The 51,722-nt window shown below is 35.4% G+C and overlaps 5 protein-coding genes across 9 annotated transcripts in view; 3 read left to right on the top strand and 2 right to left on the bottom strand.

Moving 5' to 3' along the window:
- Window positions 1–681: 681 nt before the first annotated feature.
- LOC140799273 (probable ATP-dependent DNA helicase CHR719) lies at window positions 682–14,192 on the bottom strand. The gene is made up of 12 exons (XM_073153526.1): window positions 13,815–14,192; window positions 12,702–12,855; window positions 11,735–11,799; window positions 8,486–8,680; window positions 8,240–8,389; window positions 7,483–7,878; window positions 4,720–4,979; window positions 4,420–4,638; window positions 3,578–3,779; window positions 3,347–3,500; window positions 1,655–2,254; window positions 682–1,580 (listed from the first exon to the last, which is right to left on the bottom strand). The coding sequence occupies exons 1-12, from the start codon at window positions 14,019–14,021 to the stop codon at window positions 913–915; spliced, it is 3,270 nt and encodes a 1,089-aa protein (XP_073009627.1). The 5' UTR covers window positions 14,022–14,192; the 3' UTR covers window positions 682–912.
- A 6,140-nt stretch (window positions 14,193–20,332) lies between these two features.
- LOC140798849 (histone H2AX-like) lies at window positions 20,333–21,101 on the top strand. Its single transcript, XM_073152932.1, has 2 exons — window positions 20,333–20,612; window positions 20,700–21,101. Exons 1-2 carry the CDS (start codon window positions 20,415–20,417, stop codon window positions 20,919–20,921), a joined length of 420 nt encoding a protein of 139 aa, XP_073009033.1. The 5' UTR covers window positions 20,333–20,414; the 3' UTR covers window positions 20,922–21,101.
- Window positions 21,102–21,642: 541 nt separating this feature from the next.
- On the top strand, window positions 21,643–29,846 carry LOC140799311 (uncharacterized). The gene is made up of 7 exons (XM_073153586.1): window positions 21,643–21,980; window positions 22,551–22,769; window positions 24,100–24,186; window positions 26,601–26,747; window positions 27,783–27,809; window positions 29,319–29,414; window positions 29,498–29,846. Exons 1-7 carry the CDS (start codon window positions 21,738–21,740, stop codon window positions 29,696–29,698), a joined length of 1,020 nt encoding a protein of 339 aa, XP_073009687.1. The 5' UTR covers window positions 21,643–21,737; the 3' UTR covers window positions 29,699–29,846.
- A 1,125-nt stretch (window positions 29,847–30,971) lies between these two features.
- LOC140798641 (ribosome biogenesis protein NOP53) lies at window positions 30,972–41,653 on the bottom strand. The gene is made up of 12 exons (XM_073152596.1): window positions 41,241–41,653; window positions 39,684–39,859; window positions 39,553–39,598; window positions 39,440–39,474; window positions 37,045–37,125; window positions 36,752–36,862; window positions 36,101–36,186; window positions 33,836–33,955; window positions 33,618–33,740; window positions 32,264–32,330; window positions 32,113–32,192; window positions 30,972–31,235 (listed from the first exon to the last, which is right to left on the bottom strand). The coding sequence occupies exons 1-12, from the start codon at window positions 41,410–41,412 to the stop codon at window positions 31,229–31,231; spliced, it is 1,104 nt and encodes a 367-aa protein (XP_073008697.1). The 5' UTR covers window positions 41,413–41,653; the 3' UTR covers window positions 30,972–31,228.
- A 9,856-nt stretch (window positions 41,654–51,509) lies between these two features.
- Window positions 51,510–51,722, top strand: part of LOC140799218 (LEC14B homolog) — a 15,045-nt gene continuing 14,832 nt past the window's right edge. Inside the window, exon 1 of one of the 5 annotated variants that reach the window (XM_073153408.1) lies at window positions 51,510–51,663. The gene's annotated coding sequence lies outside the window, so the exon portion shown is untranslated. The other 4 variants (XM_073153410.1, XM_073153411.1, XM_073153412.1 and 1 more) reach the window with 4 other exon arrangements.

Here is a 51,722-nt window from a genome sequence, read left to right as displayed (position 1 = left end):
AATGAGTTATGAATTCAATAGATCATGTTTAGCACAAAGATAAAGATTCTTCCATTGTCTCATTTTCTGGGTCCAATAGAACTCACAGGTATAGGAAGAAGGCCAATCAAATAGAGATTTCTTCTTTCGACCATCTTTCAAGAGGTACTACTATCTTGTGCCAATCCAACCAGTAGGAAATAAATGATTCTGTTTTGGCAAAAATCCTTAGCTTAAAGAGAGAATTGGTGCTAACTCCGAGCCTTGTTTAGTTTAAGATTAAGCTCCAAACTCGATTAGTTAATCTTATTTTTTAGTTTTAATTTTTTTAAGTCTAAATTTAATTAGATATAAAAAAAATAAAAAGATGTTTAATTACTGAATCAATTTAGAGTTTCCTGACCCAATTCAGAGAAGATCTCTAAACTCAAAGCAAACAAATCAACTAATGGAAGATTCTGTAAAACTACTTGAAGAGAGAGCTTTGGCAGAACCTAACCTCCAAAGAATTGAAGTTGATAAAAGTAAAATACTTTTATCACAGAAAACATTAGTAATATGCAATGGATAAAATTAAAGTGCTAAAATATAACAGCAGCAGCTTAGCTACTCCTTGCGACAGACACAAGAAATTGAATAATTAGTGGTTCTGAATATTTTTACAGGAGCCCAACAAAAATCTAGCTAAAATCAAGGAGCTTATAATCCGCAGTACAAATCTAGTATTTCTACAATTGTCGGTTTAAGAATGTGTACATGGTACATCTGATCACCTATCATCCTGACAGCACTACAATAATAATGTTAAGAAGCTGTAAAAGAAATACAGAACTAACAAGCAATACAATCAGCTCTCAGTGGTCATTTTTTTTTTAATTATTTAGATTCAATGCAATTAAATTACAGTTAACTTTCAGAAACCCTCCCATCCTTTTACATCGGATTCTGAACCGGAGTAGCCTGGCTCGATCGCTTTCTCTTGTGCTTCCTCCATGTTGCAACATTGTCTTGCCAACTGCTGGTATCACCTTCACCTTCACTTTCATCTTCATTGTGCAGCAGAACTCTCGACTTTTTCGACGTTCTGCGCGTCATATTTTCACTGTTTTCTCCTTTATCTGAAGATTGATCCACATTCCTTTGGCCAAACATATCCTTTCCTACCACATTATAATTGGCAGATTCGTGTCCATCTGAAGGGTGTCCATTCCTCCTTGCTCTACCAGTTATCTTAGACAAGTCTTCTCCCTCTTCCACAGCCTTCATCCACTGGACATCACTCAGTGAATCAGCATAAACTACATCTTTACGACGTCGCTTTCCACTCATAAGGATACTCTCAGCATCTGTACTTTGGTTCCCTTTGGGTTTGTTTTCATTACTTTTATGGTATACCCAATCTGGCACCTCATTTTCCTCCATAAGCCTCGATCTATATCTTTCCCTTTGCCGCCTCTCTTCATCCATCTTCTCAAACAACCAGAATTCCTCTTCACCCCGTGCTGCCAGGCGGTTTATCTCCCTCTCACTTGGAACATCCGCTCCTAGTGAGCTTGTTCCTCTCCTCATGATCTCCTGCAACATCTCTCGCCTATCCTTCGCTGCAAAGAACAAACAAGATGAAACCTCAAGCTATGACATTAGTGCATGTCTTATTTGCACTTAGAGCACCAACCTGTGGAGGTAGTGTTGAAAAGCCCAGCCTGGATGACCTTTGCATCGATACCCATCTTCTGTTTTGCACGTTCCAAGATCTCCTCTTCGACAGAGCCAACACTAACCAACACAAAAACACGAACTTCCTTCTTTTGCCCAATACGATGGGCACGATCTTCCGCCTGTTGGTCCATTTGTGGGTTCCAGTCACTGTCAAAGATGATAACAGTATCTGCAGTCTGCAAATTTAATCCAAGACCACCAGCTCTCGTGCTCAAGAGAAACATGAAGTATGGAGAGTCTGGCGCATTGAACTGTCTCAGTAATGTACCTCGTTCTTCAGTCTTAGTTGACCCATCAAGTCTAAGGTACCTGAAATCGTGCAGCTGCAAGTATATTTCCAGCACATCTATAAGACGCGTCATCTGGGAGAACAGAAGAACTCTATGTCCAGCTCTCCGCAGTTTTGGAAGCAGACGATCAAGCAATTCAAATTTCCCTGATGCTCTAACAATTTCTTCCTTTTGCCACATGTTATATTCTCCTACAAACAGGTAAGGATGATTGCAACACTTTCTGAGCTGCATTGACAAATTCTGGAGAGACTTTGATTTTATCCCTGCATATAGAAAATTCTTTTAAGCCGTAAAAAGAACATTATCAGAAGTTAAAAACAGGAAGACAATGTAATTAAAATAAATAAAACAAGTTTGATCCTTTTAAAGTCAGGGTATAAATGACAACAACAAAGTTGTTTGATGTGTAACTTACATAATTTATTCTGAGAACAAATATTTACACATAAAAGGAAACACTATTATCTCATAAGTCACTGTAAGTGTTCATATTAAGCTTACAGATAAAAAAAATTTAAGATGTGCATTGTCGTTTTCCAACGCTTAAGATAAAGTTGGTCTGGCAAGCTCCTTAAAGAAAGAATATAGAGGCCCAAGTAACTTCAAGACAGATGGAAAAACTTTTCAACTTCAAACCACCTAGGAAGTATCCTAATACCTTAAGATTCATAATATCCTATACATTATGCATTTCTTGTGAACTGAAACTGGTGATAACATGAATTCCAAGGAAACTACTATAATTTATCTGGTCTGCATGGTTGGGTCGAAGATCATTTCCTCAAGCAATTACAGATAGGAATATCACATTGTCTAGCTAAGAGATTTGTTAATACCTAGGAAAATAATAATCAGATAAAACAGCTGGCTTCTAAACTTCTTGGGTCGAAACAAATGATACTGCAGCAAATGTCCATATGGTGCTACAGGATCCAAGAGAAAATTTTTTGATTGCGAAACGAGGTCAAGTGGACGGCATCAAACTCCCCCTGGAATCATCCGTGTTTCTGCTTAAACAATAGCGTCCAACAGACTTAAAGCAACAGAACTCTCAGGTAAAATACTGAATAGCAGGCATACTCCCCCAGCAGATATATAGATTATTGAAACACCCAAAATACCCAATAAAAAATCCTTCTGAAGATCTTCACTTGAGAGAGTTTTCATTCTATATGTTGGAATATATAGTCCATTAGCAATCCCTTAGTTTCTAATGAAGATTAAGTGCTTCTCCTATATGATTTGCACTTCCTTTTCGTCTCTAATTTGAAATTTCCTTAACAAGAATATCTATTTGCAAATTTGGAAATAGTCGATTCCTTTGAGATCTAGAAAGGTAGACCGGTCTGACATACCAGATTCTAGTCCAACCCTTCCCAAGTCAGTGACTTGTCGATAATAGGCTTTTTGCCAAGCAGATAAGTCACATTTCAGTATAACTTGTGTTTTTCCAGGAAGATACTTCTCCACCTCATCCTTTTTCCTCCTTAGAAGAAAGGGGCGTAAAACCTGAGAATCAAAGAGAAAAACAACTATTATGGTCCACTAGAAAGACCCAGAAAGCAACAGAAAGCATTGGTAATCACTTGATGCAAACGGCGGATGATCAATAACTCTTCCTCATCGTTGAGAGAAACATCACATGCAAATGGTGCATTGAACCATTCCTCAAAATTCTGCACTGAATTGAAAATGCTGGGCAACAGAAAATTAAGCAACGACCACAGTTCCTGCAAACTATTTTGTATTGGAGTACCAGTCAACAGGAGTCTACGACGAATACGATAGCTGCAAACACATAAATATATGATCAAGATTTAAGGGAAAAATTAGAACATCAAAAGTATTTTATGAATGATAGCATGACTGAACATGATAGGCAAACAAAGATAAGTGAAACTCCAAATAGACTACTCTGGATCACTGGGTAGGCAGCAGGTTGATGTCCAACAAGCACTGAACCTTATAGTCTTATACCAAACAAAACCTATGATAATTGTATCTTATATTCACCAAATGTATAGTGTGTTAGCAGACTTTCCTCTATATAGTGTTCAATTTTAAGAAAAAGCTTCTCTCTTTTAATTCATATAAAGATAATTTAAAAAACAGAGTAGCCTATTCCACTGTACCTGACATGGCTTTCACAATTTTAGGAATTGGTTTCTGCAACCAACATGAGAATTAAGGAAACCACTCTACAAATTCTCTCATGGATTTACTGGTCCTGCCTCTTTTTCCTTTTCATTTGTTTTCTAGAATATAAACTGCATTTCTGTAACTTCTTCTTCTGGGCTTCTAAATCTAAGGTTTTTGAATTCCAAAATAGAATATAAATTAGTAGTACTAATAAAAAGAGAAATCACCAACAAAGTTCAAGAATGAAATTTATCCAAGTCTGAGAACGAGCAGTTAACATGTAACATACCCTGTAACTAGCGTGCGAGAAAGAGCACAATCATGGTTTTTCAGACGATGACCTTCATCAACAATCATATAATACCAGTGAACTTTCTTCAGGAACTTTTTATCTTTCATTATTAGATCATAGTGTGTGAGAAGAACATTAAATTTTCCTTCTCGAAAATACTCTTCCCTTATTGCCTTCCTTTCATCTGGGCGCCCATCATACAGAACCGTCGAAATACTGCATAATTGAAGAACATCAAAATGTTCATCAGAAGAAGAAAAGGTGCAAGTATTTTTCATGTTTGAACTAAAAGAAAACCTTGGTGCCCAGGTTGAAAATTCATGAAACCAATTTGGTAATACTGCTTTTGGAGCTATTATCAAGTGGGGTCCTGTAACACCCTTGTTTTCAATTAAGTACGCAATCAAAGCGATAGTCTGAATTGTCTTTCCAAGACCCATTTCATCAGCCAGAATACCATTGAGATTGTTGTTGAACAACGAAAGCATCCATTGGAGCCCTTCTAACTGGTATGGTCTTAGCTCCCCACTCCGAAGCATTGATGGTTGCTCTGTTACCTACAAAATTATGAAAAGAAAAGGAAATCATTATTCATACTGTCATTCAGTAAATCCAATCAGAAATGATTGTAAAGGTTTATATACAAATATAACAGAGAGAAAACTAGAAAGAAAAGAAAAACGTAAAGCAGAATATAACACAGATCCTTATGTAGCGCTGAAAGAAATCTTCACAAGTATGATTGCATATGCAACTCAATGATATAACAGAGTAGTGTGGGATACATTGGGTTCCTAACATCAGCCAAGGAAGTGTAATGTAGATTGGAAAAGTTCTGGTAGAATGAAAGAAAAATCACAAGTAAATATCTACATCGCCTCTTTGTCCAATAAAGTGTATTGCTCGAAGTCAACAAAATACAGAATGTAACTTAAATATAGGATATAGCTCACTGCTCACATCACATAATAGGTGAAACTTTTATCCTTTTTCTAATTTCAGTAATCAAGGATCACTCAAAACATTGCTCGAAGAGGACAGTTAATCAGATATCAAGTCACCTTACCACTCACAGACATGATGCCATGCACGTCACTCGAAAAGTGAATTACTTAAAAATAAAATGATTGCCCAATTCTTTGGGATTTGCATGTTCTAGTGCAGTCCACCTACGTAGAGTGAAATATCACATAATAGGTGAAACTTTTATCCTTTTTCTAATTTCAGTAATCAAGGATCACTCAAAACATGCTCGAAGAGGACAGTTAATCAGATATCAAGTCACCTTACCACTCACAGACATGATGCCATGCACGTCACTTGAAAAGTGAATTACTTAAAAATAAAATGATTGCCCAATTCTTTGGGATTTGCATGTTCTAGTGCAGTCCACCTATGTAGAGTGAAATAGTTTGACAGCTATGCCATTTATCAAATTTAGTATAATATAATCTGACCACTGATACAAGGTCATCTCTTATCACAAATAAAAGGTGTTCCAATCCCCAAGGCTTCCTCACCTGGGTGACTAACGAGCAAAGATGAAAGACCCATGCTAAAGACATAAGGCATGCTAACTTTGGCTTAGCACGATACATATCACTCAAATGCCATGACAAGCCAGTGTGTTGCTGTCACATTGAATAATCTTGGCATATCAAAAGAATAATCTTTAAACCTTTCTAAGGCCTTAGAATAGGTTCAAAGGCTAATATAAAGTCTTATTAATACTAGATATTAGTGTAATATACGCAATAAGATTCTAATCTCAAATCTTCTAAGTAGGGGAAATAACTTTGGGGAAATCAAAATTTCTCCTTGATTTATAAATTTGAAGGATAATATATGTAGATCAAGCATCACAATATCACAATACAAAGAGATATCAAAAGGGATGATATAGACTTCATATTAGCTTTGTTTAAAGTAAGATTTATACTCAATTCCTAATGCCATGGATGGCCATAAGGGAGTATTGAGATAGGCAATTCTATTCTCATTTTAGAAGAAACTGAATAGAGAGAGAACTCAAGGCAATTCTATTCTCACCTTAGAAGAGTTCTCTAATTCTCTCACAGAGTTAAATTCCTATCTGTTATGAAGAGAGTTATAATTGTCCAATTGTTGAGATTCAACAGAGGATGTTATAGAGCATCGGAGGAGCTGAATCGTTCATCTACCACCACTACAAGTATCAACATTTGCACTTGAGGTTGATCTGTAGCTCAGATGCATATCGAAAAAAAACTTAATAGTTAATCAAGTAGTTCATGTTCAATAGATCACTTAAACACTACGGCATTGATGTCGGAAGAGGTTGTAACTAACTCTTATTTCTATTACTTAGTGAAGTAGACTGATCAGCTTTGGACAGATCTGTGGTTTGTCCTCTCTATGCGAGAGAGATTTTCTATGACAAAAGAATGTGTCATGGTGTGTTTGTCGTACTTTACTTTTTCTATTTGGTATCAGCTTTTTGTTTCCTACTCTCACTGTTAGTTCAAATTAGTATTTGGATTTCCTTTTCTTACTTGATTTCAAATTTTAAAGTACGATTCTAAATCGGTTTTTCTAAACCTAAAAGGATTCAATTTTCCTAAACCAAATTGATTTTGGTTTTTGGTTTTTGACTTCAACTTAGATTTATACTTTTCATATATCTAAGAATCTTATCTATCCCAAGATCTCAAATTGAAATTTAGATAATAAAGTTATTAGCTTTGACAAGAAAGCAGGATATTTTTTTAGTACCAAAATCCCAACGAACTACTAAAACTACCAACACACTTTACAAACTTATTTTTTTACAGATAAATTACTCGACAGGAACAAAAATCCTTGACTAGCACCAATAATATTAAGTTGAATGACTCAGCACGAAATATTGATCCAGGTAGTTATATCCCTTATCAGTATGCATTGATTACCATATAAATAAAAACTATTTCATCATGTAAATAGTAGATACCACAAAAATTTATGACTGGATTAATAATTATCTTTGCAGATTTGAGAGGAAAACAATATAGAAATTAAGTGACTCAGGACATCTTTGCGTACCTTCTCCTGAATGGCATGAACAGTTGAGTTGTACTGCCGTTGGCCTTCAAGCAAATCATTACCTTTTACATTTTGTGCAGAGTCAGCATTAACACCATCCATGTCATCATCTAAAGACAACTCCTCAGTATTAGAGAGAGAGATTTGTGAACGATCATCAGATTCAGACCCTTTCAATGTTTCAATCCCATCAAGATGCTCAGCATCCTTTTGCCGCTGTACTGCTGCTCCAAGACGAACAAGAAGATCATTTGTTTTGCCAAGGAGCATTTTCAAGCGCTCATTCTTGCTTTCTTCTACCATTCGCATGTATGCTTCTTGGTCATCTGCTTTCAGTGCTTGAAACCTTACTTTTTCTGCACGAGTAATGCGTTGTCTTGCGCGCATATGCCATGCCTACGTTGCAGAAGATAGATTTACAATTTTATAGGTAGCCAAATAACCACAAGAGCAAAAAAGGTGAGCTACATTGTAATTAATACAACTGAGATAATTAATGTCGCATCTTTTCTGGCTCAGATTTGCACTTTGCAGGACATAAACAAAGGTTAGTCATGCCCCTGGAGAATGGCAACCAGTTCAATTAGCCTTACCATCTATCCTAATCATGAGGACATGTCATTCTACAGGTCTTAACTCTCAATAGATCTCCTAAGATGAATTGATTATTCTGCATCTTGTTTAAAACAATAGCTAGATTTGGAAATTATATTATTTGAAGCAGAGTTCCACATCAGTTAAACATATATAATTGTACCTGAATTCCATCATTCCTCTGCTTTCTTCGTTTCAAAGAAGCTTGTGATTGCAGCTGAAACTCACGAACAGCATTAAGAATTTCTGTGAAGAATTTCCTCTTTCTCATCTCCTCTTGGTTCTTCTCCTCCTCTTCTATTCTTGACATCCTCTGCGATGAGACAATATACTTAGAAATAAGATGATTAATTTTCTTCCAAATAGAATAAATATCAGCAATTTAATACAAAATGGTGGTATTAAAAACCTCCGTGTATCTCTTCTTTCGATGGCGATCATCAACATCCATTGCAAATGTATCTCCAATCCCATACATGCTGAAGGGGTATCGGAGCCGCATCATCCCCCAGTCATACAACTGTTTTTCAGGATATGCACATTTCTCATGTAACCAGTATTCGGCACTCACGTCAGATCGCACCTTCCTTTGCAATTCTAATAACTGGATGCCGAACAAAAAAATTTCAACAGAAAGCAGAAGAATAAATTCTCAATGAAGAAATTGAATGATGAGATCGAAACATGTCAAAAGTAGAATATTACATTTTGGTAAAACCAAAAAAATAGTAGTTAGAGTGTAAAAATTTAGTGGGAACAATTTGTGACAAAAATAAGAAAATGATTCATCATATCTACTCTAACAAGTCATTATGGATTTATAATGGAACATGATGGAAATTTGTTGAACTGAGAAAGAACTAATAACTTAGTAGGAAACATTTTGATGCAAGAGCAATACTATAAATTGACATGCACCCAATTTATTTCAGCATTTAATGGCTAATGGCCTGGAATGCCTTAATATCAGATTAACAAGTTGAGTACCTGCTCCTTAATCTGGTATGATTTCAATATACAATAATTGTGTGACATTTAGATAGTAGGCCAGCACGCATTGGCACGGTCAAAATCAATATAGAACCCAATACAGGTGTCCATTTCCTATCGGCACAATAAGGATTAATGATACTGTGTGGAGGACGGGATATGTTTAATTCAATCAAGAACATCACTCGACAATTGCTCTCATTCTAAGAACAAGCATGATGAATTTAGGGCTGATCTTGATGTTCAAGGAGCTGTTGATGTAGACACTGGTGCAAACCCTTCTGCAGAAGATGATGAAGAGGAAAAGGGTGTCAATGATCAGGCACAAAAAGTAGTAGATATCAGTGACACCTTCAGGCTTCAGGTTATTGCTTTTATTTTGAGCAGAAATGTTCTTTTCTATTTAATCTGGATCATGGGTACAAGTTTTATATTTAACATGGATCATGTTAAGCTTTCATACTTTTCTTCTAATAATTTTTTTTTTCTGTCACAGGAACAACCTGCCTTTTGACAAGAAGCAGTTCGAACCTTCATGAAGCGATATATTAAGAACTTGTGTAACAACCCAAAATTAAAATAAATAAAATAGAAATAAACATTTAGATAATGAGGAATTTCATTATAACTTTTATATTTTAGGATTCAAATTAAATTAAATTAAATTTGTAGGTATACCTTTAAGATATTAGAATCTCTATTCTAATAGGACTCCTATTATATATTTTTTAACTATAAAGGGGGGCCTAGAAGAAAACTCTAGATGGGATTTTAAGAGAGAAGGTAGGGGCGACACTATAGCACTCGAGAAAAGGAAAAAAAAAAAGATCATTCTTGGGAGAGATTAGAGAGAAGAGAGAAGAGAAAAGAGAAGAAAAGAAGATGAAAATGTATAGATAAAGAGAAAAGAATAGAGAATAGATTAAGAAAGAAATTATCATACCAAAGAGAAAAAAAGGAAAGAGAAGGCAATCATGGAGCGCATCGGAATCCGTGCAAATTATGATTAGGATGCAAATATTAGATTATTTTTGCATTGAACAATCAAGGCAAGTACTCAATCATATTTTCTTAATTTTTTATTATTCAAAAATAGAATTGATGATTTGAAAAAAAATATCTCTCTTTTTATTTATTCTTATCCCATTTAATTTTATGAGATAAGAAATTATGATATGGTGATGTCAATTATGCTACACGTATAGAGAAATTAGAAAAAAGATTCATGAATTTTTGTTCTGGTGACTCTAATCTTACTAAACAACTAGTGAAAAAGTTAATAGGGCTAGAGTACCTACTGTGACCCTGAACAGATCGACTATCTAGAAAAGTCTCGGGCTCCATCCTGATGGTGACTAGATAGTGCGATGTGACAACGGGTTAGAATACATACTAAAGAGACAATATGATATTTTATCACTTTTGGCGGGTTTTCATGATAGTGCACTTTTAGCAGAGATTGATTCGTTTTATATTGATTAATTCAATATGAGATAATATGAAATGATTTATGATTTCAATTCAGCATAGATGGATTCTGAAATTCTGTACAAGAGACAAAAAAAAATTATTTATTTTTTAAGACGGCTTATATATATTATTATGATTCTTTTTCTGCTACTATATTTATCACATGTTGATATATATCATTAGACATATTCTTAGTATAGTAGGTTACTTACTGAGCGTTTAGCTCATGGGGACTTATTATTTTGTAGGAACTTAAAAGTCACTTCGTGAGGACTTTGAAGGCTAAATATCATTTCCGCCGTGCCAATCTATTTTAGAATTAGAGTATTATTTGAGTTTTCGTATTTTCTCCGGATTTTATCCTAGAGATTCGCAGCCATCATATTCCTGGATCGGAGCGTGACAACTTGACTCCTAAACTCGATGAGGCAGATATAGTTCCATGTGTTTCTTAATTGCTTCCTTCAAAATGGTCTTCATGAACACATTGGGTCCGGTTAAATGGTGAAATATACAGCAAAAGTGATGACAACCACAAAAATGGAGGGCCAATGGTAGGAACTGCCAATATCACGACCTAATCCTATATCTTGTGCTGAAACAAGATATGTTAAGCAGCATATACCAACATAATTTCAGACTTTAATGTATATATCCTTATATCCTCTTGGTATATGCTAATGTAACAACATATAACAACATCCCATGGAACAAGATGTGTTAATGTATATATCCTTATACTGTACCTAAGGGATAACCTACCCTACATATATCTGTGTCTACTTAATTCCTGAAGATATGATACCAATATCATAGTTTTCTATTCGTAGCACTTCTCATCTGTTTCTTGCTTTTCTTGTTATTTGTGACTCTTCTAACTGAACCTGAAATACAAACCAAAATTGCTGAAAGCAGAAACAAAAGCTCAAACAATGTAAAAACTAGCTGATTTTTAAGTCTAACCTGATATTTCTAAGGAATTAGAGTGCCAAATTACTAAAAGTATTGAATTTAGCATATTTTATATTTGATGTATATCAGAAGCATTGATTACTAAGGGCAAAATAAGCATGATGAAAACACACTCCCTGCAACATCCATTAGTGAGGTCAATTTAATGCATAAGTTAACAACAAGAAAAACCTATATAATGCGCATTCGTCCAAGTGACAATCTTCAGATTTTTTGCTTCTGTTACCTTCAGCCCGTATAGCTCAAGCAAGCACTTCATTTGCAAGTCCTCTCCTCTAGTTGACGGCAACACTAATACACCAGACAATATAAATATGAGCTAAGCATAATAGCATATAAACTTAAATATGCACATATTTCAAAAATGTAGCTAACCAAATACAAAATACATGGTGGAAATCAGTTTTCCATTCTAATGTCTACATAGAATATCTACAATGGTCAATGTGGAAATCAATGCAAACAAGTGGCAAATTCCTGTATTATGCTACTAGTACTTACAACTATTTTAAGTGACAGAATTAATAGGATTGATACTTGACAAAGTTAACCATCGGAAAACATGGCAAAAATATACATATTAGCGCCACTATTACAAATAAATGAGCAAAATGTTCAAGAAACTACAACCAGATGTCAACTATAAGTCATCAGGAACTCAAATAGGGGACAATATATCTTAAGGGAATCAAGAGAAGTTGAAATTTCTAGTCTCCATTACTTTGGTTATCCTCTCCAAATAGGATAGGAGTGGCCTTTGAATATATTGTCAAGACTAATACAATAAATTTAACACAATTACATTTAATATAATTACATAAATAAGTTATGTTGACATGTTTCACTATATGACATCAACTACTAGGGGCATAAAAACAAAAGATTGTCACTGGAAATTCCATGTAAATCCTAATGTAAGGGAATCTAGAACATTCGTGATAATCCAGCCCCTCCCACTCCATTAGTACCACAAATAAATATGCCTTTCACGGTTTTTTCTCAACCCCTTTAACTAGCAGCACACCTTGAGATGCGAGACCCAATTGCAGAAGAAAAGGTTTGTAAGATGATGTGAAACATCTTCAAAGTGAAGATGTATAGATTAGATCCACAACATGATTGATATTGTAATGCAACTTGATAAGAAGATAATACAAAGCAATATGCTTAAGAGTTGAGAATCAAATTATAACCTTCAAGCTCCAAAAGACGATGTTGGATGGAACTCTTAAAACGGCTTGCCTTTGATCTTCTCAACTCTGAACAAGACATGCAACTTGTCTGTTGATTCAATACTGCATCCCCGAGCTCTTTTATCAAGGTACCATTCTTTAAAACACCACAGATCTACAAAAGAATGATTTGTTTTTGATAGAAGGAAATAGACATATCACAAGATGTGATCATAATAGGCTTATGCTTGACAGTACAAGAAGGAAGTGAATCTAATCAAAATTACTAGATCAAATACATAAAATAGTAAATGGATAATTGTTACCAATAGCTCTTGCCGAGAACAGGTCAGTGAATCAATTGAAATTTCTTTTGTCATACAAGCCAAGAAGATAAAATTACACATTGAACCTTCAATTCAATCTGCTAGTTGATCTAATATGTCTCCAGTGTTCTAAAAACCCAATTTGCTGTCAATAGAACAACAAAAAGGAAGGGCTCTATATGTGGAAATCAAGCTCATTTGTGGCCTTTTAATTTGGTTTAGGCTAGTTTAATCAATATGTCCAAGTTGGGTAGCACAATTGAGAATTTGGATTAGCTCTATTTTATTTGGTCATTTGTGTTAGCCTACATGTAAACCAGTAAGAGATGTACTAGCATGAAGGTCCTAAATCCTACCCAGTAACAGTATGCAAAATAGGATATTATATCAGCCCTAACAAGAGCACACCATCATAGAGGTTCAACAATCATTTAGAAGGATTTAAAAGTCTGAACAAACTTCATCAAATCCAAATAAAGAAGGAAAAGAAAAGCCAAGACACCTCAATTTTATGTCATAAAACATTGACCCTAATTTCTTGCTTATTATTTAGTGTGATTCGAACCATAGAACTTTTCTTTTCACACAATTTCAACCCGGATTCGATAATCTCCCTTAAAGAACCACTGAAATCAACGCACCCCGCGAGAACTACTTCAAGAAAATTAACGGATCGAAGTACTTCTCGAAAAGCAAATTCCCTTAACTGCCATCAGCAACACTTTTTCTTGCGACTATTTACCAACAAACGCTCCAATTCCAACCGAAACAAAGATCGAGAAAGGGGAGAAAAGGAGGCGGTGCGTACCGAATCCTCCTCGGGAAGAACAGCACCACCGCCTTCGCCGTCTCCTTCGTGGTAGATGGAGGAGACGGCGTGGAAGACGTCAGGGGGAAGGGGAAGATTGCGGGAGATGAGGTTGAGCGCGCCAATTAGGGTCTTCGTCTTCTCCACCACGCCTTCCGAGAGAGGAGGAGGAGGAGGGGGAGGATGGTTCTCCACCGAAGCTGCCATGGATGGCCTCAAACTCTCGCGCGATTCAAATAAAACGAAGGCAACGGTCGATTAATTTATTTTGATTTCTTATTCTTTTTCTTTTTCTTTTTCTTCCTTCCCTCGTCTTGCTCTCGTCTGCGATCTTTAACTCGTCTCGCTAGTCAGCTACCTCTCTACCCTTTCGTTTCCTCGTTTGCTTGGGCTGCGAGAGGAGTCAAAAAAAAAAAGAGACCGAAATATCCAGAAGTTCGTAGCGGATCCGCTTGTAGGTATATATGTGCGAGTTGGTATCGGATTGATTCCGTTAACCCGAGAAAGGTGCATCCGGATTTAAGTGTTCTTCTTTTATCACTCATTAGCCTAAGTCAAGATATAGACTAGTCAAAGGATCAACCTCTATAGATACAGAGGCACACTTAGACCCCACAAAGCTTTTTAGCCAATATAATAAGTTGACTAGTCTAGACTCTAAGCCATCACGCTGTCGAGCTGCTCTATTAAGTCAATCATACTACTAAACCATCAACTGCGCGGTCAAGCCGTTAAGTTAAACTACAAGATATAGACTAGTCAAAAAGTTAACCATTTATAGATATAGAGACACACTTAGGCTACACCAAGCTTTCTAGCCAATATAATAAACTGTCTAGTCTAGGCTCTAAGCTGTCACGCTGCCGAGCTGCTCTATTAAGTCAATCACACTACTGAACCATCAACTGTACGGTCGAGCCGTTAAGTTAAATTATCAAATCATCAAATAATTTTCTCCACAATATTATGTTGAGTTAGAATCAAACTCATAACCTCCTTGGTTATAGCCCCACCAAGCTTTTTAGCCAATATAATAAGCCGTCTAGTCTAGGCTCTAAGCCGTCACGCTGCCGAGATGCTCTATTAAGTCAATCACACTACTGAACCATCAACTGCATGATCGACCCGTTAAGTTAAATTACCAAACCATCAAACCATTTTCTCCACAATATTGTGTTGAGTTAGAATCAAACTCATAACCTCCTTGGTTATAGCCCCACCAAGCTTTTTAGCTAATATAATAAGCTGTCTAGTCTAGGCTCTAAGCCGTCACGCTGCCGAGATGCTCTATTAAGTCAATCACACTACTGAACCATCAACTGCACGATCGACCCGTTAAGTTAAATTATCAAACCATCAAACAATTTTCTCCACAATATTGTATTGAGTTAGAATCAAACTCAAAACCTCATTGGTTACAGCCCCACCAAGCTTTTTAGCTAATATAATAAGCTGTCTAGTCTAGGCTCTAAGCCGTCACGCTGCCAAGATGCTCTATTAAGTCAATCACACTACTGAACCATCAACTGCACGATCGACCCGTTAAGTTAAATTACCAAACCATCAAATAATTTTCTCCACAATATTGTGTTGAGTTAGAATCAAACTCATAACCTCCTTGGTTATAAAAAAAAAAATGCCTATCAACTCTATTAGAATTAGTTGATGATCCAAATTTAAGTTTGACCGAAAGTTGACTTCACATCAATGTACTTCAAAACCTAGCCACCAATTTATCTTAAAATTTTAATTTCTATAAAATGATTGCCAAAGTATGAGGAATAATTTTTATATAAATGATTAATCTAATCAACAATTTATATTTAGTGGTAGGCTCATGTAAATTTCTTCCTAAAACTTAGCACATTTTTTAAGATTTAAAAATTTTATATAAATATTTGAAACTCGTTGTTTTGTCCGACGATTTCCAAATACATATAATCTCGTATTTAGGTTTTAAAATTAATTAGACGTGCAAAAAAATTAAGAGCAGATTTAAAATAATTAAAAATTATAAAAGTAATGGTATAAAAAGAAAGGATAATTACACCTAAACCCTAAACCTTTTGGCACAATGACCTCTTAATTAAGAAAAACTTTCAAAATATACTTTTGTTGAGTTATATATTATATTTTTCTATTAAAAAGAAACTAATATGTGAGCATCACATAATCAATTTTAAGTTTTTTAGGAACTATTCTATCCTATTCTAGAGGGAAAAAATGAGAGAGAAAAGTTGATAATAAGATAATCATTTGATATTTTTTTGTTAAAATCTTCGAGGGTGAGATATTTTTTATAATTTAGGAGTTCACTGTGCATCAAGAAAAATAAGAGGTGGCATATGAAAATTAGAGGATCTTAGTGTAATTATTTCTAAAAAGGAATAACCCATATTACAAATTATTAAACTATCCATTAAAATTTTATTTGTATTCCTTTTCCCTTGTGATTTAGATTAATATGAAAAATGTTAAACCCCCAATTAAGCTCACCTTACAAAAAAAAATTCCATTTCATATTTCCAAGAACCAGTCAATTTTACTATTTTCTAACGAATTTATCTATGTTATACTTTCAAAAAAAATTGACAACGGAAGATATGAGAGATTAAAATGATTATAATGTATTGATTCATGAGACATTTCTCTATGAATGGTATATAAAATTAATATAATTACTTTCAATACTACATTTCAATGTTGAACTAAATTGTTATGCTTGTTTGATAATGCTGTACAATTCTAAGTATATATAGATACTAAGATTTTTCATATAATTCTTTAAAAAAAAAATTAGACGATGGCCTACTCTTTTCATGCTTATGACCAATGTTTAATCTTGACTAATGATATTTTCAAGTTAATATACGATGTCACTCGAACGGCCCAAAATTCTCTAGATATAGTTACTAAAATCGAATTCGAGTATATAGCTAAGTATATTTCTGCGGTAAAAAATCTCTAATAGTAATCATTTTGGATTATTACCATTCAAAGTATATGTTATGAGTAATGCAATAAAAAAAAATTTGCTATTCTCATTCAAAATACATGATATGAGTAATGTACCCCATATTTACCGGTCATGAATGTACCAGTTATGCTAAGCAATGAACATAGATGACTTTCGAAAAACTGAAGACCATTAAAACGAAATTCTTGATCTCATAGAAGAACTTTGCAATCACTGGTAGGACTCCTCAAGCTTTATAATGCAATGGAATCACTCTATGATTAATTTTCATGTCATTTTAGACTGTCTTTGTAGTGTATGTAATGTTAAATTGCGAACATAGTCATTAAGTGCAATAAAGTTTCATATGGATAATTTAATTAATCTAGAGATAGATGATAGAATCTTTCATTTTACATAACAAAATAAGAAGTTATATAACAAAATTCATAAGTTCATAATGGAATCTATAGTTATATAATAAAATTCATAAAAATGAAACGTAACACATTGAAGCATAATGTAACCCATAAATACAAAAGGGTTAATTACGCTGACACTCATTGAACTATATCCGGATTTCACGGAGACCCCTTAAACCTTTTTAGATTATAATATTCTCCATGAACTTTGAATCTAAGTGAAATAGCAAACAGCTGTGACAAAATACAACTTATAACTATTATACCCTAATAAGTAAACTAGCTCATCAACTAGCTCATCAAATAGCCTCAAACCATCGTCTCCTCCACCAAACCCATTTGAAATCCTCACCCAAACCACCCGTCTTCGCCCTCCGCGCCGTTGGAGAAGGCCCAACGCGCCGCTATCTTCAAGGTGGCAGTTGACTTTGCCCTCGCCCTAGCAGATGGCCTTCAAGGCGGCGATTGACTTCGCCCTCGTCCAACGTGCCGTCGCCTTCAAGGTCGGCGATCCAGTTGAAAAGATGGCTCTTCTACACCCAAAAGACGACGAGACTCTCCTAGCTGACATGCATCTAAGCCTTGCTTCTTGTGGTCGAGCGTCTTCACAAGCCGCAAGGAGCCGAGCTGCCTCATCCAAGCTCTCCACTGTTGAATTTAAAGATTATGCCACTGCCTCAGTGGAGGCGAGAGAGAGGGAGAGGAGGGAGAGGGGTATTCGAATGGAGCAATCACAGTTGTTTGACGGCACACCAGTGATGTCAATTCAGTGTGTCGCAGGGAGCCGAGCCGAGCCTAGCTCTGTCGCCTCCACCCTCACCCTCACTGCTCTCACCCTCGTCCTCACCCTCATCGCGTGTAGAAGATGAACACCCTCGCCTTCACCGTTGCCGCTCGAGATCCGCACGCGTAGTCGCCGACGTTGAGGCGGATTTAGATTAATCAACTTCACGGAGAACCCCTAGATATGGATAGAGGTGAATCTCCTTGGTTAATATTGGATGGAATATGTGCTGCACTAGACAAAAATCTTGTATGCTTGCATTAATGAAGAGATGCAAGAAAGCACTAAAATCCATGAAATTAAGACGAAGGCATAATATTAACATATTACATTGGTATAGTAATAGAGTACACAAGAATAATAGCAAAATTTATTAGGGATCTTGACGAATTAGGGGATTCTATAGAAATTAATAGGGATCCCTTCTAGTTTTTGTGGATATTTTAGTGGATGGAAGGATGCAAGAAGCTAATATAATGTTAAGTTATAAATGAATGTAATATTTTCCTTTATTTTCTTGGCAAATATACTAATTACTCTAGCGTATATTGATACGAATTTGGTCAGATCAGATTGTATTACAAGGATATTGGGCTCGATAAATCGAGTATTTATTTTTAAGTTGATTCATATTTATTTCTTATGTGAGCACAAGATTTATTAAGTCATGTAAACTACTAAGACAAGTTTAATTAAATCACGTAAGCCACTAATTCAAGTTCAATTAAGTTATATAAGCATCTAAGACAAGTTATAGTTTGAGTTATATAAGCTTTTAGAGCTAAGTACGAGTATGACGTATTGTACCCGACTTCTATATATATAGAGTTTGAGTTTTTTTATTTATTCGTTCAAGCATCCAAGTATTAATAATTAATTGAGTTTAGTTTTATTATCACATTTATTATTTTATTGTAGCCGTTAGATCATTTTTACGTTTTTAGAAGTAGATTATAGTCGTAGAACCTCAAAAACTTTCAAACCTTAGCCACTACCTTTCTACATCAGCCACCTTATAATACGGCTGTCCACCACCACCATTGGCCGTCCACCACCCTTCGACAATCGCCGCAATTGTCAGATATTTACCAATATATCTCGTTCTAACTTTTATCTACTATTTTGTTTATATCTTTTCATCCCGACCTTCGATTTAGGTGAATCCAAAACTATTAGACTCTAACTCATGAGGTTACGGCCACATAAAATTTTATAAACTTTTTATGTCTAGATTAATCTAGATTTGGTTCATAACATATATTAGACACTTCAAACATTATACTGGCAACCTTGTTCATTAAGATACCAACAAAAATATCGTCGCCTCCTATAAGAAAAATATATTTTAACACTATATCATATTCACTAAGACGCCCTTCCATGAATTTGCAAAAGGTTATTTTGATTTACTCAAACACTAAAATTCTCTCTAAATCAAAGGAAGTGGATCCTATCACTATTATAGTTTAATTTCTTTTTCCTATTATCTAAAATTATGAAACTGTTCATATATCATATTATTATTGCATGGCTATCCAACCGAATTCAAGATGGACAAAGAGCTTAAATAATAGTCACAACTCTTTGCTCTATTAAAAATAACAAAGAACTATACCTCCAAAATAATTTAAGGTCTAACATCCAATTAATAGGTATTTATGGCAACCATGTCTTCTTTAGTTCCATATTATTTTAAATGAAAATTATTTATCTCTTTTAAACTAAAAAGTAAGACAAAGGCATATTGGTTATAAAAAAAGTGAAATTGGAATACATGATTATAAAATAAAATGAAATAAAATAAGAAAATACATTCGGCCTCATAATTTACTTTTAGTGCCTTAAAAAATACTTAGCTAAATTTACCCTAAAATCAACTATAGAATTGAAAATATAATGTTATTTTTCAAAAATAAAAATTAGAATACCTAAAATACCCCCTCATTTAAAATCTAGTTATCTATTTATTTTGGCCGAAACTTAACAAATTTATTTTCTCAAACTATAGAATAGTTAACAATAATTGGATGGCTTTATTAAATGTCATTTAATAATAAAAATTTAGGAGTTAATTTGATCTTAGGCATGACCACATGAGTGATTTGTAATTTACCCAAAGGATAATTACCCTTATTATCACCGGTTTTTGAGTTTATTACAATTTTACCCCGTCCGGAATCTTACTGATCCGACCCCGCTCCCATACTCCCATCGGAGTAAACCGAACAATCTAGACCTTCCACGTTGTCGATCCTCGGCATTCTATTTCAACCAATCAGAGCAAAGCTTCCTCTAGACCTCTTCCTCAACTCCACCTATATATACAAATCCCCTCCTTCCTCACTGGCTATTTCCGTTCGAAAAGAGCCATCTTTGCGCCTTTCTTTCCAATCCCTCACAAATCTAGGGTTAGGGTTTTGATCTCACTAGTTCGAACAATGAGCTCCACAGCTTCGACCAAGGGCGGCCGTGGCAAGCCCAAGGCCTCTAAATCCGTCTCGCGGTCCCAGAAAGCTGGCCTCCAGTTCCCCGTCGGCCGAATCGCCCGCTTCCTCAAAGCCGGCAAGTACGCCGATCGCGTCGGCGCAGGTGCTCCGGTCTACCTCTCTGCTGTCCTCGAGTACCTCGCAGCCGAGGTTTGTGTTTCTGCCGTAGACCAAGGGTTTTGGTTCCTTTGGTGATTTGTTGTGATCTTGTCTGATTTCATATACTCGCCTTTTTAGGTTCTTGAGTTGGCTGGGAATGCGGCGAGGGATAACAAGAAGAATAGGATCGTCCCGAGGCACATACAGCTCGCGGTGAGGAACGATGAGGAGTTGAGTAAGTTGCTTGGGGCTGTGACGATTGCGAATGGTGGTGTTTTGCCTAACATTCATCAGACGTTGTTGCCCAAGAAGGCAGGGAAGGATAAGGGGGACATTGGATCGGCATCACAAGAGTTTTAGACCTTTTTGTGTTGAATAATCACAGAAATGTTGGAGTTCTGTTCTCTTTGTTGGTTATTGCTTCTCTTTTCTTGGTGGACTATAAATGTGGCAGTTTGATACGGTGGTGGCTTAAGGGTGTAATGGTTTTTGATCGTAAATTTAATATAATTTTTGTATGAAAATGTGGAATTCTGGAAAGTTCCTTATCTTGTTTGGATTGTTATTAGTACTTTGTTCTTTGTGTGCGTGTTTATTTTTTTCTTTTGGCTTATTATATACTGTTCGATTAATCTTTTGTGTATTTCTTAACCTTCGAACAAATTGGTGATGGAACAACAAAGTTTTAATTCATTAGAGATAATAAGCTTTAGCCCATTTGGTTTGTCGATCTGGTTGTTCTTTCATGGCTGTAGTCGATTGACATTTACTCAACTCTTTAAGCGAATAATCTTTTCCCCACTTTGTCCGTAACAATCGGATGTGTAAGGCTGCTTACTTGGTCTGTTTCCTTCTCTTTATTAAATTGCTATTTACTTTCTTTACTGTATTCATTTTTACTGGCATGTTGTCGTGACCTCAGTGACTTCCAATTTACCTTTTCTTTTTTTTAGCTGTTTGCTGTTATTTCTCTTTCCCTGCAACCTCTGGATTTGTGTGGTCCAAATCGGAGAGAAATGTCACTTTCAAGATTAATATCCACAAACTTAAATGTTTTTGGTAGCTGGATATGTGGTTGGCCTACTTGGGTCAGGAGAAGCAGAATATGGAAGAAAAGAAAAGTTCTTTTCGTATTGCCTTCTGGCTATCTTCAGACTCATCAAATTATTTGGGGAGATGAGTTTGTTGGTCTGTTATGGCTGTCGCCTGCCTCTTGACAGGCTGAGAGTGCTGACTGTTAGAGCTGTAAATTCCCAAGAGTCAGCTGTCAGTTCTCCTGAGTCAGGTCACTTGAGGTTGCAGATCTTGGAACAAGTTGATGAGGAGCTGATAAAGGGAAATGATAGGACGGCGCTCTCTCTTGTTAAGGATTTGCAAGAAAAACTTGGGGCAATTCAGTGCTTTGGAGCAGCAAGGCAGGTTGTTTTTCTTTCTAAGTTGTTTTGCTATAGTAATTCTCTTGGGCATTGATGCTGGTGTAGTATCATATAATCTTAACTAAGGTAGTCCCATTGTTAAACTTGAATTAGCTTCTTTATTTGGTGAGTTGGTTTGTAAGGACATTTAGAATGTTGATGAGATGGTTTTACTCTTGTCTGAGTTAGGGTTGCTCTTCTGTTCTTGGTATTAGAGTTGAAATGTGAGATGGTTGTAGGTTTGTCTGAGGTAGGGCTGCTTTTCTGCTCTTGTTATTAGAGTTGAAATGTATGACTTCCTCAGCCTCTTATTAATGTGGACCATAGCTTGTCTATTTGTCTCTTGTTGTATTGTTGATGCTGCTGTATATTGCCTCTTATTAATGCTGCTGAAAGTCTGAAACTGTGAAGAGTGATCCACTTTCAACTTTTTGTTCAATTTATGTTGTACTTTTCTTGTCTTTTTATCTTTTAAAAATGTTGTTTTCATTGTATTGTATACCTTTTTGTGTTTTCACTGTATGGATTGCATTTTAGCTTATTTCTTTTGTAAATGGTAGAATTTGTGCTTTAGGTGCCGCAAAGACTTTACAGCTTGGATGAGCTGAAGTTAAATGGAATCAATACATCTTCATTTCTGTCACCTGTGGATGTAACTTTGGGCTCAATTGAGAGAAATCTTCAATTTGCTGCAGTTTTAGGAGCTCTTTCAGCATGGGTTGTATTTGGATTCTCTCAACTACAGATATTGTATGTTTCATTGGTCCTACTGTTTCTATGGTCCTTAGATTTGGTGAGTTGACAAATTATTTTTTGTCAATGTAGCTTTATTTCTTTATGCAACATGTTATTGCTCTACCTCATGTTTTGATGAAACTACTCATGAGTTGATACTTTAATGAAGTTGCTCTTGCTTAATGTAGAAAGATCCACTAGATTTGCTATTCATATGGCTCACTTTGTGCCCTCTGTCATCTTTTAAGAGAAACCACTTTTGGCAACAAGTCTTATAAATTAAATTATACTGTCCTATATGTTTTACATTGTATATTTTTCTTCCAGATTGCTATATTGATGTTTTCATATAATGTCTCATGTCTTGTGTTCTTTCTCTGTAGCTCTTAACTTCTACATTTGGCATGAATTCTTTGAGAGTGAAAATTTAGATGAAAATTTCTCTTGTTAGCGTAGACTGCACTTGTGCAAGTACCTTGCCAGTATTCTGACTGGATAGCTTATACTGTATATCTGAAACCACTCCAAACAACACGATCCTCCCCCTACCTATCCACACAGTAAAAAGAAAGAATAAAAAGGATGGCATTCTCCTTTCAGCTCCAGTTAGTAATGCTCATGTTCCCTGACACATTGACTGCTTGTCAGATGTGTTACCTTGAGAGTCAGTTTTCTTTATAATAAGAGACGAGGCATTCAGAAGGTCATGTTGATGATTTTAAAATGGCAATAATTTCTCTTATTAGATTTGTAATATCTCTGAAACTATAATTGTATCAGCTTATAAAAGAATAATATAGCACAGACAAAGTGATATATGTTCTGGAATTGTAAAAGTTCACCCAAATTTCCAAGCATTATTCTGTCATCTGTTGATCTTCTAGTTGAAAACTAAATCTAGAACTTTGACTGAGACTGCTTACAAGAAAACAGAAATGTATTTTGCCTGGCCATCAAAAGAACTGCACTGGGTCTTGAACAGAATTTTATAAGTACAAATTCTAAAGGTGAAATTTTATTTTGACATCTATACATAACCTAATTTTAGGGTGTAATTTTTTTTTTTTTGGCTCTTGTAATGGGCTATCATATTTCCCTCTTATTCTGCCCTCTTTGTTTGCTTGTTTTGGATATTTGACTAGTATGTAGTACCATCTTAGCAGCAGTTTTGCTAACATGTTTTGCTATGTAAATACCTAAGAACTTTATATATTTAATTTTTCTTTCTCATTGCATGAAGATTGCTAGAATTTATTGCTACAGTATAAACATTGTACTCCCTTTTTACTTTCCTAATTCTTTTGCTTCCATGGAAATTTGATTTGATAGCTTTAAAGTTTAAACTAATCATATTCTTAAGCTACTACCTAACTATCATTATCTGTTAGGTCTCTTTCAATGGAGGAGTGAGGAATTTAGTGCTTGATACTATTGGTCATAGTTTCAGTCAAAAGTATCACAACAGAGTTATTCAGGTAGATCAGATAGCCATTATAGATCTGAATTTTACTTTCTGAATATCTGTAAATAACCTTCCGTATGGTAGGAAGGGTAGATTTCCTATTTTGTAAGGGTGATTGTGAAAGACTAGTTACCCTATGAATTGAGCACATAGACTCATTCCAACATGTGATTCTCCACTTTTTTTGCTACAATATTTTCAGTAAATAGTTAGGATGATTTAATAATGTTTTCATGTTGATATGCAGATACTAAGAATGTACTTGATTCGTGGTAAACCTTCTCTAAGCTGGTGTTTGGTTGCAGTTTATGGAAAAACCCAATTAGTTGTGGTCATTTTTTCTAATCCTTGAGTACATACCTCTAATCTGATTTAATTGAATTGAGTGTTTGGAATCATGGATAGTAGTGTCATTATTACCTTTGATAAAATTTGCATTTCAAATTAAAGTGTTGCTAAAACTAGAATAAGAAGTGAGAATTGAGGATATATTATGTAAATTGACACAAATACCTTTTCTAGTGGATGGATGAAGTACACTGAAATAATATAATTAAAATTACCCTTCACTTCCATTTGTTCTTTTCTGGAAAAGTGTGTCTAATTTATGATCTTCCTTGTGCAATGTTTACCTCTATGGCTCTATATACACATTATCTAACTATGGGTATGCAATGCCTACATATATGTTAAATGGTTGCTTATAGGTATACAATGCCTGTTGGTAGTTAGTAGTTATCCAAATGTAAGTTTTTTGGTGCAAAATGTAGGTTTCTAGTAATGAAATGACAGAACCTGCCGTTTGGTCTTATCAAGGGTAAAGTGGTAAATTCACTTTGGACCTAAACTCATTCTAAACGGAGAGAAAAACCAGGTTAGGCCACATTCCTGCTCAATTTTAACTATGCTTTTCGAAAGAAGCTGATGTTTGGTTATAAAATCAGGTTAATGAACACTAACCTAGTTTAAGAAACTCTTCATTCCGAACAAGGCCTAAAAGCTTATGTTGTTACCTTTTAATCATTTACATTCTAACAAACTTGATATCTGGGCGCGATTCATCTAGTCATGTGAGAGGGCAGTGAATTAAGCTGTTTTTACCAATGTATTAAATGTTTGTTCTGCACTAATTTTGGTTGATGAGAGGATGGATGGATGTTATTCAAAATCATTTCCAGGGAGCTTAAGGAGATGAAGGATGTATTGTGGAGAGTGTTTGAGGAGAGGGAGTGGTGTAGGATAAGAGAGCTTGAGCTTGAGCATGGCTGTGGAGGAGCCTAACATTCATGGTACTTGCTGTAGGAGATGGAGATGCAACCCAGGGTAGGTGAGCAAACTTGCAGTGGGAGCTGCTGCCAGATGTGTATGGTTGAACTGCATTAGGGAATAAAAGTAAGCACTTTCAGAGTAACAGTAAAGTAAGCGATTCCACTGCTTTGCAGAGAAGAAGGGCAAAAATGATAATATGACAACACTATCTATTCAGTTTGCAGGAAAAAGGGAACTACCACATGGCTCTGCTGTTATTTCTGGGTGGAAAAAAATTTCTTTCAATTGTAGGTATAGTGAGGTTAAGTATAACACATTAGAATTCCAGGCAGGACAACATGAAATATGGCCCAACAGCGATGGGTAACATATGTTTTCCCAAGAGTCTATTGGAGGCTTACCTATAAAAATATATCTTATGGGCATGAACCATTCTTAGCTGAAATTTGATTTGGAAATAAGTGACTCTTGGTCCTATTTCCTTATTAATCTTTTAGTGGATCGCATTAGGGAACATACAAATTATGGTAGAAAGCAATTGGACCAACAAATGAAGGATGATGTTGATAAGTCTGTTCCTCCTTTTGGGGTCTAAATTTCCTAGTTATGTTACGCGGTATGTAATAACCAATGGATACCAGCTTCTTTGCTTTCTACTCTTAAATTCTTCAGCATTTGCAATGATTTGCAATTTACTTATAGTTGGAGATACCTTCTGATTTTTAGAGGCGCAATTTATTATGGCAGAGCCTGTTACACTGTTTACCCAGAACAGATCATATCTTGAAGCCTAACTTCATTGATCATTTAAATTCAATATTCGTTAGTGGGGAAGTGACTGATAAGGCAATCAGAAGTTCTTTCCTAGTGATGAAAATAAATTTTATTTCAACAGATATAAAAACTGAATATTTGTTTGAGTTAAATCATGAATCTTGTAGCTAAGCTGCCACCGAATTGATCTCCTGACATTTAAGTACCTATTTGTCTTAATTTTAAATTGTGTCTACTAGATGGTCCAAAGTATCTGATTTCTTATTAGTAAGTAGTTTCTTTTGGATAGGAAAAAGGTTTCTACGTTTCTTTTTCCATTGGTTCAGTTGTGTGGCACTTCTCACATACTTATTTAGGGACTGATGTGTAATGGATACTGGGCAGCATGAAGCTGGTCATTTCTTGATAGCATACTTGCTTGGAGTACTTCCAAAGGGATACATGCTAACAAGCTTGGAAACCTTAATGAAGGAAGGATCGCTAAATGTGCAAGCTGGCACAGCTTTTGTGGATTTTGAGTTCCTTGAAGAAGTAAGTTTCTTTTTCTTATTTATCCTATTTTGGTTTTTGTTTTCCTTTTCTAGATTCAAAGCAGTATATCTATTTGACAAACTAATACTTTCATAATCAGGACACTATGTGCTCTTAAGGAACTCTGCATGTGCATGCTTGATAAAGGAGGGGTGCATAAGATAGCTTAATGCATAGAATAGAACTTTTGTAAGATAACTATGAAATGGACCCATACAAGAAAACTAAACTCTATCTGTTGGGTTGTCTCCTTACATGGTTATCATTTGGTATTGGCTCCCCAAGAAAAACTCTTGGTTCTACCCTGGGGTGCTAATGGTTATAGTAATAAATGATCTCAGAGTTTTATATAAGGGTTTTGTTAATAGTTGTACTAGGTCTTAGTTTCCTCTTTTTAGGGTTTTCCATTTTGAATTGACCCTGGTTGTAAATAGACTAGTCTGATTGGCCAATAAAACTATGAATTGAACTGCACTTGGCCCCCTTAAGTTGATTGAAAAGCAATTGAACTGTAGGCAATATGAATTAATTGCAAAGCAATTGAACTGTAGTCAATATGAATTGAACCCAAGAAATCTAAATTCGGTCAATTTTCCTTTGGTTCTGACATCACACCTCTGTTTATAAGATTTGGCAATGAGTAAAGGGTAGGACATCGTTAATTATCATTTGAATGAGATGGCAAATGTCAAGGGCTCTGACACCATTACGAATGATTGTTAGCAAATGAATTTGCCAGTAGGAAAGACTTAGGTTCACGATTCAGTTTTTAGTAGCGGTTTGGGGAAATTTTGGTGCTCATGGTCGTGATGGTTAAGAGAAGAATCAACTTAACATGATTAGAGGAACCAAATGACTAAAAGAAAAAAAATCTGAGAAGTTGAAAATCTTGTACATCAACAATTCAGTAGTGTTTAATTTTTCTAGAAGTTGTGTTTGAGAACCTTGATTGCAGATCATATTAGAGAAAAACAAAGCTCGTCTTATGTACATTTTATTTAGACTCTCACTGTAATAATGTCCTCTTCTATGCAGATTAATACTGGAAAAGTGTCTGCAAAGGTTAGAACTGCTTTTCCTTGAATTCACTCTTATCAGTTGCACATGTTATGATTCTTAAATATGTCTATTTATAAATCTTTATTTACTTATTTTTTAGTCCTTGCTTTACAATCACTTTATTGCTTATGCTCTGAAGTGACCAAAAAATCTCATTTTCCCTGCTAATATCTCTAATTTACATTTATTATATTCTTTTATTATGATCACACTACATGAAAAGTTTTACAGTCATTAAGGATTGGCCTAATTTTATGTCAAACCTTTAAGATAAGCACATGCATTTTCTTAACTTTGATTTTTGTTTAGGTCTTCCAGCATCTACATATGTTAATGCTTCATAGATTCGATATTTATAGTTCTTGTTCAGGTCTTCAAGCATCCAATGTATTAAAGCTGCATAGATTAGATATGTATTGCACCTTCCTTCAACTTTATTTTCCATCATGAGCTGAAGTAACTGGTTGCCATCATTTGATGAGGGTAGTCGTAAAAGTCAGTTTGTTTGAGGGATCTGATGGTAACTATTTTGAGTTCCTGTAGAAATACGGAATACGTAGTTGTAACTGTTGGGGAAGTTATGCCTGCTATGTGGAATGGAAGTTCAAAATTTACAAAGGATGCCGAAACTAGATTGCAGCTCTGTCAAATTCTTTCTAAATCGAAGTATATTCTGGATAGTTCAAGCATAAATGTCAAGTAGTTTTGAAGTTCTTTTCCTTTTCCTCTTTCAATTTTAACCATCAAGTCCAAGAGAATGTTGAATGGCAAATAAAGTCTGCCAACTATGTCTGTATAGGTGACATGCACATAGAGGTGAATTAGTGGTGGTGGTGAGTTTTTGAAATTGAGAGCTCGTGTGGACCTTTTCAATCATTTAAAGCGTCAAGAAACTATATATAGCAAGTGTGGACCTTTTCCCATCACATATAAAAGCATGCATACTGAATTCTAACATATATAAATGCTTCTAGACAATAGAAAATTTAGAACTCGACTGTCACCAAGACTATTTTGCACCTCCATTCATAGTCTGTAGAACCTCAAATGATATGGTATTTGGTAAAAAATGTTGTGCTTTATATCACAATCAACTTTTTGGTTAAAAATCTTTCCTTTCCCAATTGTTTGTTGGAACTCTGTGCTAATCAATGATTTGCGGACAAAGGGATGATACCTGCTAAGTGAGTTCTTGGTTCCTGCCGTTCATTTCGATGAACAGATGAACTCAATTTCCTGGAAGTATCATCAAATATATGTCTACAAAGCCATTCAGTTTAGATGATTTGGGAGAATATCTGAGGGAATAACAAGAGTTTGAAAACTCAGAACATCATCTATTTGAATATTTGATCACTGCACCAAGTTATAATATTTTATCTGTCAACAGTAGGAAAAATTCACTAACAGATTTAATGAAGGTAGATGGACTCTGTCAACTGCTAGTTTACTTGTGCTTTATTGCCTCTTTCACATAATTCCCTTGCCCAGAGCTGATGCACTTCTTATCAGATGCTGAACAGGTTCTCATGCATAGCACTTGCCGGTGTTGCTACAGAGTATCTCTTATATGGATATTCTGAAGGAGGACTTGCTGACATTGATAAGGTTAGATGAAAACTAAGAGTGTATTCCTCCTCACGAACTAGTGTTGTGTTTAACTTTTTTTTATTTCCTAACATTTTGAACAGTTAGATGGATTACTAAAGAGCTTGGGGTTTACCCAGAAGAAGGCAGATTCACAGGTAAGATGGGCTGTGCTAAATACCATTTTATTACTGCGTCGACATGAGAAAGCTAGACTACAATTAGCAGAGGCCATGTCTTCTGGAAAGTCGGTGGGATTATGCATTGACGTAATAGAAAATAATATTGATACTGAAGATATTTGATGGCAAGTAGGTGGAGAAAAAGGACTGCAGAGAAGATTAGGATGGTTAAATTGATTCTAATTTCATGACATTTGAATTGTTGTGAATGTAGTATACAAATGATTAGAAAATTTTCTTTTGTCAATGAAAATTTTGTCATAAAATTAAAGGGTGTTGCTAATATGATTAATGTCCTGAATCTGCTACTGTGGCTATGGCTATATATGTCATGCAGCACATCCGGGCGTAGATTAAAAAAAAGAATCAAAGAGTGATAATAAATAGTCAGAATCAAGAGAACTTCTCGACTCCACTCTCTATCCAACTCTCTTCCCTTCCTTATATACTCTTATTCTTAATATAATTGGTTGATTACACTTTTTTTTTCTCAAAACATTGCCTTAGAAGCATAAATAGGAGAAAACCTGGAACGACCCAAAAAGTCATTCTCCAACCTTAACCATTATCGCATAAATTATCTAATTTGTTATTGTAATTGTTCATAAAAGTTGTACAAACAATGTTTCTCTCGTGAAGTGTACAAAACGCGCAAGCAGTCATCCACTTCCATAATCTCCTCCTTTGGGACCCTAGAGATGCTCGATGCCGACGACTCCCTTTGACATTGTGATCTTGTCGGAGTTCCAGGCCCCATTGTGTTCCTACCTATGAGGACCCCTCGCTCATCCCTGAGAAGGTCCTCGTCTCCGTTGCTCGGTTTTGCCACCCAGTCCGTGCGTTCATTCGTGGTTAGGTAGAGGGCCCTATCTCTCGGCTTCTTCCTCAGTTCCTCCTCCTCCGACTCCGAGTTGAAACTGTGGTCGAGTAGGCTTCTCGCTTCCTGGTCTATTCGTTGCAAGAGGAGAGGAGGGTAGCCCCCCTATGTGATGTTGTGGTTGGATTGGCGAAAGACCTTAGATTTCCTTTTTAATTTATTTTGTTGGTTATTGTGGAAGAAGAGGAGCTCTAGAATTTTCAATCCCAGGCTCACTCCATTCTCACATTTGAATATCTCTAGACTTTGGGGCCAGTGAAACAAATGCTTCCCCTCGAACTTTTCTACTAGTTTTCAATCCTTCTCCACCTCTTTGTAAGTAACTAGGCCTTTATTCTGTGTTTAATTTTTCAATAATTATGAGTGGGTTAAGCTCACTTCTTAAAAAAAATTGATTCATTTTTAGCCACCTACAGAAGAAGGAAATATCCCAACCCCATGGGAAAAAAATTTCGCACTCAAAGATAAAGGGAAAAAGATAAACATGAAATAGATTGCAGAACTTCAAGAGAGATGATCTTACATCAAATTAATACATAATATATAAAAAGTTGTACAGTAAGCCCTATCATCTTTCTCAAGGGTGAAACAGCATCCAAAAGGGAAAAAAATAATAAAGAAAAGGATATTCTTCCTGAATTTGAGACACAGTGAGAGAGCATCCTCAATAGATGGTTATATTCTTCCTGCCCTTACATTAGAAGAATAACACAAGCTCACTCAAAATTAGTACTTCGTATTGTGAATACCCGTAGCAGGAAGTCATGCCAACACGTTTATCTCCTGTTCATATATAATGATGTTAGATGAGAAGCCTCTGGAATATAAGTTAAAAGTTGCTAATTTAAATTTATAGAGACTATAATTCACTTGGTGAGATAAAAGTACCAACTACAGACGTAGAACTATAAAAGAAGCAATCTAAATCATGGTTCTGAGGCTTTGGAGAAACTCTTTTCCTTGTAAATCCTGGACTTCCTTTTGACTCTTTATCCTCCCTAGTCTCTTTATCCTAGTCTCTTTGTAAGCTTTCCTCCTTGTGGACCTTTTATTAACAATTGGTAATGTATAACTGGGCTCTGTCCACTTCTCTCAGAAAAGAAGTAAAATATATATATATATATATATCTAAATTGTGGTTCTATTTTTTATAAGGAATATGCCACCATCTCAACTTGGTAGAATGAGATTGAGAAGAATATCTTCTCATGATCTAAATGCCCGTCTAGAATCTGATAAAGCCATATTTCCTGTTTTTAGTGTTCACAAGGGAATAGCAACTCTTTGCGACCTAAATATACAAGCGGAAAATGAACTGTAATGAACCATTGCCTTCCATAATGTACTACAAAATCAATGCCCGTAAAAGAAAGTTTCAATTTTGCTACCTATGCATCGATTATTTTGGTCTACAGGTGGGAACCAGAAAAAAGGTTTTATGTTTTGTTTATACTTTATACATACTTGAAGAAATGTAAGAAGTATTTAAGGATATTAAATCATCAAGCTGCTCAACTAGATTAAAACGTATAATGGTGCTGGGTATGCATTGTGATGCTCAGGGTTTCATCATAGCAGAACCACAGTATGAAATTTATGCAGCAAGACAATTAGATAATATTGAGACGAGCAGAAATACACAAGCAATGATAAAATAAACCTGCTATTTTTGGCTCTTGGCACAAGTAAGCCCCGTTTCTCAAAGCTTTTAAAACGGTCCCTTGCTAGAGTGCAGCAACCCTTGACCAGAGCAATAAGAGTGTTAGTTCCTACATATATCCAGGGACAAATGCAATCAAAATTGAACCCACCTTCAGCTTTCGAAGTGATCCCGATATTTCTTCTGTCAAGAGAACTTGAACAGGAGCTGGTTCAAACCTGTTATATAAAGTGCCTAATTATATGATCATCAAGAAAGCACTCACCAAGGAACAATCAACAAAACAAATGACTACCAACTGCATCACTCCACTTGAGAATTTCTTGCACCTTGTATTGTCCCACCAGCATAATCTACACTAAGAGAAACTCTTGTTTCCAACTTATATTATAGCTCATTGATAACTATAGTTTCTTTTTGAGGAAACTCACATGTGTCTATGCCTACCTTTTGGTGAAAATGTGGGAAAAATTCTTTTTATGAAGCAGAAGTAGTGAGTGAAACCTCAAGGCCCTGTTTGGTTAGATAGTCTAAGTGTGTTATTCCAGAATAAAACCCCTTATTTTAAAAAACTGATGCCAAACGCCAGAAAAAGTTTTGGAATAGGAAAATAGAATAAACTCCCTTATTCTAGATATCTTTATTCCAAGTTTTGGTTTGGATGAACTTTTTGGAATAACTCACTGACTTATTCAAAAACACAAATGACCAAATTGCCCTCTTCAGCACTAAACTCACCACTTATAGAATATGTTTGTAGTGGAAAATGTTTTATATGACATGTCCATTTGTGATGCTATTTATATTGTATAAATTATGATGAATTAAGTTAAATTATTTTTTGGCCAAGAATTGCAAAAATAATCATAAAAAGATATTATAATAGTTGTAAAATAAGATTACAATTTATATCTAATTTTAAATCCATTTCCTATCTTTCTCCACAAAAAAGAAGAAGAAATAACAAATATCTATTTACACTAAACTAAGGAAAGAGCAATAAGCCTCATCTTATTCTAATTCCATTTTTTCCTTATTACACACAACTAAACGGGCCCAAGTGTTTTAAACCTAGCTCATGATCAATAACTATATCATTAAATGATGATAAAATAAATCTCACTCTTTAGCATGACGCAGCTTTCACCGTATCCATTTCTCATCACAAGGTGAACTTTTGAACTCAAAAGTTCATACTTCCTAATCCAGCAGCTATATATGCGGGACAACTTGCAGTAACTGGTTCACATAATTGAACATTGTCTTGACTATTGTTTCAGCCTGCTACCAGAAGCAGGGTACTATACATATAAGCGGGACTATAGGGTTTACTAACTTCACTTCAAAACTTTGGAAAAGATTCTGATGCACACTTCTAACATAAATTCTATAGTCTAGGTCATCCACCAAAAGCACAAACATACAGACATAAGCTTACGAAACTGAAAGATGTAGATGTAAAGTCTATCAACAGCATATGCATAAAAATGAGCTATGGGACATACTTGTGTTTTCCCAAACGAGGTGGAGCAGATTTGAGCCTCTCTTGCCTAGCTATAACACGTCTACAATGTCGTCTTTGCTTTTCTTCATCCTCTTTAGCAATTTCTTCCATTATATCCGGCAAACTGCAAACAGTTAGTGCAACAAAATTATTAAGCGACACCCAGTAAATAAGTCACCATAGGACTGCAATGATCATGAGGATACAACAGAGAGAAACCTGTCAATTTCTTTTGAGAGATTCTCCAGCTTTTTTGCTTCTGCTTGTGTTTTCAGCTGCTCCTTATGCCTGGCTCTCCGGTTTAATTTAACTCGTGTGACTCTCTTTGTTTTGGATTTCCTGCATCAGAAAGAGTTAGCATTCCACTTATAATCACCATAGGCCAACACTTACAAGCATCTAGCACATGCACTACAGGGAGAACATGATGATTAGCTTAATCCAAGAGATCACTTTTGACAGTTGGCATTTCCATATGAGGAGCACATGGCAGTTGGAAAAGGGAAAAGTAGTGTTCTAGACAAAGAGTATCAAGCTAACCTTAGAAAAAGAATACATGATCTCAACTTTGGAGTAAATCTAACCTTGGTTCCATTGGTCAACTACATTTGAGCAACTAATATGTGAATATTAATGTCTAGGAAACATGATAAAGCACAGGATCCTCCACTAAGCATGAGATGTTCGAACATGAAGTGAATTCATGTTTAAAGCTCAATCAAACAGAAGATCCAAGAATGCTCTACTTCATCACACTAAATAAACAAGCTAGCAAGATACTTCAACAGATAACTTTGCTAAAATACCAAACGAATTTCAAATAACCAAAAAAGAAAATAATGATGATAATTTTTAGAGACAACTACATTTTATTACCCCTTTGTGGTTAAGATCATAACCCCAACTATTTTGATTTGGGTCACTTAGCCCTCTAGAGTTTTGAGTTCTAACCAATATAAAACCATTAGTTTTCTTACCCAAATTATCGGATAGTTCCAAAAAAAAGTTAAAAAAAAACAGTCGTGCAATATCTGCCAAATTAAAATTTCCAAAAATGCCCCTTAACAAAAATAAAATCTTATCAAAATTTTTACTAGTATAACGACTAACGAGTCAACAATATTAGTCTTTTTGTATCTTAACTATCAACTCTAATTTTTTATGAACCCCATATACCCATAAGGGCATTATAGTCATTTCGCTAACATCTGTGTGGATATTTCCTAGTTCACACAAGGGTACTGAGACAAATCAAAATATAGGAGAGCATTTTAATTTAACAGTGGGGTAAAATGTATTTAAACCTAATTTTAATAATAATAATAAGAAGAAGATAGTCCAAGTTTTAAGAATATATAACAAAGCAACTAAATGCTTTGAAAGTTGTACTTTCCCTGGTTTCCTAGGAAGAAAAAGTTCATAAATTGGAACATCTGACCATCTCATTTAATTCTTTGCTGTTACAAAGTGACCAACCTCCAAGTAGGCACTAAAGATGCACTATTTTTTGTTAAGATGTAGTTACCAATGATTGCAAAATTTGTAAGGGGTCGCATCGTAATATCATCACAAGTAGAATGGAGAAAGAAATGCCCATCCCTAAAATAGTTGGATGTGCTCTAGCAAACAATTGGATATTTAGATGTGCTTTGGATGTCTTGCCAATGAACCTAGAATAGATCACCTCTCCTTGAAAAGTGCGTACAAGAAATAAAGATGCATCAATGTTTATATGGAAATACAATCATCGGAAATAGGCACTTGGTTAACCTTCAAGCTTGTTGCTTAAAATGAGTAAAAGAGGTCTCCTTCTATATGACAACAAGAAAAACAAACCTTGGAAAGTATCATCCTGGGGATTAACTAAAGTTGAAGAATGTCCTGAAAAATGTTTTGCACTCCCTACAAGCATAGGGCTGTGCTGACCCAAAATCACACCTCAAGTCATCTCTGCTAAGGGTGTCGAATGGACTGAGCCACTCAAGCTCAATAAAATAACAGGGCACAAGCTTGCATATTTCCTAAACACATCTAGGTCAAGCTTGAATGTTGGATTGTTATTAATGAGCCGCGTTTGAGATAACTTCAGCTCAAATTAGCTTACAATGATTGCTCATTCAGGTGTTAGAACTTAGAAAGTTAGAAGTATAGGCCACATGGTTTAGAAAAAAAACTGCACAAGACTGAGTTCAGTTTGGCCCTCGTGGAAAGGGCCTACTTATTTGGGAAATTGCAGCCCAAGTTTGTTAAGTGCATATAAAACAGCCATGTTTATAGCTCTAAGGCCTGTATCTATCTGAGATCAGCTACATGGATCCTTTTCACTTATCCCTTATTGCAAGTATTTGCGTCAAGTCAACTGCAAAGAAGCATGGGCTAACATGTACCATATATTGCACTTTCCCTTTAGACTTTTAGAGACAAGAAATGAAAATATCAATAGTGCCAGCAAATAAAAAGTTTAAAGTTAAAACAGAAACTGACAGTGGTGCCGCTAAGTCATCGCTTGCATGCTCTGGGTCTTCTTCTGTATCATTTTCATTTTCATCGTCTGCATCTAGAAAATACTTCTGCAAGACACAAAAATATAAGTCAATGAGTTGCTTAATAATCTTTCTAATGCTAAAGAAAATATGTCAACCAGGTAAACTTAAACAGGAATTAATGAACTCAGGTTAGTGGAAGGTTCTGGAACACTAGTTTCTTATTCCTTTAGATCCATATTTTGGTATCTCTTTCTATTTCATTTTCATGCAGATATTTTGGAAATACTTTTTGACTTCTATCGATACCATAAGTCTTAACATAGACTAAGTCTTGAACAACCTAGATATATTCTTATTGGAGATCATTCATTTCAGCATTTATGTAAAAGATTTAGTCAAACAACATACCAAACAAAACAGTACTGAAAAAAAGATGCATTAGCTTAAACCTATCCTACATAGACAAACTAAAACATATCTAAGGATAGCCACATGAACAAATTTGCCTATAAAACATCCATATTGTCAAGCAGAAGAACTTAAAATGACCAACTTTGGGTTTGGTTTAGCTTCATTTGAAGAGATCTAACATTAAAGTTTGTCTATCTATTACAAATTTACAATCTTCTAAAAGTAAAGTAATACTTACATCTTCTTCAGCCACTATCTCACCAGGAACTGTGAGTGGCACTGGTTGAGGTCCCAATTCTTTCTTATAGATTTTTTGCATCTCATCGGCAACAGCTCGAGCAAGTGAATCCTGAATGCAAATCAAACATAATATACAAGATGCTGATGTTCCACATATTAAAAAGTGAAAAAATGAGAATATAGATAATAGTAAAGACCAATTAAACAACTAATCAATCGAAGGTCAATAAGAAGCATGATTTGTACAAATGACAGAGGACAACAAAAACTTTAAGGATAGCAATAACCTACTTGATGAGCTTCAAACGGAGGATTGAATGAACAACCTGGAGGCTCCACTTCGACAGCAGGAATAAGGGAAGTAGTAGACCTCTGTTAAGAAATGAACAGCATTAAATACTGAAAAAATTGTGCAAGACATTATAAATAAAATAATCCAAAAGGAACAAGTTGATAATCAAGATTATATAACCGGTGTAATATCAATCAAAACAATACCAAAATTGGGAAGAGGTAACGGTTTCTTGCATTCCTGCCTCGACAATAATGCAGGAGTAAAACCAAGAGCTTACTCAGTATTGGTCCACAAGAAGAAAATGGGATGGCTATCTGTGACCAATCTCTCCAACAATTTTCCACTCTTATTTAGATTTAATTTTATCTGCTGATTCATTTCCTTTTTGCTTCTTCAAGAGCAGGCATTCAACTATCTCCATTCTCTTAACAGCCTTCTCTATTTCTATATTGGTCTCAGCATTATTTCTTATCCACCTTCGTAAATGGATAAAAGAGCGGACTTAGAATAAATGTTATTTTACATATTTGCAAACAATATGACCTACTATTTAAACTTGGCACCAATGCATCAAATAGATAGGAGGACATGGACAATAGAATAGGATTATAACTGTGGATTGAAATTTCGGATGATCCCGAGCCGGATTGGCTGAAATGGATCAGGATTGGCTTGGGATTGCAATTATCAAACAGAAAAAAGGTCGTTTCAGACCCGTTTTGGCATTTTGACCCAAACAAGCTAGTTTTAACTTTTAAGTTTTCATATCCAACCCATTGATCTCTCTGTCTCTCTCTCTCTCTCTCTCTCTCTCTCTGCAATGCAGCCCTTCCATCTGATCCGGCAATGATGATGACAATGATGAGGAGTACTTTTCTGACAATATCAACCTCCGGCGAGATGTTTTTTTCTCTCTTTTATTTGGTTAGGATTTTTTTCACCTATTTTACCTTCTATTTTTCTCTCCCACTCCCTCCCTTTCTCCTCACTGCTGCAGCAGCCTTGTCGCCTCATCTTCTTGCTGCTACAATAGCACAAAGAGAGATAACGAGGGTGCCAGAGAGAGGGGGTGGGTACCTGCAATTTTTTATGAATTCTTAGTATTTCCTCTGCATTTTATAACCATTAGAACTTTGGTTATCACAACATTAAACTATGATGTGAGGCATAGAGTCAAACTCTAAGATAGATAAGATTTTGGACTTGGAAATTGGAGGTTAGATAGTAAAGGATTCCTAAGCATATTAGACTATCTAACCACCTTTCCTTCTCTTTATCTAAAGCTACCACTTATTGCATCCCCTTTTAGACACCTAAAGAATTAAAATTTAAAATACAAGGTAAGAGAGTCCTAATTTACTTGCGCATCAATCCTAAAAATAGTAGAACTCTAGTCTAAACTAGATATGGCATTTCTGAAGAAATTCTTACTGCCGAAGATTTATGCAGAAAATCATATCCACAAAAACCTCGAAGAAGGGAGCCTAAAAGTCATTCAATTTCCAAAACAGGTCTTCTAATCATCTATGATTATAAAACTAGCATCCTAAAATTGATTGGGACTGGTTTCTTACTTTCTTATGCAGAGATAGGGAAGACGCCCTTCTGCATCTCTGGACTGCATGAATGTTCTCTCCCAGTTCTTCAATTTCTTACTTCTCTACCTTCTTTGAGCCTTAGGGTTGTGGTCTTCTTCTTTCTTTCGTTTTTCTTGTTAAATTTCACTCCCATTTGTATATTTTTGCCTCCAACTATACCATAAAATATGTTACTCTCCTGCTGCATATATGAGAATTATTCTGCTACAAAAGAGTCATCCAAAGCCTAAAATTGATCTTAAAACCCTAGATAGTCTTCTTCTTTCTTTCGTTTTTCTTGTTAAATTTCACTCCCATTTGTATATTTTTGCCTCCAACTATACCATAAAATATGTTACTCTCCTGCTGCATATATGAGAATTATTCTGCTACAAAAGAGTCATCCAAAGCCTAAAATTGATCTTAAAACCCTAGATAGCTTTCTTCATTCAAGTTGAAATCTAGTTTGATCTCAAAGGCTGATATATTAGGTTATTTCTTTGGAAAAAAAAGAAGAGGAAAGCTTATGTTCATTTTCAGATTGTATTAGTTCTCTTGATGAATAAATTGATATTCTTCTTCTTTTATCCCTTATTTACCTCCTTTTACTTTCACATCTTTTTTTATGGCATCAATCAAAAGAACAAGGTAACTGATACGATATAATAGGTCATAGAGATAGAAGGGGCATGATGAGATTTCTGTAATTTGCGGTGGTTACAGTATTCATGGACTATATACAACATTAAATTACAAATAAAGAATGTACATACAAGGATTTAAAACTAACAAAATGCAAGATTATATTCATTACCTTTTTAGCTTTAGCATTTGCTTCGCCTGCAAGGTCTATGAAGACAAAATGGACGTTCAAAACCAGGTGTTCTATTAAAGAAAATGTGAAGAAGAGCTAGGACATGGAAAAACCTTTTTCATCCCATAAATCAAGATGCATTGAATCTGGATCATCTACCTGAGAGCATTTCAACCATGTAATAAAGCTACTAGATACTTCTAGCTTTGGAACGGAAATATATGTTTGACTGCACAGCAAATACCTTGGATACATCATTGCTTTTGGAATTCTCGTTCAAAACTTCTGTTCTCTTCTTCTCCTTCGACTTTTTCGACACTGAAGATGGAACTACTTGCACAAAAGGATTTCTCTGGAGTATGCTCTCACAATGGAGAACTTTTTCCCTTTTCTTTTCAATCTTCCGCTTGATAGGAATATCTGGCAATTATCAAATAAGTCAGCAACATGCCCAATTGCAAGTATATAAAAGAAAACTTCAAATGGCAAATCCTTGGGTCTCAACTACTTTGGGTTTGATCATATGGATTTTCTTACATCATTAAGCTCTATCTTCAGTGATCTAAAGAAAAACTCTAAGGTCTATCAGAACTTTCTCTGCTAGTCAATTTATTCTTTCTGTTCCTCTCTGTCTTCAGAGGTCTTCAACTGGGACAGTCACTTTTCCTTAATATTGAAATTATTATGCCAGGTAATCTCCGTGGCAATATTTAAAATAGCCCAATATGGAAATTCAAGCACATTGAGGAGAAATTAGAAATTGTTATTATATGATTCTGATCCTATATACATAGCTGTACACGAGAATGCAATCCCTTCATTTCCCCAGCTCCCCTGACAGAATCTCAACAGCTTACATATGCAAAGGGAGTTGCATGTATTCCAACGATGTTCATTAAATTACATAGGCAGCTCTACAGGATCAGCCATGCAAAGAATGCCATCAATGGCATAGAAACTAGCTGAAGAGCAATAAAATAACCAAAAAAAGGGTTGCTCTTGCTTTAAAAAAATTAAAGCTCTTTTGAAGATGGGTCTGCAATTACTTCATGGAAATGATCAATTCAAGTATTCAACAAGCACTAATGACTTGATCTTGCTTAACAGATGATTATGGAAACCAAAAATTCAGGTTTTGTCGATGTAACTTGTAGAAACCCTGATCAATGTCAAAATTACTTCAACAGGCCATTCAACAAGTTTGAGAATTTTCCATCGAATTATAATTTAGCTTTCTTCTCAAAAATAAACTATCCAGCATAATCAAACTACAAGTGAAAAGGGAACCTTTTTTCTAGTAAGATCTTTCAGAAGCTATTGTGTTCCTTACCTCTTGGAATCCCTTTAGAAAACCTTATAGAGAGATCATTTCCAATAAAATCTTAGGAGTTTTACAGAGAAAGAAGAGAGATTATTTTTTATCTACTTCATCACTGGATCTGCAATATGAACATCTTAGGGGTTCTACACTTGTTCATCTAAACCAGCATCCCAAAGGAGTTGGAAGGCATGGGCTCTTTCGACCCCTTAGGGTCTAGCGGAGTTGGCAAACTGTTGGCAAACTGTTGGCATATGAAATAATTTATGCCGGGGTCTACGCAAGGAGGACGGCGTCGAGCAGTAGAACGGGTTGTAAGTTATCTTATAGGTTCTACACAATCAATACCTTAAAGTACAATAAAGAAGGCAACTTTTCAGAAAATCTTTGAGCATCTACTTAGTATTTATCTAGCAAAGACATTGCGACACCACATGAGAGCAAAAAAACAAACGTCCAACAGCCAAAAAGGAGATGAGGTACCTTTGGACTTGTCGACATAGAAGAGGGAGTCGCTTTTGAGGGAAGGGAGCGCGGCGGCGCCGGAGAGGGCGTCTTTGGTGGTTTTCTCGAAGTACTCGTCGATGTCCTCCGTGCTTATGTTGGCTCGCCACGCCTTCTTCCCTTTCCGCGATCCCTTCGCCTTCTTCCCCATTGTTTTCTTTCTTAACAAGCTTCTCCTCAACAGGAGGAGGCGGAGAGAGAGAGAGAGAGGTTTTCTAGGTTTAAGAGGAGAGAAGCGGCGGCGGCGGACTGGGGCTATCAAACTAAATCAAGCTTTGGGCCGACTTAGACTCAAATCAAGCTCAGCTAGAATTTGGATTTACTTCTATGTGGTTAAGAGCAAAATTCAAGGTGGTGTTTGGATTGAGTTTAGGACTAGATTCTGAACAGCCAATCAAATACTATTTTTTCCCTAAACTAAGTTCAAAAATATAAGAGAGAGAAATATAAATAAGTCTAACTTTTTTTCTTAAATTACAATTTTATCCCTAAATAACTTGTATATATGTTTTATAAATTTAATAATAATTTTTTGGTAAATTTTTTTCACTTTTTTATATTATATTACTATAACTATGGCACTCTTATTATAAACATATTCTTATATATTCTTAATTTTCCTTCAGAATAAAATTATTTTTATTTAAATTTTTTTAAATTATTAAATCCACAATAATTTATAAGGTGGTTTGCGAGCTTATGAGATTCTAAGCAGGCAAATAATTGACTTTTATTTTTAAATAAAGTTATATATATATAAAAAATAAGCTTACATGCCTAAAAGATGAAAAAATAAATAGTATTTTATAAACCCACAATAATATATATGTTCATCATATTATCATCAAAGTCAAAGACATTGATACATTAATTTTACATATTATTTGTTTACCTTCAAAAGCATTTTTCCTTTATTTTTTTTTATGTCATATCAAGTATAATAATTACATTCTTAGTCTAGTTCTTAGCCAAATACTAGATTTTCTTAGCCTAGTTTAAGCTAATTAATCCATGGCTAATAAATAGCGTCAGATAATTATGTTCAGGACTTTTACTCAAACCAAACGGAGCTAAAGAATTTTTTAAGGGCGGTCTAGTTTTATATTTTAAAATATAACATCTATAGTATTAAATCAAAATTCAATGTAAATTAAGCTATAGGGGGGGGGGGTGGGGACGTGTGTCCCAGCACCCTGCCACCCTCCTCACCTCCATTAATCCCTTTCTCCCCCTCCCACCGCACCATCTCTCCACCTTGCTACCTCTCTCCCTCTCCTTTCTCGCGGGTTGCCGACGAAGCCCCGGAGCCGACGAAACCGAGCGCGCGAATCGCGATAAGCCTCTATCTCGTCGTTAAATTTCGGTAGCTTACTCCCCTCCCCCTCACCATCGTCCTCGGCGGTCGATGACCCCACGTCCGGCCGCCGGTCCGAGAGCTCCGGTGGAAGGGGCTCTCTAGTCGGGCTTCGAGCCTTAGAATTGGGCGGAGGGACCTCCATGGCCGCCGGCCATGCAGCACGTCTCGCTGCCCCGTTGGCCATCTCAGCCGCGGGGTGAGCTTCTCCCGCTCCCCCGTAGGGGGAAGGACGGGCGATGAGTCCTCCGTGGCGTGGGTTGCGCCCGCTATCGTCGAGCCGAGTCGAGCCCTCCTCATTTCATTCCCTTCCCTTCCCTCCGACCAGCACTTCCCCCCCGGCGAGGGTCGTGAGCTGCCAACCCGAGGGTGTCTACCGGCGACGAGGGCCACCAGCATGTCGGGCCCCCGCTTCTCGTCCCCTTTGTCTCCCTTCCTCGAAGGAGATGGGGGGAGATAGGTGTTGGTAGGTTGCAGGCCGCAGCCCACCAACCCAACCCCTTAGTGGGCTGCGGTCTGATCGCAGCCCACTAACCCAAATGTTGGGTGGGCTATGGCTGGACCCAGCCCACCTTAGCCCACCAAAGCCCCTCTTGCCTATTGGGCCTAGGCCTAACCCAATACCCCAATTTGGGGCCATTTGTACCATATAGCCTCATTTCTCTATTCCACTTGATTAATTAGCTTAACCATCCCGTAATAACAATTGATTATCATGTGAATTTTAGGATAACATAGAACTCACCCTAGGGGACCCTTGACATATGTATACGCCTAAATATAAATTCTCTAATAAAAAAATTTATTCTATTAATTCGCTAATCTTACGTATGGCTTTACTTGCGTGAATTAATATGTTTGACACTGCGTGAGAAAGATTTTGGGATTCTGGAGGAGCTGGCTAGCTGATTTAGTGTACTGTGGAGACCCCAGGCTAGTAGAGTGTATACAAGTCTTGAATAATATAGTTACAGTTATTATACTTTCCATGACACTATAGGAAATGTCAGTATTAATACATGCATCTAGTGTACCATGATATATCTTGACATGTGCAGTTATTGATAATTTACTCATCATAATATTATGAGAATGTTAGCATATGCATTAGTGTAATGATGCTCTACATGTATCATGTATGATAAACTCTTCCATAAATATCTGTTGTGAATATAGAATTTAACGATCATGATGACTATGACATGCCTTATACACTCAGAGACATTGCACCACTTCCACCTATCATTAGTAGTCGAGTTCTAATTAGGCAGTGCCCCTACTCACTCAGCCCAAGGTTAAGGGTAAAGTGTATCTTATATGACTATACTATTAACAGCACACACCTGAGGTCGGAAGCCTGTGTAGTATTCAGGTAATTATACTGCATAGTCAGAACTAGATTATGATGATAGAAGAACATGATTGTGAAGCGGAGATATATCTCTAGCGATACCTAATGATGCAGGGTTAGGGCATCCGTTGATGAGCCAAGGGCTCCCGATTCTCCTACTGAGGGCGGTGATGATTTAGAGAGAGTGAGATATGAGCTCACGACCAGGGCCTTTAGTCTGATGGGTACAGACAACCGATCACATGCAGTGTCGCCATGCATATGTAGGTGGCATTACTGCTAGATGTGTATATATCCCTCGTTGATATATGAGATGATGGATGGTTATGTGATGGAAGTATTACCATGTGTGGTGAATGGCTCGGTGAGCTATGATAAAACATGATTAATGCCTTGATGAGCACGAGATGACTAAACTACTCTTTTATTGCTATGCATAAATCTTGATACGTTTAGGAACTAACATGTTCCAGGATAGTGACGTATAGTCCTTATTGATTGCATTGATTTAGTAACTCATGGTAGATCATTTAAACAAGTGTATGGTTATTGCTAGCAACTATAGGCATGTATTGGATATACAATTGTGATTTCATTGTTATAGATTGTATAAATCATACTCGTTGGGCTGTGTGCTCACCACCTCTTGGTGGCATCATTTCAGAGTTAGGGGACGCGGGTGCGGGTAGCGAGGAGTAGCTGCCTTTTTATTTCAGTATGTCTATTAGTTGTATTGAGCCCCTACGAGGCGTTATGATTGATGTTGTATTTTGGACTTTAGAGTTATATTTTGGATATATATTTTGAAAGCTTGTTGTGGCATGTGAAACTTGTATCCAAACTCTTATGGTTGAGTTTATTTATGGTATGTGTAATAACAAAAAAATAAAAATAAAATAATAATAATAATAATAAATATAATAAATAATAATAATATATAAATTAAAAAAAGAGACAAAAAGAAAGAAATAAAAAAAATATTGGTGTTGCATGGCACGAGCTCGTGCCATGCAATGTGGGCGCGTGTTGGGGGCGCCACGTGCGCCCACAACCGCCGGCCCGGCCAATCGGGCCGGACCAGCTAGCTGCGGCTGGCCCCACCGCCGCTGCAGTCGCTGCCCTTCCCCCTCCTCCACCGCCTTCCCTCTCTCTCTTTATATATATCTCTCTCTTTTCTCACATATTTTCTTGCCGACGCCTGTTTACCGCCGCCGTCGTTGCCGTTGCCGTCGCCGCCGCAGCACCACCCTTACCGCCTCTCTTTCTCCCTCTAAATCTCTCTCTCTCTTTCGATCTCTCTCTCTCTCGATCTCTCTCTTTCTCTCCTTCCCTTGCCGACGCCGGCCTACCGCCGCCGTCGCCGTCATCGCCGCCGCACCACCTTCTCTTTCTCTAACTCCCTCATTCTCTCTCTATCATCACCTCTCCCTTTCTCACCACCTTCTCTTTGTCTAACTCCCTCGTTCTTTCTCTACCCTTCTCTCTTTCTCTCTCTCTAGCACCGCTCTCTTTCTCTACTCGCCGACGGCTTCTCATTGTCGTCGTCGTCGCCGCCACACCACATTCTCTCTCTCTCTCTCTCTATCACCTCTCTCTCCCTTCTTTTATCAACGCCAGCCACCGCTGTCGCTGTCGCCATCGCCGCCGCCACCGCTGCAGCCTAAGTGAGTCTCCTCTCCTTCTCCTTCTCTTTTTCTTCTTCTTCTTTCTTCTTTCTTTCTTTCTCTTCTTCTTCCTCTCCTTTTCTTATCCATTCTTGGCCTTCCTCCTCCTCTTGTTGTGTAGCAGACAGTGTTGGAAGAAGACTATTATTATATTTTTTTATATAATTACTTCCTAATGATAAGTAACATAGTCTATTTAGGTAATTAATTATTTTGATAATTTATAACTAATATAATTTTACTAAGCATTTTAGTATAATAATTTATTAATTACAATTATAAATATTGCCTATAAATTTATTTAGAGTTTTAGTTATTATTTATTAGTGAATATATGCAGTCTTATATTTATATTTAACTTATATTATATATGTCTATTTTTAGTATATTAGTATTGCCTAATAGTTTGTATAAAATGGAATACTAGAATTGCAAATTATTTTTGTATAATAGGATAATGATTATTTTATGTATAATCTAGGATTAGTTAAATAAGAGTAAGTATTACAAAATAACTAGTAATAATATTATTCTATAATTATATTTTTATTAAATCATATATATAGTCGTCTTGGTTATTTATAAAAAGGAGATAAATTACTATATACTTATTTCTATAATTACCAAATTAGGATTTTATTAAATAAATATAAATAGCATATTAATATTGCCACAATTAAATTTATCCTATAAATCTAATCAATATTAAACCTAATAAAATATCATATTTTACTCGAACGAATTATAATCAGATAAACAACTAACTTTTATGTTACTTAAATATTTTCAGTCTCTAAACCCCCTTATTTGAGACCCCGAGGATCTCACCAACGTCGAGTGCGGTTGATTGATGGACCCGAGGGATATGTGTGTTGAGTCTTCTGATAAGATGTGAGTAGTCTTATCCCTTAGACGTCTTTCTCAAATTAGGTTATATTATATATTTATGTACATGCATGTTTTGGCCTCCAGCATGATTATATAATTTTATCTAAAGATAATTACAGTCGAGCATATTTTATGATGCATTCAATTATGCTGATTTGGGATATAAGTACATTGGTGATATATATAAAGATGATTAGAGATGGTTCTACTGTTATGATTGTTTACCGAGTTAATATGTAGCATGAGTATGCATGTAATAGATTAGCATGAGTATGCATGTGTTGACGATACAGTTGGATACTACATTGCATCATTTTCTTTTGATTCCTATTCCACCTAAATTCCTATTATGCATTGACTTATTATCGTACTAGATATATGCATTTGATATGTTATTTAGAAGGAAAGCATGAAATGTGATTAATAGGATAGTTGATAGAAAGCGTGAGGATACCCGAGTGGGCGCGAGGGTTAGGACGCGCTTGGTGGATGATTGATCGCTCGACATAGTCGCGATCTTGTTGGCCTTACGTCTGAGGTCGTTAGTTTGTGTGCGCAGCAGACATTCGGACACATGTCGTTCGCTATGGCATATGTGGCGAGTTATCCTCACGAGATTTCTATCAGCTAGAAGGGTGCCCGGTCTGGATGGATGTTGATACCCTTAGCGGATGGCAGGGTATGATTATATTTGAGATACTCCTTGCGGATGGCAAAGTATGCTCTGAGCCTTTGGGCATGATGTTGAGACCGGGTATCGGGTGTTGACTGTGCACAGTGGTCTAGTATGATGATATTATACCGAGATGTCAGTGATGATTGATGATTGTGATGTTGAGAAATGCATATGATTTCATTATCATTTGGTTACCTGATTATCGAGTGATCAATATACATTATATATGGTTGCATTTGATATCATAACATGGTCATGGTCAGCATGCATCATATGTCATATTTGAGAGAGAGTTATGATGATGGTATTACATGGAGATTTATTTATACATTGTCGATGATTATATTTTCTATCAGTTATGACATGACATATTATCTATTTTTCATTTATGTATTATTGAGGAACATTTATATACTCATTCATGACATGATGCTCTTTCTGATTCATATTATCTAGTATATGATTTACTCTCTGTTTGACATCATTAATTTGGGGTAAAGTCTATTCACTAAGCCTTTTGCTCATGACTCTCTTTATTTCTTTTCTAACATCCTCAGATACATGGTATGTGATTGCGACTTGAGATATCTTGAGAAGATATTTTAGAGCGATGATTAGGTGAGCTATAGATGCGAGACGGTATAGATGATAGTTTATATATGAATTGAGTTGTATTAGTATTTGATATTTATACTCTGTTTATTAGACGATGAATTGTATAATACAAGTCAAATCATAGTGTACTCTTATATTAGTCATTTTAGTTGTATCATAATGGTTTGTTGTGACCTGTATGGGTCATGCCAGATTATGTAGTAGTTTAATGTATATTATTGTGGATTAGGATATTCATATATTAACAGGTTTATTTGGTTAATAATATGATCTAATTGGTGATGGGTTATGTGATCATGGACACGTTAGCATGTAGTATTTGATGATATCATGATTGTATGTGTATAGGAGAGTATCTGTGCGTGACAGGCCCCGCCTGTCATATCGTGTGCGCCACGCGTGCCGTTTGGGCACGTGGGTGTGCACGTGCCCATGCCGGGCGGGGGCGTTACAATATGAACTTGTGGTGCTATGTCCCTTGTGAAATTCGATTACTAACAGGTCATGTGATGCACCGCGTGGGGGATTTACCCACGCGGTTTACACGTGTATTTGGAGGTTTTGATGTTTCAACATACCTTTTTGATATCCACTTAATTTTAGTAGACAACAAAATCCTATATATATAAACCCATTCTAGTTTCTGAAAATTTTTTTTATGGAATTCATAATTAAACTAACTTTTGTGTTACATTGTATATATAATGTAATCTTTCTAGATACATAAAGCTAAATGACCCATATATTCTACCTGTGATATCCAAATAATAGTCGTGATGAAAAATACATAATCTTGTATGAACCAAAAATAGAAGTAATTCTAAGGGATATGTCATCCCTTGCGATAAGTAATTTATCATTCCTTATTACATGTTGTAACTAAACATGCCCTATAGCATATATATTTATATATATATATATATATATAATGCAAAAGCTAATTTTAATATAAATTAAAATTAAGCATTATTTTTGTTTTACGATAACTAATAATATACATATATTATGTGTTATTTAACATATTAAATATAACAACCCAGAATTTTAAAATATAAATAAATAAATAGAGATAATCATTAAGGATTCCGTTTTATCTCTTATATTTTATGATCCAAATTAAATTAAAATAAATTTTTAGGTATATCTTTAAGATATTAGAATATCTATTCTAATAGAATATTTATTATATTTTTTAAACTATAAAAAGAGGGCTAGAAGCAAACCCTAGAGAGACAAGTTTAGTGCGGCACAATAGCAATGCTACGTTACCGAGATGAGAACATAAAATGAGATCAAGGAGATGACAAAGTATAGATAAGAAAAATAGAGAATAGAAAATAAAATAAAAGAGCAGGTTAACAGTGGAGCACATTGAAATATATGCAGTCTACGATAAGGATCGAAAAATCAGATTATTTTAGATTTAGCTATTGAGGCAAGTTCTCACTCATATTTTCTAAAACTTTTATCATTCTAAAATAGAGTTGATCAATTGAAATTATCTCTTTTTATTTATTCTCATCCTATTTAATTTTATGAGATAAAAAATTTAAAATAAAATATGTCAATTATGCTATTTGATTTGGAAATTAAAAAATTCATTGTTTTAAGAATTATATTGAAGAATTAGAGATGTTAAGATTATTAGTATTTTATAGGAATTTTTATTATTTTTAAAATAATATGGATTATTTTTAAAATAAAAGTCCCAAGCGCTATCCCGATAAAAGAGAATATAATATTTTATCAGTTTTGGTGGATTTCCATAATGTACACTTTTAACAGAGATTAATTCTTTTTATATTAATTTATTCAATATGAGATAAAAATAACCCAAGTAACATAAGTGCTAAATTCACTAATAGGAGGGGAGCAACCTACCGCATGTTTAGATCAAAATTATTTCTATCTCCTATTGAATCATAACTAGTAAAAAAATTTAGTTGATGTGAAGAAATTAGTATACTCTTAGTATACCATTTTATGTTCTTCTACATTTAAAGATAATATTTTTAAGCATTTATTTCTCATATTAAATATTTCTAAATCCTTATGTGCTACACGATTTGGATCCGTTTAAATCAATAATGAGTTGTAATACCTATTAATATAATCATCAAATTAATAAACAATACATAACAAATGAAAGAAATAATAAAATATTTAATCATAAAAAAATGACTATAGAAATTAAATTAACCTTTGATTCAAAGAATGTGTTAAGCAATGTAGTGGAGTATTAGTTTTGTCCCTCTATCCACTAAGATTTTGTCCACCAATGAATAAAAAAAAGTTTTCTTGTCTTTATGACTCTTTTCATATTTTCAATCATGGTACCTCACGTTTTATATATAAAATATAAGCATGATTTATTCTACAGCGCATTACATATTTTATATAGGTTATGTAAAGATAAGTATATATTTAATTTTATCCCATCAAAGATCATCGAGAACTTTATCTTTGACAAACTATGCTTTGCTAATATCATCTTTCCGGTTAAAACTTGATTTGTCATTGATTACCATTGATTAAAGACCCTTTATGATTTTCCTGAATCTTTTCAATATTATAATTATCGAAGCAAAGCAAGTCTCCACAATATCAAACAATTTTAAGCTGACAAATTTATTAAAGATAGCCAACTTTATTAAATGTTGCACGATAATTTTTTTTTTTTACTAAACCACTCAGAACTTGTAATTTGATTACTATTATTGGAGTTTTTTTTTCTCTTCAAAATTAATTGTACCATTCATTTTCTGTCTCAAGAGGTGTTAATAATTTGATGAAAATTATTATTATTTTTCTATCACTGACTCCTGAAACTTTCTCTTGCCATAGATATTTACTTTAGAAATGCATACAATTGTTTAGATAAGTTTACCATTTTATAAAATGCATAAAAGAGAATGAATGTGTATGTATTAGTTTTGGGTGTATTTGGGAGGTATCAATTTTATTATAGTTTTTGTGCTACAATGCTCACATAGTATTTTTTTTTTAATAACCACAATGGTTAATTAATAAAAGACTTTTTTTTCTTAAAAAAAACCTCTAAAAAATTAATGGATAATTTATCTTGGGAGAGAAATTAATGGATTTTGCTAATGTATTTGAAAGTGAGTCATTGTAGCTTATTATTTTTTTTATATATATATAAGAATTAATGTATATGTCTAATTTATATATCGACTAGGGTTGATTAGCCTACAAATTCATAATAAAAGTTATCATAAGAATTAAATATACCCACAAAGGCTTTTTTATAATTATAATCTTTTAACTTTGTCACTATTGTGGGATCAAAATAATGAAATGTTAATCAAATTGTATTAGTTTAGTTTGACAGATTTAGAACATCAACAATTAGGTAAGATATAAAATATAATAAAATAAAGAGATAATTTTACTTAGACTTCCTAAACTGTGATAATTAAGGATTAAAGTGAAATTATCTCTAAAGTAAACTAATCCAAATCCAAATCCAAATAATATATATTAGATTATTATTTAATAAGATTGGTCAATTTTAAGATACTTTTGTGGTTAGCGGATCAAAGAAGTACTCGGTGACCGTACACGCATCCTTACCTTCTCGGGGATCCGTAAATCTCCTACTACAAGCCACCCTCCACTAGCAAATCGACACATGACACTCTTCTCCATTACAAGCGACGTGTCATCCCGTAAGAAATCCGTCGTACCAAACTCCCAACTATTCTAGAGCAAAGCGTCCTCAATATCCATCGGATATTTCTTCGTCTCCGCCTTTTTTACCCGAATCCCCCCAAATCGCGAACTCTATATTGCTTTGTAGAGCTAGAACTCAAACTCTCGCGCTACAATTCCAGGCAAGCGATTCGGAGCTTCCTCTTTAATTTCTTTTCTCGCGCCGCGAATTTTTCCCCTA

Source organism: Typha latifolia, chromosome 12 (assembly GCF_019914945.1).
Source record: "Typha latifolia isolate L0001 chromosome 12, TyphaL0001v2, whole genome shotgun sequence".
In the NCBI taxonomy this organism is placed as follows: domain Eukaryota; kingdom Viridiplantae; phylum Streptophyta; class Magnoliopsida; order Poales; family Typhaceae; genus Typha; species Typha latifolia.
Note: the sequence above shows the minus strand (reverse complement) of the source record. Positions and strands in the feature narration are given on the sequence as shown.

Excerpts from the sequence above, each read along its gene's own strand:
- LOC140798849 (XM_073152932.1), top strand. The coding sequence starts at position 20,415 with ATGAGCTCCACAGCTTCGACCAAGGGCGGCCGTGGCAAGCCCAAGGCC. Across the intron at positions 20,613-20,699 it reads TCGAGTACCTCGCAGCCGAG|GTTCTTGAGTTGGCTGGGAA; the intron begins GTTTGTGTTTCT and ends TCGCCTTTTTAG.
- LOC140799311 (XM_073153586.1), top strand. The coding sequence starts at position 21,738 with ATGAGTTTGTTGGTCTGTTATGGCTGTCGCCTGCCTCTTGACAGGCTG. Across the intron at positions 21,981-22,550 it reads GCTTTGGAGCAGCAAGGCAG|GTGCCGCAAAGACTTTACAG; the intron begins GTTGTTTTTCTT and ends TTTGTGCTTTAG. Across the intron at positions 27,810-29,318 it reads CTGGAAAAGTGTCTGCAAAG|ATGCTGAACAGGTTCTCATG; the intron begins GTTAGAACTGCT and ends ACTTCTTATCAG.
- LOC140798641 (XM_073152596.1), bottom strand. The coding sequence starts at position 41,412 with ATGGGGAAGAAGGCGAAGGGATCGCGGAAAGGGAAGAAGGCGTGGCGA. Across the intron at positions 39,599-39,683 it reads AAAGCAATGATGTATCCAAG|GTAGATGATCCAGATTCAAT; the intron begins GTATTTGCTGTG and ends AAATGCTCTCAG. Across the intron at positions 37,126-39,439 it reads CAAATGCTAAAGCTAAAAAG|AGGTCTACTACTTCCCTTAT; the intron begins GTAATGAATATA and ends ATTTCTTAACAG.
- LOC140799273 (XM_073153526.1), bottom strand. The coding sequence starts at position 14,021 with ATGGCAGCTTCGGTGGAGAACCATCCTCCCCCTCCTCCTCCTCCTCTC. Across the intron at positions 7,879-8,239 it reads AGAGGAATGATGGAATTCAG|GCATGGCATATGCGCGCAAG; the intron begins GTACAATTATAT and ends TCTGCAACGTAG. Across the intron at positions 3,501-3,577 it reads TCATCCGCCGTTTGCATCAA|GTTTTACGCCCCTTTCTTCT; the intron begins GTGATTACCAAT and ends TTTGATTCTCAG.